The 72,089-nt window shown below is 45.4% G+C and overlaps 1 protein-coding gene across 1 annotated transcript; it reads right to left on the reverse strand.

Moving 5' to 3' along the window:
• Window positions 1–7,798: 7,798 nt before the first annotated feature.
• On the reverse strand, window positions 7,799–55,595 carry NEDD9 (neural precursor cell expressed, developmentally down-regulated 9). Its single transcript, XM_006181085.3, is given in 8 exon segments — window positions 7,799–10,104; window positions 12,919–13,008; window positions 14,340–15,587; window positions 16,370–16,471; window positions 16,950–17,051; window positions 36,576–36,620; window positions 36,622–37,023; window positions 55,408–55,595. Coding segments are annotated over 8 exon segments (2,511 nt in total). The 5' UTR covers window positions 55,420–55,595; the 3' UTR covers window positions 7,799–9,594.
• Window positions 55,596–72,089: the final 16,494 nt, after the last annotated feature.

Below are 72,089 nucleotides of genomic sequence, written 5' to 3' on the forward strand. Positions count from 1 at the left end.
TAACTTGAGCTCCTTGTGTGGGCCAGGCCATGAGATGGAGAAGATGAACTCAAGATGCCCCAAGGTCTGAAATGTACACCAGAATAGGGAGATGTGCAGGCAAAGAAATACTAGTGCTGCAACGTGTTTGTCGAGCGCTGAGGAATTATCTTAAAAGCTTATACTCACAGCGTCGAGCAAAGTCTGCACTAGTATCTGCATTTCACAGGCCGGGTGGTGGTGGAATCCATCATAAAAACCAAATTGTCCTCTTAGGCCTTTTGTTTTGCCCCCAGACCAGAAGGGGGTGCTGCGTGAGGCTACCCTGAGGGGCCCCAAGGGAACTCTGCTTTAGATCTGCTAAATGTGGACACAATAATGAAAAGCTTCGAAAGCTTTGGAACGAGTAGGTGCTGGCAGTTTGCCCTGATAGAGAGGACAAACTGGGGGCCCCTTCCAACAAGGGCAGCTGCCTGGGACACTCACGAGTCCACTCCTTTTTGGTGACTTTCCTCTAGAAAGCCTTCCTCCACACGACAGGCCCCTACAGGCCTCCTCTTATCGAGCCCTGGACCCCTTTTGTTTTCTTGCTTGTTGATTTTTCCTTTGGCAAACAAGATAAGGGCACCATTATTCAACTGAAACCTTCTTTTGTCAAATCGTGGGCCTTTTATAATGTTGACTGGATGTCTAGACAGACAGGTAGAAATAAATGCCCAAGGGCAAGGTCAGCATTAACCAAGTGGTCCATTTACATTTTCACATCCTCCTAAAAATACACCTGCACCGTCTTTTGTCTTGCTATTTGAACATTGTGCAAGACTCAGGAACATGTAGCGTCTTAACCAGTGTTTACAATGTCCCATTCACAGCTGTTCTCCTTAGAGGAGTCAACTTCTTTCATAGGGATTTGGTCACAAAGGGCCCAGGAGGTTCTGAAAAACCCATCTTACGCTCCCTGGGTCTTAAAGGAGACTCATAAATGGCTTTTGGATGCCACCGCTGGGGCGGGGCTGATGGTGTCTGGTGTCTGACGGATCCTCGCTGCCAGGTCAGCCGAGGGGAACGAGCAGTGTGTCTTCATTGAACATCCTTTCTTGCTGACTCCTGTCTCCTTGGAAAATTGTCTGTCAGGAGACAAGATAAGGTGCCCTTTCTGTTAACTCCGTTTTCTTAATTACAGTTGTGGGGAGGTGGCTTCAATCCTGTTGTGCGAGGGGGTTCTTTTTCTCCCCCTGCTGTAGAGGAGTTTGTTTTAGAGCCCGGTGATCGTAAACTCTGAGATGAAGTCTGTGTGCTCAGTTTTTTTTTCAGGTGCCCCCGCTTAGAGGTTTCTTCCCTGCATGTTAGCTTCTACTCATTGAAACCCTCTCCAGGTTGTTTTTCTTTCCTTTCTTGTTCCTGCTTGTTCAGGCCCTGGGAAGCAGGAAGGTGGGATCACAGAGCCCCTCCCAGGGCACACGGCGGGGTTGATTCCTTCCCTCGCGCTGTACGCAGTTCAGTGCCCGTCAGGGCTGCAGGAGGCAGTGCGCAGGTCACACAGGCTGGTTCCACGGGGCTGTCGAACTTCTGGTGCTTCCTTGCCCAGAGGGGATGCACATCCATCCAGATGGCCCCAACAGGTACCCCCAGCCTGGCTCCCTCCACCACATCCAGTTCAACACCGATCATGCTGACTCCCTGCCAACATACCTGGAATCTTTCCCCTTCCTCCTCCCTGTTAATCCAGGCTGTCTTCCCTTTCTCCTAGAACTGACAAGAGAGCTTCCAGACAGCTGTTAGGATCTGCAAGGCCCCTCCTCACCACTTTTCCACACTTCAGAGTGCTCCCTGCAGAACGGAGCATGGATTTGTCTATGTCATTATTGGACCTTTTCAAGAAGCCTTCCCATGTATTAAAGCACCTTTTAATCTGTTTCTGACTGTATTTCTTTCCCCATCTATATGTATTTTATTTTTCTTTCACTTTTTTTGTGTGTTCCCATCTATGAATATGGCTTATTATTCCATTAGATTTTTTTTTTTTTACTGAAGTATAGTTGATTTACAATTTTGTGTTAGTGTCTGGTGTACAGCCAGTAATTCAGTTATACATATGTAAAAAATATATATATATATTCTTTTTCATCATAGCTTATGATAAGATACTGAGCATAGTTCCCTGTGCTATACAGTAGGACCTTGTTGTGTTTATCTGTTCTGTATGTAGTAGTTTCTATCTGTTAATCCCAAACTCCCAATTTATCCCTACCCCTGCTTCCCCTTTGGTAACCATAAATTTGTTTCCTATATCTGTGAGTCTGTTTCTGTTTCGTAAATAAATTAATTACTGTTTTTTTTTAGATTCCACATATAAGTGATATATGATATCTGCCTTTCTCTGCCTTACTCCACTTAGTATGATAATCTCTAGGTCCGTCTATGTTGCTGCAAATGGCATTGTTTCATTCTTTTACTGGCTGAGTAGTATTTCACTACATATATACCGTAACTTCTTTATCCAATCATTTGTCGATGGACATTTAGGTTGCTTTCATGTCTTGGCTATTGTAAATAGTGCTGCTATGAATGTTGGGGTGCATGTGTCTTTTTGAATTGTACTTTTCTCCAGATATATGCCCAGGAGTGGGATTGGTAGATCATATGGTGACTCTTATTTTTAGTCTTTTAACGAATCTCCATACTGTTTTCCTTAGTGACTGCACCAAATTATATTCCCACCAACAGTGTAGGAGGGTTCCCTTTTCTCCACACACTCTCCAGCATTTATCATTTGTGGGCTTTCTAATGATCGCCATTATGACCGGTGTGGGGTTTCTTTCACTTTCTTGGTTCCCATCTGAAAAGTACTTTTATTTTAGAACTCATCGTATAATTGACCTTCTCATAGCATTTCTATAAAATAAATTCCTAGTCCAAAGGAGCTGATTATTTGGGGAAGTTCATCCAAATGAATCATTGGTTTGCTTTCTCCATTTTTATTCTAAGGCATTCAGGTGATGTGAAATGGATCGAGGAAACAAAGTATGTTTGTGTACTTCTGTTGGTGCCTTGCATGGATTCGGGAGAACAGGTGCCAGAGGTCAAGGCAGATGCTGCCCCCTAAACTGTTGGTTCTAAAGAGCTGTTACAGGGAGAGGTCTTGACTTTGAAAGCATGGGTGAGACCAGCGCCATCTCGGGGAGACGGATCTCATTAGTGGTCCTCATCCTTTTGACGGGGCAGGGAAACAAAGACAAACTGAATCCCTGAGATGAGATTTCCATACATGTTAAGAGAGAGAACAGATCTTAGGGTCAAGAAAGTTTTGGGAAAGGGTAGACAAGACAGGTTTCTCTATTAGAAGACTCTGTAGGTCCTCTGTTCTGCTCCTGGGTGTTAGGTCTCTCCAGGAGAGCCACATATTCTGTGGTGTCTTCCAAAATGACAAGACAACCGCATATGTACTCACGATTTATTTCTCACAATACCTCGAGAACCTGAAATATCGAGGAAACTAAAGTATTGCTTTAGAATATACATCTCTTGAAGTCGCTGTTTGCTCCCAGTGTTTGAGACCTTCTTCCAAGTCCCATGTCTTGTGTCTTTCTTCCTCTACCTCCTCCCCTCTCGCTGCCCCATTCTCCCATCCTTGCTCCACCCTCCCCCTTTTATCCTTTTACAGACTTCATGGTCTTTCTCATCTTTCGTCTCATCCTGCCCCCTCCTCCTGTTGGTTTCCTTTCTCTGGTTTGAAAGGATGTGGCGTCTGCCTGTTCCGAGCTCAGTAGTTCTCCGAGGGTGCCCAGTGCAGAGCCCCGGTCCTTGGGAGGGAGAATCCTAGCCAGCTGCTCACCCTCCCCACCGCACGTCTGCCCTGCTTGTTGGACTGACTGCCAGCTTCAGCCAGGTTCCCTCTGCCTCCGTCCATCCAGGTGGCCCTTCCTTTGCCATCAGTCTCTTCGGCCCCGCCCTTTGTATGCGTCTGTTTCTGCCCCTCCTGCATCACTTTGATTTTCTTCGTCTCTTCTCCTGAAGTCTTTGCCCGAGCTTTCAGTTGGGCATTCGTCTTTCACCTGTCTCAAATTGTTTAAAAGGCAGGTTTACTTTTGGTCCCAAACAAAGACAAGCAGAGAGCAGCCCCTCCCCCTCCTGTCCCTTTGGTGCACAACCTGTTGCTGAGCAGAGACACTGGCTGCGAGGCTGGGCGGCTCCGGGGCTGGGACGGCTGCCGCCTTATTGATGATGAGGCGGATCTGGCCAGCCAGGCAGGAAACTTTCAGTGAACAAATGAATCCTTGTTTTCCATGTCCTCTGGTTAATGGCAACATTTCTTTTGTCCTGATTCCTCAAACACTATGAAGAATGTGGATGTGGTTAATGGGGACACATCTGAAGCCCAGACGGACTTTTTCTGACTAGGGGAGGAGGAAAAGCACGTTTGTCTTGCTGGTGGGTTCGAAACTAGCCCAGGATGGGCTCTTTAGAAAGCTGAACTTTCTGACTGGCCCTTCCTAGGGCCCTGGAGGGTTTCTGTGGATTGATGGATGATAATATTGATTTGAAAACAATGGAACATTAGAATTAGTTGGGAAATATTTTTACCTCTTCAAAAAATCAACCTTACTAAGGTGTGACATACAATAAAATGCACCCATTAAGTGTATGTTATGATAATTTTGACAAATACATGCATTCACATAATTACCCTAACATCAACATATGCATATGGTGCTGTCCAATACGGTAGCCACTAACCACTGATCACACGTGGTTATTTAAATTAACTAAAATTCAAAACAGTTCCTCATTCAGTTTTAAAATGTGTGTTTCATCACATTTCAAGTGCTCAGTGGCCACGTGTGATTATTGGCTACTGTGTTGGACAGTGCAAATTACAAATACATGTTTTGTATCAGTGCTATATACGCCCCTCCCCCCCCAAAAAAAGTTCCTTTGTGCTTTTTTCCAGATAATACCCAATTCCCAACCCTAACTTCGGGAAATCTCTGATTTGGCTTTTTATTACACATTAGATTCGTGTCTCCTAGAGCTTCGTGTATATGTGCTCTTTATTTACCTGGCTGCTTCTCAGCATAAGGTTTCTAAAGGGGGTCTGTTCATGCTGTTATGTATGTAATTAGTTCACTCCTTTTTGACAGTACTCCGTGGTCTGGACAGACCACACTGTGAATCCACTCACCTGTTGAGGCCGTTTGGATTGTTTCCATTTGGGGACTATGATGAGTAAGGCAGTTTGCTTTTTATATGGACATATTTTCATTTCTCTTGCCTAAATCCCTATGTTCGGAACTGCTGAGTTATGTGGTAAGTGGGTATGTAGCTTTATGAGAAGCCGCTAAACTATCTTCCAAAATGGTTGTACTGTTTTGCATTCCTGTCAGCAATGCATGGGTTTCCAGAGAACTCCAGTTATTACCAATTCTACCAGTTTTTTTTGCTGACTTGCTCTGTTAATTACTGAGAGAGAGTATTTAAATTTCCACCTATAAATACAGATTTTCCATTTCTCCTTTCAGTTCTATCAGTTTTTGTTTCATATATTTTGAAACTTTGTGATTAGGTCCGTACGCATTTCGGAATGTTTTGTCTTCTTTATGGCTTGATGCTTTTACCATGATGTGCCCGTCTGCCCCAGTTCTGAATTCTACTTTGTCTGCTGGTATAGCCACTCCAGCTTTTGTTTTTTTAAATTAGAATGTGCATGGTACGCTTCTCTTGGCTTTTAACTTATCGGTGTATATGTATGGGTGTCTTTTACAAATGAACTTATCTACGAAACAGAGGCAGACTCACAGACATAGAGAACAAACTTATGGTTACCAGTGGGTAAAGGGGGTGGGAAGGGACAAGTTGGGAATTCGAAAATTGCACCTCTTTGGGAGTGATGGAAATGTTAGCTATCTTGATTGTGGTAGTGGTTTCAAGGGTGTGTACATCTATCAAAATTCATCAGATTGTACATCCGAAATATGTGTAGTTTACTATACAGGAAACATACCATAATAAAGGTGTTAAAAAAAAAAGTGGATGTCTTTTAAATAGCATATAATTTAGTCTTGCCTTTAAAAAAAGTCCAGCCTGAGAACCTCTGACTTTTAATTATAATGTTTAGTAATTATTAAAAAATAATTGACAAAGAATAAACTGTATGCATTTCAAGTGTACAATTTGATGAGTTTTGACACGCATATACCTGTGAAGTCATCACAACGATCAAGAAAATGGGCATTTTCATCATTCCCCAAAGTTTCCCTGAGCTCCTCGGTAATCCATTCCTCCCCCAACCCCTCTTCCCCGGCAACCACTGATCTGCTTTCTGATACTATAGTTTGCATTTGCTAGAATTTTGTTTAAATGTCTGGCTTCTTTTATGCATCATAATGATTTTGAAGTTCATCCATGTTGGTTTCTGCTTCCCTTTTTTTCTCTGTTTCTGTGTAGTATTCCATTGTGTGGATGTGCAATAATGGACATTCATTCACATAGACATCTGGGTTGTTTCTAAATTTTGCTTATTACAAACATAGCTGCTATTAACATTCTGGTATAAGTCTTTGTATGGACATGCGCTTTATTTGTCTTGGGTAAATACCTAAGAGATGAATTCCTAGGTTTGTATGGCAGGTATGCATTTAATTTTTCAAGAAATTGTCAATCTGTTTTTCAAAGTGTACCATTTTGCGTTCTCCCCAGCGGGTATGAGAACTCTGCTTCCCTTTCTCATCAACAGTTGGCCTGGCTTATCTTTTTAATTTTAATGATTCTGTTTGGTGGGTTTATATTTCATTTACCTATTGTCTATTCACATGTCTTCTTTTGTGAGGTTTCTCTTCAAAATTTTTGCCCAGTTAAAAAATTTAGTAGTCTTCTTATTTTAATACATGTCCTTGGCTGATGTATGTGCTACAAGTTTTTATTCCTGGCTGTGGGTTGCCTTCTTGTTTTCTTGATCATCGTCTTAGAAGATAGAAGTTTAAAATTTTGATAAGGTCCAATTTGTCATTTTTTTATGATTTATGGGTTTTTTTTTTTTGTTGTTGTTCTATCTAAGGAACCTTTATCTACCTAGGATCACAAAGGTTTCCTCCTGTGTTTTCTTCTAGAAATATTAGAGTTTTATGTTTTACATTTGGGTCTATGATCCATTTGAGTTAATTTTTGTGCAGGGTAAATATAAATAGTAAATGTTCATTTTTTTCCATGGAGAGATGTAGTTGTCCCAGCGCCGTTTTTTCAAAAGACTCCATTCCCCAAGAAGTGCCTTGACACTTTCCTTGAAAATGTTCATAGATGTGGGAAAAGGTATATTCAAGGTATATTCAAATACTTTATCTGTAACTCTCAGTAGGATACCTGAGAGAGAGAGTAGGAAAAGCAGTAAAAATTTATGTGGTTATGACTCTCTGATTTTCATCAAATGTAGTTTTCTTTTCAGTATTTCTTGATGTCCATTCCAGGATGAATTGAGCAATTCCCTTTGACTCTTCAACCACATGAATAGTAACATCTACATTATGACACCAGAAATTATCCTACCCATCATTTTAATGTGTAGGCTTTCTGGTGAAGAGAAGTCTTATTCCAGATATTTGGGTTTTATAACGTTCATATATTCCAGAATTTTCCTCAAATGCAAATACACCCTGAAGTGATGCAAAATGAAAAAAAAAAAAAAAAAGCTCTCAATTCTACTCAAAAATCCAGATCTGTAGTATTAATAAAATAATTATAATTTAACTTTCTATATTACGAGTTCCAAAATAAGCCAACATTTAATTCTGTGATAAAGAAATATAGGAAAAGAAAACCCAGTGCCTATGAAAACAGATGTCTAAAATTTTAATGATTTTAAATCATTAAATACATACAATGTGGGAACGAGAGTAATACAGATTGAACATTTTGGTTTTGAAAATGTGAAATGTCACCACTTAGCTTAGAACAAATCTGTTTTCCCCTAAGAAATATACATTGTACGGTGAAATCTACAAGGACACTTGTCCACCTCCTCTTTGTTGATTTTCAGCAGTCGCCTTCCTCTGCACACTTACTTGTCACAGAACAATATAACTTATTCTTTTGGTAGAGCAGAACATTAAGAACTACAATAGTGGCTATTTTGAAATGCACCTCTATAAATTTCACTAATTTTTAAAAAAAAAAATCTCACTTAGATCACACATCCCTCTCTCCTCTTTTCCTGTTCCCGTGACTTGGTTGTTTAAAACAAGAACGCTTAAGTAAGTCAAGGCATATGTTGCAAATCAAAGTGTTTCCAAATTGGCTGGAAAAGAACCATTACATAAAAACTGGACTGAGACACTGTGGATAACATGCTTCTTGACTTGGTAAAATGTGGAGACACTTCCCCACCAGGTAGGAAGTGTTTCATTTGTCCCATGATGACTCTTACGGCTTGTGGAGTGACTGTGCTGGGCCGACCCCAGAGGTTACGAGAGGCCAGGCTGTGGAATGGCTGCTGTGACGAGCTGTGAGACGGCGGGGGGCTGTGTACGCAGGTCCATTGGCCAGAGCTGTGAAACTTCCAGGGGCTCCATACAGCTGCTGAGTGTTGGGTCTGCACACGCATGTTTTTAAGGCGGGTACAAGTGATTCTCTTACAGTAGGATGTGGCCTGGTGGCGTTAACGTTTAGGTGGCCAAGGAACTGGCCAGCTTCCCTCAGGTGATGGGTGCAGATTGAGAGTCAGAAAGGCCCCTACTTACAACTAGCAGATGAAACCATCCCTCTTTTTGTGGACGATAATAGTCTGATGTGTCTTTATGAATTCCTGCTGCAAATAATACAGTTTTTACAAATCTAAAATCAATCATCCTCTGGAAAACCTCACGGCCAAATCACACACAGAGGCAGCTGACCATAACGCCCTGGGGAACCACGTGCTCTCCTTTTATTGGGACATTGTCCTCGCCATGTTGAAACAATCCAGCCCTACCTGGAGACGTGGCCTCTAGATACAGTGTCAGTCAGTCTTCCAGCACCTAACATATCAGAGTTTGGATTAACATATTCTTTCTGAAACTTTCTGAGAGGGCATTTTTCAGCCAGAAGTGAGGCATTTTGCCACAATGTGCTCAAAACGGTCAATTTTGGAAGGGGTTTCAAAACAAAAACAAGGCATTCCATGCTTCCTTATTGGGAGGTGAACACTTGTAAATCTATTGTGCTTCCCAGACCTGGCATTGACAGGCTCCGAATGATCGCTGGTCTAGGCAAAGCAAGGTTACAACCAGCTGGTATGTTTTCTTTTTTTAAAAAAATGCAGCATTAGGAAGTGTTTACTAAGGTGCTTCTTAATTCATGGTTTTTAATGGAATGTATCAGACACCTACAAACGAACATGGGTACGCAGTCAGACACACGCCCACGGACATGATTCTGTGCAGTTTATGTCTTAGATGCTTCCCTGTGTACACAAGAACCACACAGGAAAAAAGTCCCCCGGGAGCTCCCTGAATGTCCTCTAACCCATTAAAACATTAAAATATTTTCATATAAAATATCTACAAAAATAGATAAGATTTACAAAAACCAGAGCATATTTCCAGTTTTCCTGGGTGACCCCTGCGTCCCCCTCTGCTGCTGCCCTTCTCAGAAGGTGGCCATCTCCAGCAGGGAGCGCTTGAAGAGCTGCGCATTCCGGGACAGGTCGGTCACGTGGTGGACCATCTCCTGCAGCGCCGGGGTGCTGGGGTAGTGCAGCGCCGCCGTCTTGGTCGCCAGCACGATCGTCTTGAGCTGCTCGCACAGCTGGTTGCTGGAGTTCATCACTTTGTTGCGAACGTCCTGGGCAGCCACCTGCCTGGTCAGCGTGTCTCCGATGAACACCAGCTTGTGCGCGCTGAGGATGACAAACTTGCTGTGCGCCACGAAGATCCGCGGGGGCTGCGCCGAGCTGACGCAGCTGAAGAGTGCGTCGATGGCGTTGAGCAGGGAGATGTAGTGGGTCTCACACTGGTCGTAGTAGAAGCAGAGCAGCTGCCTGTCCTGGGCGCCCACGCCGCCGCTGGGGGTCGGCAGGCTCTGGGAGGGCTTCCACTTGGAGATGTCGTTCTCCACCGGCTTTGTAATTTCTTGTTCCAGCAACTGGAACTGACTCAGCTGCAAGGGAGAAAAAAAGCCAGTTTCGGTTAAGGATCCGGTGGTGTGCTGTCATAGAAATGAACCAGGGCTTGGAGTTAAAAGGCAGGGGTTTTCATCTCCCATCAGGGTCAGGGGCTTATCAGATGTGAGGCCTTGTCAAGTCCCCTTGCTTTCCTAAACTGTAAAATGTAGGGGTTGAGAAAGATGATCCCTAAGGAATCCTCCAGCTCCGACTTCTATGATGGGATGGTTGGGCTCTTCTACGCTCAAGCTGGATGGCAAAACCCAGCTCTGTTTCCTGCGCCGCTATGAAGGTTAAATGAGTTAATATTTGCAAAGTGCTTAGAACAGTGTTTGGTATATTGCAGGCCCTATGTAAATGTTTATTAGACACTGAGTGGTGGCAAAGGAAAAGCAAATGTAGGGATCTCTTTGGCAAGTCAGTCACTGACAGTTTGCTCCTTCTCTAGGAAAGGCTTGACTCTGTCCCTTCGAGACACTTAGATAAATGACAATCCATGACTGACAATTCATGACATAAATATATGTGCGTTATGGAAAAGAACACCTCCAAGGGAATCTCAGTACTGACTGCATCATAACACTTAGCTGCCCAGAGTTGTGGAAAGAAAAGGACCTCACATAGAATCAGACTCAGTGAGTGTTAGCTTTCTTCCTTCTCTCCTCTCTGCCCCCTGCTGGTGTAGTATTTATTTAGTTTGGTAACTTAGAGCTAATTTTTTTAAATTGAAGTATAGCTGGTTTACAGTGTCATGTTAATTTCTGGTGTACAGCATAGCGATTCATTTATACATAAATTCCTTTTCATTATAGACTATTACAAGGTACTGAATATAGTTCCCTGTGCTATACGTAGGACCTTGTTGTTTATTTTATACAGTATGTAGTAATTAGTAGCTACAAATCCCAAACTCCCAACTTATCCCTCCCACACTCCCCTTCCCCTCCTGGTAACCATAAGTTTGTTTTCTGTGTCTGTGAGTCTGCCTCAGTTTTGTAAATAAGTTCTTTTTTTTTTTTTTTTAAGATTCCATATATAAGTGATATCATTTGGTATTTTTCTTCCTCTTTCTAGCTTACTTCATTTAGTATGACAATCTCCAGGTCCACCCATGTTGCTGGAAATAGTATAATTTCATTCTTTTTTATGGCTGAGTAGTATTCCATGAGATAGATAGATAGATAGATAGATAGATAGATAGATAGATAGATATACCACAACTTCTTTATCCAGTCATCTGTTGATGGACATTTAGGCTGCACCTGTGTCTTGGCTATTGTAAACAGTGCTGCTATGAACATTGGGATGCATGTATTTTTTTGAATTAGAGTTTCCTCTAGATACATGCCCAGGAGTGGGATTGCTGGATCATATCATTTATTATTTAAATTGCAGTAATAATAATTTCCAACTATTACACCAACTCTCAGGAGAGACTCTCTTCTACAGGCAAGGACTGTCTATCTGTGACCAGATTTAGGACTCCGTTAATCTTCTGCCCCGAGGTAGGGCTGAGTCAGAGCAGGGTTAACCTCACTCAGCTTCTCCCCTAAGAAATGCACAGCGAACTTTCCTTTTCTGTAGACTCTGTTGTCTTCTTAGCAATTATTATGATTTCAACAAGTTCCCTAAAGCCCTGCTGTCTTACTCGGCCAAACACCAAAGCAAACATAAATAGATACAGAGTGATGCTTCAAGATATTTAGCTTATGCCTTTTTCAAATATGTTCATAAATAAATCACCTTACTAGCTGGAGAGAGGGATTTTCTCATTGTTTAGAGAAGTAACTGAAGTTCAGGGTGGTTTAGTGACTTGCCTAAGGTCACACAGTTGGTTAGTCAGAGATTAAAACTCTGGTTTCCCGAGTGCCATGTGCCACTTCACATCTGTGCATGCCATTTCATTGCATCTTACAAGGCTTATAAATCCTCCATCCATTTCTTTTTATTTTTATGCCCTTATACTGGCAACACGCATCATTATCTGCCTCACTTATGCCCAACTTTTGAATGAAACTGCCCTACCCAACCAAAACCCTTAGTAAATGGACTTGAATATGTTCCAAAAATATTGGCTCCTGCCCTCCTACCCTTAGACTGGACCAAGAACAGCCAAGCCATAGGGAAGAGAGAAGAGTTAGGTAGACAGGTAGACAGGTAGACAGACAGACAGACAGACAGACAGAGATATGGCCCAGTTTTTTTTTTTTTTTTTTTTTTTTAGGAATTTGATGAACCACAGAAGGAGCTGACTGTCAGCGGAGGAAGTGGAGATGAAAAGCTATCTATAGAAAAAAGAATGAGTGGCCATTTGTGGGTTCTGTAAGTTACAGGGGAGCCAAATGAGTAGATAAGCAGAGGAAACTGCCAGAAAAAAGAGGAGAAGGAAGTCAATTTAGAGAAAAGCAAAGAAAGTACGAGAAGGAGAGGGAATTGGCAGTCCTAGCTCTTCCAGACTTGGGTATTAGATCTTCATTTTCTGTTCTTGAATTCCCCTATTACAACCTGACTATAAACCCTGTCCGCTTGGGCCAGGATGAGTGGGTCCTGCTCCTTGAGATCACAGCCTTGACCCAAACAGGCTCGGCCTGGAGAAACTGCTGTTTGGATACAGTCCAGGCACACCGGGCTGGATGACTAAAGCCAGAAACCTTCTCTTTGTTCTTTCTTCACCCTATTATATGCCTTGGAGCTTGTTTATGCCAGAGTGTACTAGAAGGATCAAAGGCATGACTTTGTGAAGTTATACCTTCCTTGTTAAGTGGGAAATCTCTTCAGTACCAAATAGTTTTTGTTCTGATTGCACACACCTGATGGTGCTCCAGCTGCATCTTGTTCTGTTTGATGATGTTTTCCTTCTCCAACAGCTCTTTCTGCTGCCTCTCAAACTCCTCTTTACCCTGTTATTTTTTGACATAAAGAAAACATTAAATCACCATTGTGATTCACTGATGCTAACAATTTCATTGACAAACACGTAAATACTCTTTGATTTCCCACTGCCTTGGCAATTTCCCTGAATGCCCAATTAGGCCCTGGGAACCCCAGACAGGGATGACCAGTTCCCGGCCAGACTGCCAGTCACTGTGTAGATCAGGACTAAAAACTAAAACCCGTTTCCATGTGGGGCACATGCCCTCTGCACCACTTTACCATTTTGGAGGGCTACCTGTGACCCTCTTCAGACGTCCTTCAGCAGGGCTGTCTCAGTTCTTTTCTAATAGATTATCTGCAAACCCACAAACCTCCTAACACGGGTCTAAATGTGGTCTATGCTGCAGTTCTAGTTTCTTCAAACCATCTGCCACTCTACGCCAAATTAGTCTGTCTCAAAATGCAGAGCTGGACGGCCAGCCAGGTAAAATGTTTAACGCCTCCATCCTCTCTCTCCCCACACTTGTCTTCAGTACTCGGTGCGGCTCTCTTCCCCCTTTCCCAGTTGCGCACAAAGGAACTGTAGTTTCATAATTCTCAGGGTAATCCGTGGCTGTGATCCAAGTAAAAAGAACGGCAGAGTAAGATAGTAAGCCAAATTCTAACTAATGGATCTTGGTGGACTTTTAATCCCCAAAATGAAAGGGCAAACTGGCGGGATCTAGGTCTACCTGGTGGAATTTCCATTTAGAAGAGGCAGACTGTCACTGCCCAATGACCCATACGCAGGTTAAGTTCTAGGTCAATTGGCAAATGCCTTGTGGTCTTCAAGGTAAGTCTGTGGTGGGGTTAAGTTTCTCTGTAACTACACACACACACACACACACACACACACACACAGTAGAGCTTAGTAATTATCTAGTACGGAGTCTTTCAAATTGTTTTCTTAACAGTGAACCACCCCTTTTTTTCAAATAAAATATCATGCAGAACTGTATATATCCTGAAACAGAAATGGAGTTGGTATGATTATTCAAGGGCCCACTATCCTACTGGGGGTCTCCTCCAGCTTGCCCATAGCAATGGGATCTAATCCAACCCTGGGCTTCATTCATTTTGCATATGAGGAAATTAGGCGAGGTTACATAAGTTGGTGACACAGTTAGCACCAGGGAAAGTTCTAGAGGACTCAGGACTCTCAGGCCAGTGTTTTTCCTACTGTACGACATTGCCCCGTTTGTGAACCACTGCTCATGTTTCAGGGCCATTCGCCACCCGCAAGCCCAGCAGCCTCACAGGCCGTGGCCCCAGACACCCTGCAGGTGGGCACTGGTGCTTTATGAGCCTGGTTCTTTACCTGTAGGTGGACGTAGTCATAATCATCCATCCAGCTCCTTTCAGAGCCATCACTGCTGCTGCAGTCAGGGGGCTGGACCTTGCCCAGGCTGGGGGGCAATGGCTTGTTGAGGGCTTGGGCCTTGTGGTCCCCGGGATGCAGCAGCTGCATCTGGGATCCAGCGTGTGGGTACTCGGTGGAGTTCATGATGTTCTCAGGCCCATTCTTCCCATGCGAGCTGCCGGGGCCCGGTCTGAAGAGGGCCTCTGCGTTGGTGTTGATGGTCGTGGTGAGCTGCTTGGCATCGTCCGGCACTGTCTTTGCCACCATCACAAACCGGTCCAGGTCATCACACTTGTTCTGGAGCTTGTTGGTGGCCAGGATATTCAGGGACCAGCTGCACTCATTTAAGTCATGGCTGGTCTGGCTCAGAATCTGGTGGGAGTCGTCCACTCTCTGGAGCTCCCGCTTCATCTTGTTGTGGAGGGTGAGATCCGGGAGGCAGGAAGCGTTTGCCACAGCTCCCTTGGCAAAGTGGAGGTAGTCCCTCAGGCACAGCTCCACCTTGTCCACGGCGGCGCGGATCTCGTTGAGGTGCCGCTCCATGTACCCGTAGCATCGCCAGTCGGTGGTGACCAGCGCCGTGAGGCCGGAGACCCCCAGCTCCAGGGTCTGCTGGAGCCAATGGAGTCTCTCGATGGCTGTGTCCGGATCCAGGAAGAGCCTTTTGTCCTGAGATGGGGAGGCCGACAAGGAGGATTCCTTCGAGGTGGTGGAAGATGTGGACATGTTACTCCTGGTGCTGCCCGTGCTGGAGAAGGATAAGCGGTTGATGCCGTCGACCACGTCCTGCGCGCCTTTGGCCTCCGGCGGGTTGTGCAGCGGGACGTCGTAAACACCGAGCCCATCTCTTTCTTCCAGGTTTGCTTTCTCGCTAGTCTCTGCAGGCGGCTCGAGAAACTGAACGCCCCGGGGGATGTCGTAGGCGTCGTTCTGGGCGCCCACGGGCGGTCCCAGCTGCGGGGGCGGGTGGCTCAGGGAGATGCTTTGCTGTCTTCGCAGCGCCAGGTCGGCAGCTCCCGGGGCGTCACAGTTATATTTCAGGTGAAGGTCCTTCCCCACGGGCTTGGTGCTGGGTGGGGGGATGTCATAAACGCCCTCGGGTCTGGCGTCCGGCTTCCCAGGGTGCCTCATCGGAGGGGGGAAATCATACTCTTTCTCCCTCAGCCCTGCTTCGTCTCGGCAAGCGGAGGGTGGGCTGGCGTAGACCTGAAAAGTAAGCGGAAAACGAAGCTATTTAGTGTTGGGTCGGCTCCCATGAGCGGCGCGGTAAAGGGAGGGTCGGGGTTCCCAGCCCCACACGGATCGGCCTCCCCACCCTCCGCCCCCACACAGCGGTGCCACCCAGGCTCTCTCCCACTGCCCACCCTCTGACCAGCGCGTCCTTCCCTGGCTTCCACGCTGTCTTAGGCGTGGACCCCTCCTGGCTGAGTCGCCCTCCCGGGTCCCAGTCCCACGTTTCTGACCAGCTCCTGGGTACCCCCCCGCGGCGGCTGCTGGTGATGCATTAATACACCGGACTAGGGACAGAAGCCCTGAGGTCTCTCCCGGATCTGTCAGCTGTGTGATGCTGAGTAAGTTGCTTTAATAGCCTGAGACACAGTTCCCTCATCCGCGAAACAAGGATAACTGTACTTCCCGTGCAGGCATCCCCCGGAATGAGTCCAATGCATTAACCCATATGTGTATATACGGCCTGAGGATGCTCCAACACCCTATGTAAGCGCGAGCGCCGTGAGCCGTGTTAAGGCTTGCCAAAGGGAATTGATTATTTTACCTTTTTATTGGCTCTCCTCAATGACCGTCCCATTTTTTTAGTGGGTCCCCTAAATATGGAATCCCTAGAGTTATCTTTAATTATTGTGTTTTCTTCCTCCCGCCCTCTTTCCTTCCCTGTACTCTCCCACAAAGCTAGCTTTTCCTTCTTGTTTCATCTCAGTACACACACACCTTGTTTTTTTTCCCCAGCTGCCCTGCAGTAGCTCACTTACCCCTTTGGAAGGAGGGATGTCATAGACCCCCTGAGGGTTTCTCTCTCCCACCGGAACCGAAAACACCGGGCCTTTCACGGACGAAGGAGGGATGTCATAGACCTGAGGAGACACACCTGAGTTACTGGCGTGGAATCGTCTGTATACGGGTCATTTTTTATGCCACGAAGCTTTTAATGACGGGTTTATCTACCAAGTTACGTACTCCCTTGCTCTTTAGCTGAATTCTGTGTAATAAGGGGCTGATGGAATCTCTCCCTTTAAATTTTGCATTCTTTGGCTTAGGTTGAATATAAAAATGATCTTTGGTGAAATATCTACACTGTCTGTACTTTAAATTGTAGTTTAAATTTTATACTTCCTGGTAAAATGACAAGCACCAAAAGCTTTATTAGATCAGAGCCTAGGCTTTCCTGATACAGCAGGTCCAGAAAACATAACTTAAATAACATTGGCTAAAACAGCCCCTGGATAGACAACCTAAGTCAAGCTTCACGTGGAATATGCACATTGTGTGGACTCTTTTCCTCCGTGGCCCTGAGGTGGCCCTGTCCCTGGGGACCACGTTCCCGGCACGCACCCCTTGAGCAGTGTGGGAGGGGGGGATGTCGTAGACGTCCTTTTGGTATCGGGATGGGTACTCGTACACGTAGCCATTGCCTGTCCTCACTGGCGTGATCACCTGTGGACAAGGAGACAGGGGTCAAATTCCAAGCTGAGTTCTGTCTCCTAACCTTCTAATCCGACACGCCTCCCTGGACTCTACCCAGCTAACAAGAAAGAAAAAAAAAGAAAGAGGGAAGAGATAAAAGGAAGGAGACAAGGAGACATCAGGCCCATAAACTTTTAAATCCCTCTTGAGTCCCAATGAAGAACCAGTCCTGGAAATATCTCTGTCCGCCTCCCTCACGGTAACAAAATCACCTCAAAGTTGGTCAGATAAAGGCTCAATTCCCAAAGGGTGCTTTAAGGGAAAATCATTCTTCAATTATTAAAGTCCTAGCTCCTCCCTTTGGAAGATCAAAAGCACAGCATAATGAAAAAAAAATTTTTTTAAAGGCTCTGAAACTATTTGTAAAGTGAATAATGCAAATAGAGTTCAGTCACTTAAAATTCCTCTCATACCTTCCCCGGGAAGCCTCTTCATCTGACATTATTATGATCATAACTAAAATTCCATAGGCCACTGGAGTACTTCGATGGAGTTAAAGCTCACACAGTGCTGCCCTTAGGAGCCTCCAGGAGCTTTTGTCCTAACGACTGACACACATGAAATACCAAGGCCAGGAGCCGACCAGGAACAGAGTTCAGGTCTCTAATTATTTTCCCATTTCCACCAGGGAAGCAAACATCCAGACGGTGCCTACATTCAAGTGACGTCAGAAGTCAAACACCCTCATCACAACTCAAGCATCTGGAACCAACGTCAGGGAAACAGATCTCACCCAACCGGCTCGTATTTTCACATCGACACACTTCACTGTGTCCTAAGTACAGGCAGAGAAATTACTGGAACTTAAACTCCTTGGAAATATATTTAATCTGCCAAGAGCTTCTGAATGACTGGGGTCTTGTTTCTACCTAACCCAGTCCCTGCATGCTAATGGCAGTCCACCTCCATGTTGCCCCCGACATCTGTAAGAACAGACATTGTAGGTTAGGAAGACTGGTTGTTCCCTAAGAAACCATCATCTTTTATCCTTTCTCTAATGTGAAAACTCTGGCGTCAGGCTGCCTACAAAACTATGTGAAAAATGCTCACATCCGTCCTACCCCGAAATGGGTGGAACTCAGCCAAATGCACCAATGCCCTTCTCTCCGGGGGCTCTAAATGCCCGGGTTCAATTTGCTTTTAAATCCCTGGTGCTTGCAGCTGATTATTTCTTGCAATGAAGGTAAAAGAGATTAGCATGCAGTCACCATACCATCAAATCTCTCCCCTGCCTCGGGTTTAAAAAAGGAATCTCTTGTTTTAAGGTTTGTTGGCGTGGAGTGCACAGCATCACTTACAGGGTGACCACTGTGCTATGCAGAGCAAATCTTCCTTTTTAAAGCAGGGTACTCTTTGCTCAGGGGAGATACACTGTGTTCCCAATGCCCTTATATAATTTTTTTTTCACTCGCTATTGTCCAGGAGAGAAATGACATGTCTTCTCTTAGTCTCTCTCATCAGCTCCTCTATTTATAGCTCTCTCCTTTGGCTGTTTAATAGAACCTGCTCACAACACGGCTTTTGTTCAGTCTACAAGCTTCTAAGAGTGGATTCTATCCCCAGTTGCCAAGTTAGTCATGATGCTAATGGAAAACCAAGGCTGGCTATGCTGAAGGCCAGCTGAAGGGTTTCATCTTTAGTTTAAAAAAGGGAGGGTGGCCGAGAGGTAGAGGGGGTGGTGTTGGCATCTGAAAATAGCCCTTGGTGACATGTAAACAGAAAGCACGGCTCCAGAAAGGCGGGTTGGGGACCAGGCTCTGCCTTGCCTTTGGGGATCGTCCCTGGCAGAGAGCGTTAACGCTTCCCAGGACTTAACGTCTCCCTTCCTGACAAATGTCACAGAACCCCAGCGTGCTCTCTCCTTCTCATTTGGAGGATGCCTGTGGTCATCTGGTTTTTTAAAAACTTTGCATTCCAAACCAGTCATTTGCCTTGTTTATGCATTAGAAGAAACAGATGGTGAAAACCACAAGGGGAAAAAGCCAGCAAAATACCACCTTCCCCGACTCCAGCCCTCCTGATGTACCCATAGAATGCACGGTGGTCCACGGATGGCATGGAAATGGGACCAGTGTTTTGCATCTGGCCAGACGCAGGCAGGACACAGAGTGACCCTCTTTGTGACGCCTGAGAGAACCAAGGGCTGGACGCCTTCTGCGTTTGGAATCCTCCTCCTCACCCCGTCGCTTGGGTCACATTCATGCCAACTTCGTGTTCTCTCCTCAGAGGAACTGCTGACTGTTCTGTACCTTACAAAGTATCCAGTTTTGTGGTTTGTAAGGCCTTTTCTTCCTGCTTGACACGGTATCCAAAAGCCTTTCTACTCTCCCAGAATTACTGTACCTCAGCCCAGGAGGAACACCAAGGTCTAGCCAAGGGGATGGACATTTTAGAAGAAATCTCCTGGCAATTTGCAAGGCATTGATGGAATTGCTACACACTGGGCATTTTAGAATCTAATTTTCTCAATGAAATAGAGTCAGGTTTTTCATTTCCTTTTTTCCTTCGTTCGTTTTTCTTTCCTGCATTCCTTTCATTCTGCGTGTTTATTTATAGTTACAAGACTTAACCTTAGGGATTAACCAAAATGACCTCCTAGCTCCTCAGCATTGCCACAAAAGGGGGCTGAACTGTGGGCTTCCCAGGGCTCTAGGACTGACTGTCCCATCAGCTACTTTCCTGGTTACCCTGCAGAGAACCTGCATTTTCCAAACATGGGTTTTCTGTCTAGATGAGAAATCCAACCTTCCTCGGATGTTAATCAACCATTCTTGTCAACTAATATAAAAGCCTGAAGGCAGACACTTTGAGGAGAGCTATGAAGCAGAGAAAGGCAGACTGTAGAAGTTTAGAAAAGGAAGAGTCCATTTAATAAATCTCTGAGGCTGGAGCCCGGCAGGGTAGGATCAGAAGTCTAGGGCTATGTGGGCTCTCTACTAACTCGGCTTGTATAGGAACAAGCAAACATGGCTTGCCTCCCGTGGGTATAGCTCACTGGTAGAGCGTGTGCTTAGCATGCACAAGATCCTGGGTTCAATCCATAGTACCACCATGTAAATAAAAAAAAAAAAAAACTTGTTATTTAGATAAACAACAAGGACCTACTGTATAGCCCAGGAAACTATATTCAATTTCTTACAATAACATATAATGGAAAAGAATCTGAAAAAAAAATACGTATGTGTATGTATAACTAAATTACTTGGCTGTGCACCTGAAACTAACACTGTAAATCAACCACGTTTCAACTAAACAAGCAAAAAAACATGGCTTGCACCGCCCTCTACTTTGACGCATTGGATTTACATGATTTTGAGCCTCAGATCATAGGAAGCGTGAGCATTTTTAGAGATGCTGCGGAGACTTCCGTCTCTCGTAATTTGAGAGCCATGCACGCAGAAATGTTAAAGAAGTGGAGTCTGTCCTAGGGCGGCGAGAGCCAGGGCGCACTGAGAACCACCAGGTGCGAGTCAGTGAGGAGGCCCTGGGGGTCTGTCATTCACGTCTCCACATTCGCTTGGCCTGGTCTGCACCTGGATCAGAGCAAGGGCCTTACGCGTAGATGGCTGTGGGGCTGAGCAGGTTGGGGAGGGAGGAACAAACGGGGGACCCGGTGCTGGGGACACAGAGCTCGCCGCCCCCTGTTGAAAGGTGGCAGCCTTTCCTCAGCTCCCGCCAGCCCCCATCCTGGAAGAGTACTCCCTGGGCTGCCAGATCTTTCACATTTTCACAAGAAGCCAGAAATCTGGATTTCCATGTGAAGCCTGATTTCTCAAAATGGGATCCAATATTTCAAACAGCATCTGGGCCAAGCTACACGTGTCTCTGGCCCCCAGGGTGCTGGGCCTCGCCATCTGGGTGTTTCTTCCCTCCTCCCTCAGTCTCAGGGCAGGACCCGAAAGCTCCTCACAGCTCCGCGCCTTGGCAAGGCTGACCGACTCCGAGTTTCATAGACGCCCTGCCTGCCGCGCCTCTGCGCCTTCACTCACGCATGTCTTTGTGTGAGATGCTCTTCTTCCTTTCCTCTGAGGCGGAGTTTATTCGATTTTCAGGGCCAAGCTGAGTGCTGCTCTGCCACAAAGCCTTTCCCAGACCAGACATAAACTCTCCCTCCTTGGACCCTCCCGCGTGCAGTTATCCGTACGTCTCTCACAGGGCTTGTCACCTGAGGGTCGGCTGTTTCAGCCTGTCCATCTCTTAGCATGGTGGAGTCAGAGACCATTTCTTCTGCATCTGAATATAAACAGCAGGGCCTAGCGCAGTGCCTTGAATATAGTGGTCTTGGATAAATGTATTGACTGAATATATTAATGAACTCAAGGAAAACTCAAGGCTTTTCTTAAGCAAAATGGTGTGTATGTGGAGAGGATACTGACAGGTCTGCCTGCATAGGATAAGGCTGGTTTCCAGGTAAGTCAGCTCTGGGATGAGGGGGACCCCTGGGAGAAGGGGCGGAAGAGCATCATATCAGCCATGCATGAGCAAGTAGGGGAACCAAGAAGGCCGGGGGAATGTCAGGTAGAGCTAAGAAACCATGTTAGAATTTTCACCTGCACCACTGTATGCTGCAAACCACTATTGGATGGGGGCCAAGAAGGGCCACTAGATGGTTTTCTTTTCCCCAGCCTGGAGCCTGCACGTGACACTAACACCTGCGTGCTTCTCAGCCTCCAGCCAGAAACATATGCGGGAGCTTTGCAAAAAGAAATGAAAACAAATGCTGCTTTTAACCTTAACATCAGAAGGAAAGTACAATAGAAAGGAACCGGAGTCACGCTTTCTCTGGTTCTAAAACTATGTGATGTGACAGGCCCGTGTCACGGGAAGCCTTGTACCAGAGGCCACGGCCACACTGGGTCTTTGACTCATTGAAAGGATTAGGTCTGATGAGGAGGGTGGTTGAGAAAATAAGCGGGACCCAGGCAGAACTGGATCTAAATCCTGGCTCTACCACTAGTAGCTGGGAGGACATGACCTAGGCATTTGTCCATTCTAAGATTGTTTCCTCATTAGTAACATGGAAATAATGTACTTACAGGATATTAGGAGTATTAAATGAGATCAAGCACATAAAATACCTGGCCCAGTGTAAATGCTTAAACCTTAGTTACTTTTATCGTAATTGTTACCTAGGTTATGCAGATTTTACTTTTGGGCTTAAATTGTGGACTAGGTAATTCAGATAAACTATCCTACTGAAGACAGATTTTTAAAAAGTGAACTGAAAATATTAAAAATCTTTAGCATCAAAAGTTACAAGATAGGAAAGAATTATCAGGTCAAAAGTGAAGTGTAGAGAAGGAATTCATAGAGAGAAGCCCAAATTTTGAGGCTGCTTTTTCTCTGGGGGGCATTTGCTGATCTAAAACAGGTATCTGAGAGGCTACATTGTGTTTTTCACAGTTTCTATGAGTGAAGGGGAACACTGGCCTCTAGGGCTCACCAAGGTAGGGACCCTAATAACTATCCCCTACTTTGGGTTGGGAACCTCAGGGCTGCACAACAAAGTAAGGATTAACTGGAAGTGGCCCTACCTGTGCACAGGCTGAAGCTAGGTTTTAAGTCATCAGAGTTGGCAAGAATGTCTCAAAGCCTGAAATTAGATTTATGTGTGCCTGTGAGGCTAGCAGAAGGAAGTAAAACCTCTCCAGAAGTGGAGAACATCTTTACAGGCCTTAAATTGTTTCTACAAATATTTTACAATGTCCAACACACAACCAAAGATAACCAGGAATGCAGGACACCAGTCAACAGAAACGAGAAAACCTCAGCCAATTCTTGCTTTCTTCCAAACATGATGAGGATGTTGTCTGTGTCTTAGTGATCACAGATGTAAAGGCTGTTTGCTCTCAAATATTTCATGATTAAACCATGGGAGAAAACAAAGTTTAATCATTCTCAGATTTAAGTCACATAGAAAGAAACAATCTTCACAAATGTATAAAGTTTTCCTAGCAAGGTCTATAAGGCAATGGGAATTTCAGATCCAAGCAGTACATGACAAGAGACTTTGGCTCTTGGTGACCATTAGTGGATTTACGTGGGTTATAGTTTTACTCTGGTCATATCAGTGTTGCCATTATCACAGTTATCACCATAACAGCACAAGACACACCAGGAGAAAACACGAGAGACAAAGATACTGATCCAAGAGAAAGATGAAGTTCCAAACCCAAGAGACTGTGTTGCATTTCTCCGCAGACGAGGATCTTCTCAGTGGAAGATCATGAGTGAGATTTGTCAACAGGATCTCACCAAGAAGAAGGGCACACCCCCATCACAAATGTCTAGGAGCAAAACACTTTCTCTCAAGACAACTTCTGTTCATGTGGTATCACTTGTGCCGAGGTCTCAGCAAGTCTACTCGGGGGGGGGGTCACTTTCCTTGGGCACCTACTTTGCCTCCTTCAAGCATTGCTGGTGGGCACCTGGGATGGGGCATAGCAGGAGCAAAGGCCCTGCGGTCCAGGGAGCTTCAGCCAGAGGCTGCCAGTTCAGTGGCCCACTGAGGGAAGTGGGAAGGGAACAGGCTGTGCCATTCATGAAGGCAGATCCTCCTTGTCAAGCACCCCACCTTGAACCCTGTGGAAGCCAGTTAATAGGGTCTCAGGTCCCACCATGTTCCCTGGTGCCAGTCCCTGCCCTCACCTACTGCTTCTCATCTCCCTCCTCCAGCTCTCGCCCCTGTTTTGACTCTTTCCCTCCTTCCTTGCTACTGGCAACCCTGGGGAGGAACAACAGCAGTAAAAAGGATGCAGAAAAATCCTACTGTGTGTTAGAGAGAATTGGCTACAGTGGATGAGAGACCGAGATGGGATGGGGAGGAACACAGGGCACTGCAGCCACATGGGTCCTGTTCTAGTGTTATTATTATTGTTATTATTATTACTACTACTATTATTATTCATGGTTCTACAATGGATGTATCACACATTACGAAATCACAAAAATATAATTTTAATCAAATTTTAGAAAATAAGAAGAAATCCCACTTGGAGGGGTAGGGAGGAGTCTTTTGTAACTGTTTTAGTTTCTGTGTCTGTGCCCAAGGAAATCTGTGTCCCATGATTTAATTCTGTGTCTAAGTCCCTGCAGTCCAAAGCAACATTAGGAATGATGTGAATTACACAATCCTCAGCTTCTGAGAGCTAGATCATGCCTCGATAATGGACCCGTGGAGCTTCCCCAAGAATCTAGCAGAGCAGGAATGTGTGTAACCACCTCCTGGTGTTCTGCCCCAAGGCCCAGCAAGAACTAGGCAACCCAGGTGGTGCTCCGGAAAAGTACTGGGTAACTGATGAGAAGTTAAAAGGTGCCACTGTGTCATAGTGATTAGAGCAGATTTATAACTTCACATTAATAGCACCTATGATTGTCTGAATTCAAAAAACAAACGACCCAATCCGAAAACGGGCAGAAGACCTAAACAAGCAGTTCTCCAATTAAGACATATAAATGGCCAATAGGCACATGAAAAAAAATGCTCAGTATCATTATTAGAGAAATGCAAATCAAAACCACAATGAAGTATCACCTCACACCAGTCAGAATGGCCGTCATTAAAAAGTCCACAAACAATAAATGCTGGAGAGGCTGTGGAGAAAAGGGAACCCTCCTACACTGCTGGTGGGAATGTAATTTGGTGCAGCCACTATGGAAGACAGTATGGAGATTCCTCAAAAGACTAAAAATAGACTCACCATATGATCCAGCAATCCCACTCCTGGGCATATATTGAGAGGGAACTTTAATTTGAAAAGATACACACACTCTAGTGAGTGTTCATAGCAGCACTATTTACAACAGCCAAGACATGGAAACAACCTAAATGTCCATCGACAGATGACTGGATAAAGAAGTTGTGGTACATTTATACAATGGAATACCACTCAGCCATAAAAAGAATAAAATAATGCCACTTGCAGCAACATGGATGGACCTGGAGATCATCATTCTAAGTGAAGTAAGCCAGAAAGAGAAAGAAAAATACCATATGATATCACTCATATGTGGAATCTAAAAAAAAAGAAAAAAAAGAAAAAAAAGAAAAAAGAAGACACTAATGAACTCATCTACAAAACGGAAACAGACTCACAGACATAGTAAACAATTTTATGGTTACTTGGGGGAAGGGAGTGGGAAGGGGTAAATTTGGGAGTTTGAGATTTTCAAAGGTTAACCACTATATATAAAAATAGATTTTAAAAAACAAATTTCTTCTGTATAGCACAGGGAACTATATTCAATATCTTGTAATAACCTTTAATGAAAAGAAAAGAAAATGAATATAAGTATGTATATGCATGACTGGGACACTGTACTGTACACCAGAAACTGACACACTGTAACTGACTAAACTTCAATTAAAAAAAAAGTCACCCTCACTGATTAGCAGTCATCAATCTGCATTTTTCTTGACATGAATGGAAAGCAAAATTAGATTGCTTCCGATCTGTCTTTAATCCCCCAAGACCCTGTTTTACTTACACTATCTCTGGGATTCATGCATTAACAAGAGTATTTTGATTTCTCAAGCTGCCTGTTGGAAAGGACTGATTTCCCTTCAATGCCCTTCAGAAGCATTAACAGAGTCACCACAGTATTTATTCGATCTTATAATAACCTCTTTGTCTTAAAGCCCATGAACTGGGTGACCCTTTCCCTTTAGAAAAAATCCTTGGAAAAGAAACATCACTATTATCAGTGCCTGCTCATTAAAACTGGATCCCATTTTCAGAAACTGCTAAGAGGTTTGTCTGTTGAAAATCCAAGATTACTAGTTGCTTTCCTCTGACCGGAGGAAAAGCCACATGTTGCCTGTTTATTAATTCTCTATAAATTCTCTCTGCCCAGCTTGGGTGTAGCAGTGAGCTCATTTATTTACTTGCATAGCAACAATATAATGAAAACGGAATCTAGAAATACACCCTAACAGGCCACGTCCAAGGCTAGCTCTTCCTAATGCTCCTTTCGTGCTCCTCAAGATCCCCTCCTCTATTCTTGGGAGGTGATTTACTTTCCCTCGAAGACGGTTTGAACCTGGTTGGATGCTAGAACGAAGCCTTTGGCTAACCACGTATAAATCACGGCCGGCCTCTTTTTCCAAGTGAGGAGAAAGTCACAACTGAAAGCTCTGACGTGGAACGGGGCTCTTGGGTCACTTTCCTTTGACATGGCATTTGGACGGCAAACCACTCCACGCGAACAGTGCCCTGATTGTTAGGCCCCTAGCACGTCTCCCCTGCTGCTTTCAGGAAGCTCTTTGTGTAGCAAGTGCTAAAGCAATATTTAGTTATGGACTGACCAGGCGCCAAAGAGCAGTGAGAAGCATTTAAACGTGAAAGGACATGATGGGAGATGATGTCTGGATTCTGCAAGTGGTTGAGGTCTTTCTCTGGACAAAGCCGAACACGGTCCGTGTGACAGAGCTGGGCAGAGCCAAGCCATTTTTCCTGCCCCGTGGACCGAAATGTTCCTTGAATGAAAACTATAAAAGGCACAAGCATTTTGGTTCTTTGGTTGTCCAAGTAAATTTAGCTAAGCACTAAATCGAAATTTCAAAATGGATTTTAGAGAGGTGCTCACAGACTGCCCTAAGTATTTAGCGGATGTGATTGCAGAAAGAGGAAAGGGATGGGAATTTCTGCACCTGAATGCCGAGATGTCGTTTCCTCCTAAACAGTCGGAGGAAGGACGCCGTGACTTAAGTAGGAGAAAAGTCATGATGGCTGATGGGGCAAATGGCTCACATGGCAGAACTTGGTGCCAGTTCTGAAGGGGGCTGGCCCAGGGCTGTCACTTCAAGAGGCATCAGACCCACCAAGAGCCTTTGTGAAGCTGAGAGGATTAAACTGAGGAAAATGGGCGGAAAGGAGTTCCAGGATGATGCACTTTCTCAGCTCTTTGTAACAGAGCAGGGATGAGAGTTCTCCTTGAGGAGGCGCTCTCCGGAAGTGCTCTCATGTATGGCACCAGGTCTGCAAACTGTGCTGCCCCCGGCTCAGCACCCCCAGCCCTCCCTCCATGCTCCTGCTTGCTCCTTGCTTTCTAAGACACGGTTCAATCTTCTAGAGGAGACTGTGGTTTCCAGATAGGAAGGCGGATGGGACCCTAGAGGAGGGTATTAGGATGATATGCCAAAACGCAGGGGTCAACTGAAATTTACATCAATGCCTGAGTGTCTTGTCTTTTTTTTTTTTTTTTCCCCAAGACTCTGGAGGCCAGCTCATGTTCTTTGCAAGCGACTCTGGGAAAGAATCAGATAACGATATCTGGGTCATAAAATTTTAGCCAAGACCATTAGCGATAATCCAACCCTACTCCCCATTTCACAGCTGAGGGAACTGAAGTTCAGAGAGGTTATTCTGCTCGCTGATGACAGGGACAGGGAGGAGAACCTTGGTTTGCTGGGTCCAGCAGCCCAGCACTTCTTCCCTCAATGTCCTGCTGGCTACAGAGTCTACCGTGAAGACTGCCTCACGGGACTGATGAGAAATTCACTACTTCTCTAATTTCACAAACCAATAGTCCCAAAGGAAATGACTTCCTTATTCGAGAAGCAAAATTTGAAGTCTGGATTCCTTATGTTTTGGGGGTGCCAACACTGGCAGGCCAGTTCAGGGAGATTTGATTCTATCTGGCTAAATGAGGTTATCCACTTGGAGCAATTTGAAGTCATTTGAAAAGACAGTATTTCCAATGGCAGAGGAAGCCAACACAGCAGGGTTCCCAGCGGTACCGCGGTCTTTGCCTCACCTCAGGCCCCTTCAGCCTGCAGCGCTACTCTCTGGATCTGAGGTGGGAGCCTTTGGAGGTGACTTTTAAAAATTTGTTTTATTTTATTTTATTTTCATTCTGGTGGGGAGGAAGGTAATTAGGTTTACTTATTTTATTTTATTTTTAGAGAAATCACTGGGGATTGAACCCAGGACCTTGTATATGCTAAGCATGCACTCTACCACTTGAGGTACACCTCCCCCCTGGAAGTGACTTTAGTTCTTCCTGGCTAACAGGATGCTTTTTAGCACCCAGGATTCTGGTGAGCTGGAATTGCTCACCAAGTATTTAAATATGCCTTCTTATTTTAAAGCTTGGCAACATCAGCCATTAGCTAGGATGTAAAAATCATTAGCTTCAGAGTCAGACAGACGTGGGATCAAATATCAATCCTGCCTCTTAGTCAAGCGAGGTATGTCCTTCAGCAAGTTAACTTCCCAGACCCCAGATCCCTCCCCTGTAAAACAGAGGTGATGACGAACACCTTATGAGGGTGTTGGGAGGATAAGATGAGACAGTGTACCTAATATCCTTAACACGCAACCAAAGCTAAAAGGCACCTGTGGGTCACCCTGCTTTAGATCTAAAACTATCCTAAAAAAAATTAGTAACTTAATAACATGCTAAAAGTTAGTCGATGGCGGTAAATGTGAAAACAAATAACTATTCTGAGCAATAACTGGTTTAAGCACACCATGCTTTAAGAAAACCAAAAATTACAAAAATTATTCGAATAAATCAGTCGTTATTGTGGCCTTGCTAAAGAAAATTGTTGCTTCAAAAACTGATCAAATGTGGGGTCCCTTCAAAGAGGGGACACTTTGGCACTCTACACGTCACTGGAGTTACAACTTTGAAGGAAGATATACTGTCCTAAGTGAGCCACACCTGTAACCTCCCAAACTGAGCAGCGAGAGCACCTCCCTAGAAGTAGCCCTGGACAACGAAGTTTACGACACAGCTAGTTAGAACCAAGTGCATTTCTGATGGTGTCTCACTCTGCATCTTGCATGATATCCTCAAACAAATCTGCTCATAAAGATGCATTCAACCAATATTACATTTCAGTTTTACCACCAAATCAACAAGATTAATACATTATTTCTTCTCCCTCACAAACAGCGTTATCCACTGCACAGACATGATACTGTGTATGATGGCTGACCTGTTGTCTCTGATAGGCAGTCATTTAGCATGAGATCACTGAGGAAGGAAAGACGATTACCTCTGTTTGCTTTGGTGTGACTTTACAAAAAGTTACTAAATCACTCTTAGAAACAGGCATTATCTATGAGCTTTATAACCAATTGCAACTGAGTTTGAAGACCTTGGCATTGACCAAACAAAAAAGACCATTGTTCATTTTCACAGAGGTGTTACAGTTTGCTCATTCCTCTGGCATGGGTGACTTGACTGGGAGGAGAAACTTCATTTTTAAAGTGAAGTCATAGAGCCCTTGAAATGCTCAAGGACCTTCAATTTTGTGTAAGATTTAAATTTTACCTTGACTCTTGAGGGTAGAGATTTTAGGTGAAAGTTCACTTCTCTGCATAGCCCCAAAAGCCATGTACTGAAGGAAAAAATCATTTAAATTAGGACTACCTTTACATAGAAATGCACAATGCTGGAACGTGGTCATATTTTATTGAGTTTATAAATGAAGAAACTGGAGATATCCTCTGCCCTGTCAAACTCTGATTCTCCCCAGTATTTTTTTAGGGTGTATATATATATGGCTGTGTGTGTGTGTGTGTGTATAAGAAGGGAACAAAGGAAAGTGATGTGAAATCAGGCTTTATCTTTTCTGGGAGCTTTCATTTCCTCTTAATCTATTTTTACTCGTTGGTGGACAAATTACACTGCTAATATATAGCAGTTAGTTGACTGGTATCTTGAGTGTTGCTCTGGGCAACCAGATTTCACAATGCCTCACATCCCAATGAGGGAAGTCCTCCGTTCCCCAACCAGTGGCTTTGGGTGTGTGCGTGTGTGTAACTTATGATGACTCAGCGTCTACGTCTATGAAGGTACAAAGATTGAAGCTTAAGCTGTTTATGGTTCTTATATTACCTTTCAAGGATAGGGCCCGGAAGCCTGGCTAAAATCTTTGAATCATTTCCTGCCAATATTTGGCTATGTCTCACTTTGGAAGGTAGGAAACAGTCTTGAAAGATGATGTCATGGGGTCTGTATAAATCTTAATATTACTTGAGTTTTCCAAGAGCTACCCCCGAAGCAGTACTTACCCCTGTCTAGTCTATCATACACATTAGAGTGGTGGGCCTTTACATTTTAATAAGCCCATGAGCTCTCTTGAGATGAAGCAAAATTTACAACAGATTTTGGGACCGGAGTGGAGAGAGAAACTGCTGGGGTGCAGAGAAAGCTTCTAGAGAAGATGAACTAAAAGTAAACTCAAAATGGCTTAAAGATTTAAATATAAGACAAGACACTATAAACCTCGTAGAAGAAAACATAGGCAAAGCATTATCTGGCAAAAATCTTGGCAATGTTCTCCTAGGGCAGTCTATCCAGGCAAAAGCAAACATAAACAAATGGGGCCAAATTAAACTTATAAGATTTTGCACAGCAAAGGAAACCATAAGCGAAACAAAAGGACAACCTATGGAATGGGAGAAAATATTTGCAAAAGATGAGACTGACAAGGGTTTAATTTCCAGAATATATAAACAGCTCATGTAACTTAATAATAAAAAAAAACAAACAATCCAATCCAAAAATGCACAGAAGACCTAAACAAGCAATTTTCCAATGAAGACATATAAATGGCCAATAGGCACATGAAAAAATGCTCAGTATCACTAATTATCAATCAGAAAAATGCAAATCAAAACTACCAAGAGGTGTCACCTCACACCTGTCAGAATGGCCAGTATTAAAAAGTCCAGAAACAATAAATGCTAGAGAGGGTATGGAAAACAGTATGGAGATTCCTCAAAAGACTAAAAATAGATTTACCATAGGATCCAGCAATCCCACTCCTGGGCATATATCCAGAGGGAACCTTATCAAAAAAGATATATGCACCCCAATCTTCATAGCAGCACTATTTACAATAGCCAAGACATGGATACAACCTAAATGTCCATCAGCTGATGACTGGATAAAGAAGTTGTGGTATATTTCTACAATGGAATACTACTCAACCATAAAAAATAATGCCATTTGTAGCAACATGGATGGGCCTGGAGAATGTCATTCTAAGAGAAGTAGGCCAGAAAGAGAAAGAAAATACCATACGATATCACTTATATGTGGAATCTTAAAAAAAAAAAGACAAACTTATTTACAAAACAGAAACAGACTCACAGACATAGAAAACAAACTTATGGTTACCTGGGGGGAAGAGGGTGGGAAGGGATAAATTGGGAGTTTGAGATTTGCAGATACTAATATATATATATAATAGATAAAACAAGTTCATACTGTATAGCACAGGGAACTATATTCAATATCTTGTAGTAACTTATGGTGAAAAAGAATATGAAAATGAATATATGTATGTTCATGTATGACTGAAGCATTATGCTGTACACCAGAAATTGATACATTATAAACTGACTATACTTCAATAAATATATATATATATATATATATATATATATATAAATTAAGTTAAAGAGGAGATGAACTTTGAAATGGGTTTTAAAGTATGAATAGGAGTTCAAGGTAAACTAGAGGAGGAAAGGCAGTAGATAAATAATAGCACAGGCAAAGGAAGCTCTGCTCCTCAGTAGAAAAAGTGTGGTTCTCCTTTTTAGGTGACTATCAAGTGTTAACTGATCTTGCCTAAATTTGGCAAAATGCATGAAAGTTAGGCCCTCAGAAAAGCTGAACTTGACATCAGTCATGCTTTGGATGCTCATTTGTCATGAACAGACAGTTATGACTACAGAAAACAGATGGTCACATTCTCCAAGACCCTTCTAGGGGAAAATGACCGTGTATAACCTGACATATGTCATAACAGACTAATGCACTGGACACGGGATTTGAATTGTGTGTGACGGTGGATGGGTGATAAGATCAGAACCACTTTTCAGCTTATTTAAAGGTCAACTCAAATTAAATGCTTTGTTTCTTGCTTCTGCCTGCGCACTCACTCATTGGCTGTTATCTGTATAATGATGGTTTGCTGCGAGCTTGGCCTGCAGCAGTAAAGAGACACCCGTGTCCCCTGCCTGCCTTAATGGAGTTTATAAGTTAGCCCAGAACTGATCTTCAGAAGGATGCAAAGCACATCTATTTTACCAGTTAGAATATAAGTGATGTTTACAAAGAATAATCAGTGAGACACAGATAATTCCTTGTGAAGATCAGGGATGAAATGGATGAACTCGGGTAGCAGTTTTACTGATCTCTGAAGGAGAGAAACGAAACTCTCAGACCTCTGTGGACCTTAAGCTTTTGAAGTTTGGGTAGTCCCATATTAAGTACAATTTTTGCCTTTAAAAATCGAGGACACATTAAAAAAAATACAATTCAGCTTCTCAAATTATTAGACTATGAGTAACTCATTTAATTTAGAATTGCCTGTGAGTTCTTGGCAATCACAGGGCAGATTTAGAAGTCTTTGAAAAGTGAGAAAAATCTAACCTACAGATTGTTTTCAAATGTAATGAAATAATTATGACATCTAAATGTAACAATTAATGAGGTTGACACTGTGTTGTTTCCCACCCATTTGTCTAAACGTTTATTAATTTCTGTTTTGCAGTTTTTGTGTTTCGTATTTCAGAGCCAAAATTTTTTATTCAGTGCTCCAACATTCTCGTAGACCCCAGGCATTCTGCCCACAGTGCCTAATGGATAAAACGGCCCTACACACAAAACCCAGAGTGAAAAAAAAAAAAAAAAACAATGAAATTAAGCCAAGGTGTCATGTATATGGTTTCCAGATAACTTTGAGAGTTCTTTCCACCCTGTGCAAAATTTCTGTAGAACCAAAGAGAGAGCCACAGACTCAAAGGGAGTATCATACGTGCCAGCAATAAGATATTTGCATATTTGGTGCAGAGTCTGAAACACAAACATGGCTGATCATTTCAAAATAAACTCTGAGAAAGGAAAGAAAAACACAAGGCGAGAGGCACTAAGTTTTTTTTAAACCCCTGCACTGTGAAACTCTGTGCCAGGTCCTTTCTACATAGTGTTTCATTTAATTCTCACAGCAACCCTAGGAGGTAGTTATGATTAGTCCCATTTCACAGACAAGAAAACCAAAGCCTAAAGAAGTTCAGTAACTTGCCAAGGGATTTACAGCTACAGAGAAACAGAACGAGGAACCGGCCTCACCCCAGAGCCTGGGCTCTTGTCACAGTACAGATAAGTCTTCTTGTTTTGTGAAAGGGTGGGGGTTATATGACTTTCTTTCTTTCTCTAACCACTGATTTAATAAGTGATGAATGTCACTGTATGTGGATGGGAGGCAAGAGGGTGGGTAGGGGCTGGAATTTCCCAGAGAGCAAAGTGATACAAGGCAGAATTTGCTGTCTGTTTTTTTCCCCTAAGTGATTCATTAGTAGGAATAAAAAAAAAAACTGTGGTGGATAAAACTTCTGAAGCCCACAGTCTGCAGCGACATCAAGGGAATCTTTAACTGTGGAAAGTCCCGAGTCACCATCAGATTGGAACATGTCCATCCCCCATCGTGGCCCCGTCACAGTGCTTCTCAAAGTGCAGTCCTGGACCACCTCCCCCAGAACTAGCCAAGGAGCTACTGAAATGCAGATTCCCACGGGCTAGGATTCGAGTCTGGGGGAGGCCTGGGCACCTGCATTTTAACACCTTCCCTACCTCTCTGGTAGGGTAAATTTTCCTAAAATTTAAAAACCAGTAGCTTAGTGGTTCAGCACTAGATTCCACTGCCTCCTCTTTCTCTCCTTCCATTGCTTTTAAGGACTGTAGCTAAAACCACCAGGAATGCCTGCTGCTGGGTTTATCACCATTTTACAGATAGGAAATTCAAAGAGAAAAATGGGAACAGGGCTACATAGCAAGTCAGCAAAACTACTACAAGGAAAACTCAAAAAAAAAAAAAACCCCAAAACCTGCCTCATCCCCCTTGTACTGGGATTAACTCCTGGGACCTTGGGTTAAGTCATCAGTATGATTCTCACGCACTGAGAAGATCTGGAGTCAGGAGTCAGGAGTCAGGAACCTCACCGAGGGCATGTTGATAGAAGTTTTTAAAGCAGATTCTGTCATCAAGAAGGTAAAAATCACCCATTAGCAGCCAAGCCATCTCCACTACGAAGAAAGGATGGAAAGAAGGAAGGAGGGAAGAAGGGAGGAGAAAGGGAAGAGAAGGGCAAACGCACTCCCACGGGGGTGTGAGCCAATGATCCAGTGGACAGGATGGAAGTGGCAGCGAGAGAACCAGTGTCACTAAGGTGACTTTCAAGGTGAGGTCAGGTGTCCCGGGGAGCGTTTGGCGTTTGGCAGGGAAGAGCTAGGACCATTCCTCCTGCCCTCTGCATCCTCGCCAGTAACCACCTCAGATCCCAACAGCTCGAAGCTCCGCACTCCGGGCTCTGTCTGCTCCTGAGCTCTGGTTAAGTCTCCCCCACGTCTGCGCATCCCCTGAAGGGCCGGCAGACGTCCTTTCCGGAATTTGTCTTCCTTCTACAGGAATCACCTAACTCTTACTAAACATGAAACATTCCACTGATTTTAGAAGTAAAAATAAGCAATCAAAACACTGAGTTCAAGTGCCCGAGGGTAACCCCAGCACCCCAACCTCCATCCAGGCGACGGCGTGTCAAAGTCTCTCCCCTCTGAGGGGATGGAGGCTGGGAGCGAACACGCTGTACAGTTACAGCAAACAAAATGGGAAGACGGCTGAAGTTTTAGACTTTTCAGACTTGGAACTAAAAAGGTTGAGTCTAAAAAGGAAAACACGTCACCTTCCTGCCAAAATAAACTGTGATGAAAGCTTCAACCCCACCATCTCTCAGCCAGGCACTTCCTGTACCGGCCTCCCCCGTCTGCCTGCCTCACACTGGCTCCTGCGAGGCAGGGCTATTTTTAAGGTGCAAACAATCAGGACTAAGGATGAGAGAGGTTATTTATTTATAGTTACACCTTTCAACTGTTCATTTTTCCTCTCTGGGGATAGAGGCCTGATCTGGCTTTCCCTTTGAATCTCAAACCCCTGGACTAAGCGCGACTTCTGTGGTCTCCACACAGGGATCCCTGTCCCGGGTGATACGAGCAGAACTGTTCCCTTCTTGCGGAATTCCTCCTAACGGACGTACACACAGCTTGTGCGGCACCGGTGCACCTGGGCAGAGCTTTGTAAAACGTACATTTTGTATAAAAGGTGATTTGAAAATACATCTATGGCCCTGTTACTTAAGGAATCCAACAGTAAATCTCACCCCTCCCCAACCCCTGCTTTTTCCTCCCCAACAGAGGATTCCATTATCATGCAGGTTGATATTCCATAATTTACAAGGGTCTGTAAATTCAGACTCTGTATTAGGTTTTCTCAAGGCAGGGCCCATGTCTACAGCATCTTCTAAGAGTCAACAAGATCTTTCTGATGTCTAACTGCATCTTTCCTCTTTTAATTCAGGGATCTTTTCTTGCTGTTAAATTGGTTCCTTCTTAATACCAAACCTCACAGGACCCATTGGAGCCCCTTGGAATTTGCCAGCAAATGGAAGAGAAAAGCTCTCCCTTGCCAGGCTCCCACTGGCATCGGCTTCGTGTTGGCTGTTACCCTCCCCGAGTCCACTGACGTTATATTCCTCACAGCACGTTGCCCCACCTGACATTCAGCGTTTGCTTGGATGCCCTACTCTGGTGTAAGCATCACGGAGGTTACATCCACTCTTTCATCCATCACTGCATCACCAGCATCACAAACATGCAAGATGACTCAAATGCATTCGCTTTTCTGCGTATCTCAAATTGTGACGGTATTTGGAATAGATTGCTGAAAAGGCCCTTCCCCGCCTTTTTTTTTTTTTTTTTTAATATAACATGATGCCTTCCTAAATACCCTAGTTTCACTATTTCCACCCACCACCTCAGGCATCATTATAGGAATTGCCTGAAGGACAAGAGGATGGCTCCTGTCTAAATTCACTGGTCTGTGTGTTTTCAGTGCGTCACCTTGAAGCTCATAACCCCTACAGAATCAGCTGGTTGACATGACCCCCTCCCAGCTTCCTTGCTGCCTCTACTTCTGGTGAGTTCTTGGTGCAGCCAGGCCAGTGGGGGCAGGATTTAGCTTTTGGCTTTTGACAAAAGTAGAGTCCTTGCTGGCATCACTGAACTCATGCTGCAAAATTTGGTGCCTTGTACCACTCCAGGGAGAAAGAGTAAAGACTGGAAACTATTTGAGTACAGAACCTAGGTCTAAAAGCAGAGCTATCAGAGAGATGGAGAGAAACAACCTGACGATGCAGCGTGACCCGGAACGACTCAGGAACCTGTTACGCCTGTCGATCAACAGGACTTGGCACGTGGTGGGAGTTCAAGAAAGTCTTGCTGATCAATGAATGAAGAAGCAATGCAAAAATAATGTCCAAGCTAGGGTACTTAGGTATACTTACTTCTTGCAAGACATACTTACTTCTTGGAAGCTTCTTATTTTCTTATTTTAGGAACACACACACACACACACACACACACACTGAGTGCAGTGGAAAAAATAAGCAGGAACAAAAATCCAGTCCGTTATTCACTCACCTTTTTACTTAAGTGGGGACCATTAGCCCCACCAATGCCTCTCTGCTACTGATGGTGGTACTTGATACACATCTTGTTCCTGGGTACCATGGCCAGTGGGTACTTGGTAAATTCCCTGATTTTGGTAGGAAGGTGGCACTTGGTAGATGGTGTCTCGAGGGCCGCCCTGTGGGTTTGGCACTTGATAGAGCTTCTGTGGGCCAAAGGCCTGGGGCATCAGTCCAGAAGTCGGCTGGTCCTGACTGGAGGAGGTCTCCTGCACAGGGCCAATCAGAAGCTTCACCCGGTTGCCGGGGACAATGCCTTGCCGACCGTGTAAGGAGCAGAGCCACCATCCTTCCAGCCCTCCTGTGTTCTGCTCTATGACAGTCAGGATGTCTCCCTTGCGAAAGGCCAGCTCCTCAGCACACTCTGGGACATTGTCGTATAAGGCTCTTGCCATAAGATTCTAGGAAGGAAAGAACAGAGGGAAATCTTGTTAGCGTCTCAGCTGAGTCCCTTTAACACCTAAAGCCCACGCGCTTACGGGAGGCACACTTCCTGGAAAGAAGAGAAGAATCTGGACAATAGCCTGTAAGGAGAAGAGCAGATGGTGCAGACGCAAGGCAGATCCATACGTCCGGCGTCTGCCACCAATGACATCAGACTGCCTCCTTGGAAAAGCTCCGAACACCACGAGGGTCCTTCCCTCCGGCCACAGACGCCGTGCCAAGGAATTCTGAGTAGCACTGGTAAGGAGTCAGAGAGCGTGCTACTTCCTTTCTTAAACCTAGTGGAAGGAATAAAATACCCCCAGGTATTCAAATGTGCTACGAGAGACAGCTCCCTCTCTCTCTCCTCCCCCCGCCCCCATATTGGAGGAAGAAAGAGTCAAAGAAAATGCCGGGAATAAACAGCACAAATGGCATTGATATTCCGTGTTAAAATGGAAACAGAAGTGCAATGATCTGTGCCTTGGCAGGCCTTAAGGATTCTTACTCTCAGTTGATCAAGAGGTCCTTGGATACAGGGAGAACCGACAAGCAAGCGTTCTCCCCATGGTCTTCGAGGATGGAGGGCAGCATGACAGTAGTCTCCATCTCCAGATCTGAGGGCGGGGCGCTTCAAAGAAGTAACCCCACGTGGGCAGATGCCATCTCTCCCTCTCTGTTTTTTTTATTCCTACCTTTTCCTGAGGGCCCCCCTCACCCTGCCACTTCATTTCCTTCTTCTTGAATCTCGCCATTCACATCGGAAAGGCTCTGCCTTCCCCTTTCATGGGCCCCAAACACTTTCTCTCTTTGTGTGAAGGCCTGTCTGGCACATCCAGTACTTAGCAGGCAGCCAAAGTAGGCATTCAGCAGAGAGCGGGCAGGCAGTACGTGCTGACATTCTTGGAAGCCTTTCAAAGGCTCTGAAGATTTCATTTCTTGGCGTTAGGAATGTTCCGCGGCACCATAGCAGCCGTCACCCCATGCCTGCTCCTTCCCGGCACACAGAGGAGTCGGGGAACGTTGTAAAGTCATCACGAGCTGTTGGAAAACTCAGAGCGATCTCTTGAGTGCTCCAGTACAGTGCTGGGGTGCACTCGATGTCCCTGAGATGACGGTTCCTGGGGGAAAGGGCTGCCGGCTGGATGGGGCATGCTGTTGCGACTACTCACTCGTGGAATTTGGGGCTGCTGTTGTTTGGACTTCTGCCCCCTGTTTTCTTCTCTAAAAATATGGATTTGATCTTTCAGCCTAGTGCTTTTCATTCCTTTGTCACCGACATACATTAATCATCTCCCCCTTACTGTGCCCCAATATCCGCGAGTCCTGCCCTGGCGCTGGTTCTCTCTGTGCGGTGGCTGTGTTGTGTGGTCAGTGGCTGGGGAGGGTCCTCCTTTCACTCTGCTAACCACACTCCTCTTAGCGCAGCTCCTTAACATGAGGCAAGGAGCTAAAGCCCTAGAGGTCAGTACCCAAGAAGCCTGGGGAAACTCTTTAAGAATAAGGTTGCAGCCCTTGCTCTTGACAGTTTTCTGATCTAGGAAGTCTGTGACGCAGGCAGGTGAGCAGTGAGGCAAGCTAAGGGGAAACTGATGGGTGTGTGTTCCAGGTGAAGGTTTTTACTCAGTATTTCTATTGTAAGAAGCTCCGGGTTCCTTCTAACAATTAAAAGTTCACATACGTAAAGATAAAGCCATGCAACATTGTATCCTGGCTTGAGGAACCACGTTAAGGATATTTTGGAATCCTAAAATCTCTTATGTTTCTCTTCTTCCATCTTTTGGGTGTTCCGTTATTGAAAGAAAAGTCACAGTTAAAGAAGACAAGATTCTGGTCCTTGTAGCTAAGTGATCTGAAGGAAATTACTCCCGCGCAGATGATGGAGCAGGAAGAGAGCGGACCACTCCGGCCTCTGCCCCTTTCTCTGGGGCCCATTCAACAACTGGGGATGGCTGGTGAGGAAGCCCCAAGACACAATCAGAAGTGGGAGGGTGGGGGCCAGTTCTGCGGGAGCTGGGGGCAGAGAGCTGTGCAGTTACGTTGGCTACGAAGAAGGGAAAGAAGAGAAACAGAAGCAGCAGAAGGGCTAAGGACTCCAGGCCTCCTCAGCATAAATAAGGTTGAGGCATCCGGAGCTGGGTCACGGCCGTGGAGCTCCGTGGAACGCTGAAATCCAGCCCTGAGCCACGCTCGACTCAGGGCAGACAGAAGTCCCTGTGTGACAGTTGTTCTGGACGGCCTTGTCTCCTGTCCAGTGCCCTTCCCACCTCCTGTCAGCAGCACGCTGACGTTTCTAGACAGGCCTCAGGAGCTGCTTCTCTGGGAAAACCTGGAGACCCTCTTGTGCAGGCGCCATGGAGGGGCGTCTCCTGACTGGCTGTCCACCATTTCCCAGCGGTCCTCCCCGCTGCCTCCAGAGACTGGGATGGACGGATGGACGGATGGATAGATGGATGGATGGATTTTTCTCTCTGTTCCTTTTTTTTTCCCTTTTTTTAAAAAAAGTTTTTCTTTTTTATTGACATGTAGTTGATTCACAATGTTAATTTCAGGTGTACAGCACAGTGACTCAGTTGTGCATGTACATACATATGTATATATATTTTTAGATTCTTTTCCATTATAGCTTATTACAAGGAAATGAATATAGTTCCCTGTGCTATACAGTAGGTCCTTGTTGTCTACTTTATATATAGTAATGTGTGGCGATGAGGATTTAGAAAGAGAGCTTGGCACGGTTGCTAGTGGAGGCACCCAGTGCCAGCCCGACCCCTCATGCTGATAGTTATTCTCGGCCCCGGCTGAACGGGAATAAGTTATTTCGTATCCGTGCTGGCTACAGGGAGCCAGTGTCCACACCCAGCCACTCTCCCGCACAGAAGCTTATGGTCCAGAGACCTTCAGAAAACACCTGGACCCGACCTCCCTGTTTCACAGAGGAGGAAACAGGTCTGGGGGGCCAGGGATCATCTGCGCAAGGCCACACTGTTGGAATCAGAGACGGGACTGAACCGTGGCCTCCTGGCTCAGTTTCTACTTCCAGAACTCTAAGCCACCTTAGCTCTCCTGCACAGTGTCTCCTTACTGGGCTCGATTCCATTTTCCAGTAAAGTTCTGAAGAGGACAAGTATTTCTGTCATGTCTATGGATAAAATAGGTTCTTGGGGTTTGGGGTCCTGGCCGTGTGACTTGGGCTGATTACTTCTCCCCTTTGCACCTTAACGTTCTCATCTGTAAAATGAGAATCAGGATAACATATACCTGCCTCACGGGTCTGCAGTGAGGATTCAGAGAGTTAATTCAAGTCAAGGACTTTAACACTGCCGGAGGCTTCGGGAGACGGTATGATTTTGTATTTAATGTGTTGATGGCACTTTGGCCTTAAGCTTCCTACCAGTTTACCTCCTTGGTTCTCGGTCAGGGGTCGGTCCTGTTCTAATGATGCTATTATGTATCTTTATACACATCTGATATTTCTCTTGCTCACAACTGTATTTCAGGAGAACTGTATCTTGAAGCAATATTTCTCTGAATTACTAATGAGTTCTGGTCATTGCAACCTCTTGTCAAGTATTTGCCTACAAACAGCAATAATGCAATTATTGGTTGTACTCAAAAGATCTTCTGAGACAAAATAATAATAATTAATAATATTACTGGACAAATTACGGATGAATCTCATTAGAGTCCAGCAGAGTACAGTCCATCAAAAGTGGGGAGGAACACGGGTGAGGCGCTTGGCTTTTGAAACTACCTGGTGAGTTGGGGCAAAAGTTCGGTTAGAAGCTAACAGCAAAGTTAACTTCAGCCAGAGCACAAACCATCTCATTTAAAAGCGCACAGGCAATCATTAACAGTCAGATCAAGAGTGAATTTCTCTGGCCAGGAGAAGGTGGAAGGACCCTCTCCTTCATGTAGAGTTGTGACTCCTTAAGGCCACAAAGGCATAAGGTGATTATCTGAACATCTTAGAAAAACCCAGGAGAGGCAGTTTGTCTGTTCAAGGCCTCCTCTTTCTCCCACCCTCCCTGGGATATTTATCTCCAGGGCAGGAAAGGTCAACACAGAAACACATCAAGGAGAGATAAGACAGCTCTGCAATTCTATGTTCAGTTGGAGGCTCCGCCCCCGGAGGCTGGCAGTTAGAAATGCAGCCAGAGCTCGGCAAAGCACCAAAACAGTCGGGGCACAGAACCTGAAAGCCAGAGGAACTTCAGACAATTATAGCCCAACTCTTTCATGTTGCAACTGAGAACAGTGAGGCCCAAGAAGTTAATGATCTGCCAAGTCACCTGGCAAGAAGGTCCCAGAGCTAAGAATCCGGGCCTCCTGCCTCCAGCTCCAGGACTGGACAGATGCACGTGTTACCAACGCTGTGCTTCTAACTGGGATTGGAAATCTGCATTGAGAGCCAACAGTCCTACTTGAGGAACCTAACTACCAGCCTTGAGCACCGGTCCCCACCCGATCTTCCTTGACGCCATCTTCTGGTTCCCATGATGACACTTCTTGCTTCTCCCTCTGGTTCTCGTGACCTCTCATCTTCCTTCTCCTTCACAGACTGATGTTCCCCCCATCTCTTTAGTAATCATGCTCCCAAGGGATCTCTCCTTTGCACCTTTCCCTTCTCTGTGAGCTCACTCCCTGCAGGAAATCTCATCTAGGCCGATGGCATCTGAACACGCAGGTAACACTGAGCTCCACAGCCCCAGCCTAGCTGTTTCTTCTGCGCACCAGTCCCTTATTTCTGATTGTGTAATGGGTATCTTCACCTTTAACTCGACAAGAGCAAAAACCCCTTTCTCCTGCTCTCAGTTAATAGCATGCACACAGCTGCCCGAGATCGGAGCCTCAGCGGTTTGCTGAGTCACTTCACAACCTGAACCCCAACCAGCTGGGGTCCGTCCTGCTCACCCTCCTCACAGTCACTCCTTGCTCAGGCCCTCAGCAACTTTTCTGGGGGGAAGGTGGGTGGGTATAGCAACTGCTTCCCAACTGGTTTTCCTGCATTCAGCCTCTTCCCACTTTAAAACCCATCTTCCACATAACCAGCGGAGTTATCTCCCCTGAACCGATCTCATTATTTCCCTTTCCAGTTCTCTGTAATAGTATTTCTCACAGTATCATTGTATTATACCACTCAAGACAGTCAACTCCTTACATTCAGGGAGGCTGTTACTCTTTTGGCATTTCCAGAACTTCACCCCAGTGTCTAAAATAAAATACACACTCATTAAATGTTTGCTAACTTGAAACAGATTCTGGACTCTGATTTCCTGGTTCTCTACAGAGAGGGTGAAATTGTTTTCTAGAGATGTCACCAGATACTTGGTTAAAATTTTCAGATGGATGCAGGAAGATGAACAGAACCAGAAAGGTACATGGCGTGTCCCAGTCATTAAGCCTCACAGCCAGAGAGTGTGGGAGACGGCGGGGGGGGGGGGGCAGGAAAGGGCCCTCCCCGCCCTGTGAAAACAGGATGATGACGCAGATGGGGGGCCTGCCCCCAGCGTCTACGCCACTAAGCAAACAGGAGGGCCAGGAGGAGCCGAGCATCCCAGTCGGATTAAACACAGTGGTCTCTGCGAGAGCCTTTTCTCCCTTCGGTGTAGCCGCCTCCATCTGGTGGCAGGTGACTGAGGACCATTCGTGCTTTGCCAGAATGTTTGGCCTCTGCTGTTCCGGGTTCCCAAGCTAAGCCCGAGGACTGGGAGGAAAACGCTGTACAGTATGACAGCAAGCATAGAGAGCCCCAGGTCACATGGTCGCCCCACTCTTCCTTGCCCCCCCCCCCCCACTGTTATCAAAATGCCAAGAAAGCTTATTAGGCCGGCTGCCAGGGAAACTATCTGCTATTCCAAATACGGAGAGGTGTGATTTATAATTTCCATGACGATTCATGCTGTTCTTTGAAGAGAAATGAGACACAATGGCTGCTGTCGCCCTCCCTCCCCACCCCACCCCCCGGACTGATAGTATCATCAGTGGCCCCACTTCCTCTCATTATTTGACTTCATTCTATATTTATCGTGCAGAGCTCCCGCCAAGGCCTCGGGGCTGCCAGGTTCTCGACAACGTGACCTTCCTGGGCCCAACCCAAAAACTTTAGCCCTGGACTCTGGCAGGGACACACACACACACACACACACACACACACACACACACAGTCAAGGAGGAAACAGCCATTGTCAAGGAAATCGGTCCTAAAGGAAGTGGCTGAGGAATGAGCATCATCAAGGTCAGTCTCTGGACACAGTGGAGAAGAGAAGGAAAGGACCCTGTGTTTCTGTGTCTGCCGACAAAGATCAGCTCAGGTCTTTTCCATGGTATCCATCCAAGATATTGGATATAGTATCTTGCAATAAACCACAATGGAAAAGAATAGAAAGAATATATATATATAAAACTGAATCACTGCTGTACACCTGAAAATAACCAATATCGTAAATCAACTATACTTAATTCAAAAACATCAGCTCAGGTCTGAGGGCTGTCGAAACAGTCTGGCTTCCTCCCACCATCGCCTGTAGGATACAGGGGGATGTAGGATTTCCCCAAAGACGTAAGCAGCCATCGAAGGCACACACAGATATCTACAAGTGTCTGGATTTTGATTCTTGGAATATCTGGTTTACACCTGGGTTCTTTCATCAGATGATCTGGAATGTTGAATTTTTTAAAGAGTTGAATCCTCTGGGGATTGTTAAGTAGCAGACACAAAGCTATCAGGTCCAGGAGTCAGAAGATACTCGGCAGAGCACATCCAAGTCTTTTCTCAGAGATATCTGTCGCCTGCGACTGACACACTTTTCATTCTGTGATCTGAACTAGCCACCAGAAGGCAGCATGAGATCCTGGGAGGCCCCCTAGTCACACTTCTGACCCTAGCACATGCCACCAGAGAGTCCTCTAGTACCTAGACCACATTACAGCCAATGATTTTCACTTTCTGGAAGGTTCTTCCAACTCCTATGAGTATCTTGGGCTCTCTCTGAATGTTCGTGGCATTTACTCTGTCCCAGGTCCTCACATCTTTTCAGATTTTCCAGCTTTGTGAAGTTTAGCTCTAGCATTGTCTTTTGAGCATTCCTGAATGGGAGATGCTCCAAGAAATGTGACACTAGACACCCATCTCCCATCATCTTTGACATTGCAGCAGCCTGATGTACATGGGGGGCTGTGCCCTCTGATGGCTGCCCAGAGAGCTCCCAGGTTGGGGACGCTTCCTGTCCCTTTCATATTGGCCTGTTCCTGTGTGACGAGGGATCATTCAGAACTCAGAGTTACTTCGGTGGTTCATATATCAAAGTGATACTACTTCTTCAAAGTTGGTGAGAAGATCTGATGCTCACTGCAAATTTCGATATTTGAATCTCAGAATTTTCCATCTGATCAGATTTGGTAACATTGTATAAACTGGGAGATTTAAAAAGCGATTCTTCAAGTGCTGGGTTCCTGCTTAGAATGAATGCCATATATTCACCCTTAATTTAAGGTCCATGCAGAACAGAAAAATTCATGCTGGGATTTGTTTGCCAAGAAACCAATAAAAGCCTAGAATAAACTGTTTCATAGAAGAAAAATGACAAGCGGTTTGTTCGTGGCATGCATGTGTGTACGTGTGTGACTTTACAGCCAACTTCTATTACTTCTTGGCCAGTTATGGAGGATGGATTTGATTGCTGACAGTATTTGTGAAAAACAATTTAGCTTTTCCTCCCAAGTCTGATCATCAGACCTTTAAGACCTTAATTTTCTACTCTTCTGTGGTCTTTGAGATTTTCTTGAGCAGCTCCCGAGGGTCTGAGAGATAGTGAGAGAACAGCCTGGTTTCTGTGGGTATTCAGCATCAGAAGTCACCTACTGCTTGATCAGAACCAACTAGGCTGGGATTTCAGACCAAGAACAGAGCCTAGAGATCGCTCTCACCCAGTCTTCTTGTTTTACAGACCAGAGGGTCTCCTATTAGATTAGCAGCGGAGCCAGAACTCACAACTGGTTCCCCTCTTAATCTAGGATTTTTTTTCCACTGGACTAGGCTATGTTTCTCGAGAACCTTCTCCATCTTAAAATTTACTACTGTTCCTATTAAGTCTTGGAATTTATAAGCACTTGTCCCAGGTTGCCTGGTTTTGCTAGATGTAAGTATAGTGTATTGGCAAAGGATCAAAACACGGGGCAGGCACAAACACTTTTCAGGGTCTGTCCCTACATAAATCTGAGAGGCGTTATATAGTGATGAAGGCCTGACACCCACTCACCCAAAAGATAGGTTTTACTAACAATAAAACAACCATCTGGATTTCAGCCAATAGTGTGGCACCGGCTCACATCTATCTGCCTGTCTAGACAACTCCCTGCAACATCCAGGTACTTGGGGGAGTGAAGTGAGAATTAAGTTATAAAGGAGTAGGAGACCCTAGTCCACAGATATTACTCTGTTTCCCCAAACTGTATTACTTCTCAATGGTCAAAAATACACGAGTTGTAGCATCTAATAAAGGATTTGAAAGAAGGGAAAGATCTTCCTATTTTTACATTTCCTTGCATCTTGTCTTCCTACACCAAGGTCTGCAGCCCCCAAGGTATGAAGTTATATCCAGACCCACGGATGCCAATATGCACATGAACCAGCCACCCTCTTCCACCTCCCAGTCAGAACCCAGTGCATGTAACGTGGATGCCACCCCTCACTGGAACTCTTTTAGATGACGCCTGACCTAGGTTTGGGGCTGGACTGGTATTATCCCACTTAACTTGCAAGGTCCTCAAAGAGTTTTTAAAAAGTGGATCCGTACACTTGGCTGCGAGGTTGTGTACCATCAAATACTGTTGGCACGACAACTGCAGGGTCGTCCCAGGAAAACCTTTAGTTGCGGCAGCTTCTCTGCTCCAAGAGGGAGGAGGGATGGCAGGAGCAAAGGGAAGAGAAGAAAAGCTCAAAATGGAAGTGATGACGTTGTTGGGTGGCGAGGTGTACAGACAGGCTCCCACGTGCACACGTGATATACCACTTTCCGAGAATAAAACAGTTTTCTTCAAGGCCCGGTTCTAAACGCACGTTCCATTATCGTGTACGTAATATACCTAACAGGAAGATCAAAGATAAAGCCAAAGGAAGCCTTCAGAGAATTCAGGCGGCACTGGAGATGGTCTGATGGTTCGACATGCAACCTCGTGAGACCCCCCGCTTCTTAGTATTTTGTGGTATTTACTCGAACTGGGGCTGAGCATTTAAGAGGAAGCTTGCTTTTGGTTAACACCTGTTACATTAAGCCCAATCTGAGTTGTGATAAAATTATGACAAACAGTTCTATGCTTGCATTTTTGTGCTTCTATTACATAAAAGCAGTAAGGCAGTTATTTTTAAGCAGAAGGAAGGAGGGGAGATTAGACCTGTGATTCTTCAGTGCCCTTTGGCAATGTTTAGAGACATTTTTGGTTGTCATGTTGTGTATGTGCACGTGACTGGTAAGCTAGTGGCTAGAGACCAGGGGTGCTGCCAAACAGCCTCCAGGGCACAGGCCCCACGGCAAAGATTTATCCAGCCCCAACGTCAGTGGTCTGAAGTGCAGAAATCCTGGATGGAAGGCCGGACACTAAACTGCTAACAGAGTCTAATCTCAGCCCTCGCCTCGTAAGACTAAACACGATGAAATCACTGCCTTCTGTGCCTCTGTTTCCCCATCTGCAAAATGAGGATAATGAACATGTTCTTTATAATAAAATCATGGCGTCATGAAATTTTATATGTGAGACCCTCTGATTTCTTCAGAAGGGTCTCTATAAAATCAAAGCACAGTTATGATTACTGCACTATCATGAGCTCATGAAATTGTGTCTGAAGAACTGTACTCCTCCCCCTCAAGAAAAAAAAATTCCTCTGGGGAAAGAAAACAAACCAGAAATGAGCTCATCACGATGACACCTGCCATACCAACAAAACAGACACAGTACAGAGAAACGAAATTCTTCCCCTCCAGCAGTGAAGTAAGCTGCGTCTGTAATTAAGATCTTAATAAGGGAGGCAGGAGGCTTGATGTAGACGCTGCGGGCTGTGAAGTGCAGAGCTGTTGAGCCAGGTTTCAACAAGAACGACTGAAATCCAAGCCCCCTCCCTGCTTCAGGCTCTCAGGTGTCCTCCGTACAGTCCAGATTTCCCAATGGGCTTTCCTTCATTTCTACAGATGCCTGTTTCTGCGAGGAGAAAGAAAGGGACTACCTTCTTATTTACAAGTAAGTGTTATGCTGCAAATATTATTTACAAGCAAACATGCAAAATTTGCCTGAATCCGCTTTAAAAAAGTCTCTTGGATGATCTCCTGATAAAAAGCTGAAAAAAGTCAGAAGAAAGGCTGGCGTTAGGCAGAAGGGACAATGCCTTTGCCAGCTCATTGATCTCTGGAGCCGCTCATGTTGACAGTCTAGAGCGACCATGTGTCCCTAAACTTTCCGAGACAGTCCCGTTTCAAATGTCCTTCCTATTGGCAGACCATCTGCCCCATCTTGGGGTCTGTGAAACATGGATATATACCCAAAGAAATGATATATATTTTAAATTAAAAATAAAAGATAGGCCTCCAAGTATCTATCTTGCTACTGTGTCTGCCTTGACTGAATTTGGGATTTGGGAGGAAAAAAAGATGGGTACTGATGAAAGTCTGAGACTGAGTCAGTGGGCATGTCTCTAGTTGACAACGTGATCCTTCTAAGGAAACGAGATCCTCTCCAAGGGCAAGGGGCCAGCTTCGCAGTGCACGCTGTTGGGCTGACTGTTCTATCGTCCTCCTCCCCTCTGCCCCTAGTTAAGGGGATGCTCATCACAGCTCCGAGTGAAAAAGCTGGAGAATCACAGAATATAACGGGTGCTCTATCCCAGAGGAGCACTTGGGGGGGCAGAGGACTTCAGAGTCTTGCTCTGCTGGTGCTGACATGATGGCCAGGAGCACTGCTGGTCCTCCCACCCACTTCCTGCTCCCTCTGAGTCATGTTACAAACGATTAGTCACAGAAAACAGAAAACAACAATCACCAATTCATCGACAGACCAGAGACACGTCCTGTTGGATAGTAAGACTCTGAACTCCAAGGCGGCCAGACTGTCTAGATAAGTCCACCTTATTGCCTTCCCTGTGTGCTGACTTTGCTTGTTACGGTTACTGGGGGCCAAGGGCTGGAACCCGAGCTCGTTCTGCCAGGAGAGCACAGAGCCTGGGGCAGAGGCCCCGGAGTCAGCCCCACCTCCTGTGGGAGGGAGGTGCTAAATTAAGGGTAACAAACTGACTCCTGCAAGTGAAGTGAGGTTAAGGTTAATTTATACAAGAGGCAGCATAGGGTGTCCCCATAACTAAAAGAAATTAGGAAAAATAGTAATGGTATATCATACTGTCTAAATATATATTGCTTTAATTAAATAGAAAGATCTGGTTCAAATCTTAGCGTTATATGCCTTTTGGTGGCTGCAACTTTCTATTGAGTTTCACAAATATTGAAACCCCCACTCCCAACACACACACACACAGCAAAGAAAGGAACTCAACTTAAATTCAAAAGGAGCTGCCAGACATTTTTGTGCAGAGCTTGTACTTTTACATTTTCATGGTTGCACAATCTTTATTTCTGGTAAACATAAACATCGTTCCACATAAGGAACACGTTTGGTAACATCTTACAACTACTGCTTTGACATATTAGAAATATCAGGAAAAATTCTCATCTCCAAAGAAATAAGACCTCTCCTGAACGATGAACCCAGCCTTTGAATAAGGATCATGAACCACCTACTTAAATACCATTTAGCACAATTAACGGTTGAGGGAGAGGTTCGGGAAAAGGACCAGCTTTTTTTTTTTTTTTAATAAGAATAAATTGGTATTTAGCACTCCCTGATGGGGCCCAGCCACATGTATTTGAAAACATTCCACTGGCAATTTTACCATCTCCATGATCAGCTGTCCCCACAACGCGCCACCACCTTGACCATGAAAAATCACTCTCACACCATCACTGCTGGCATTTTCTGGAGTGCTTGTTCCAGCCTCCTCAAAACATACTCCTCAATTCATCTAGATTTCATTGTCTACCTTCTGAAAGAATCACTCTTTCCAGTGGAGGGTGGAAAACGTCACCAACAAGGGATTTATCTTAAACGGAAGATTCCTCTGGAAGACAGTCTTTTGCAGCTAAGCTGTAATGGTCCCCAGGCGTGCGGAGTCCTCATTAACCAGTAAGAATTCCCTCGGGGAGATGACTGGAATGTTCAAAGTAAATAAGATGGAGGAGGGTACTGCTGACGAACTATAAACAGGGTTATTTGGGGGGGGAGGGGAGTCCACACTCTTTGCAATCATCCATTGCCTAGGTAACCGGCAGCTATGCTTTGCATTTTAAGTTGGAAATAGAGGATTTCTTCCCAGTGGCCGTTTTGTTTATCTTGGCAAAGAGGCTTGGTAATTAAGTCTATATGTTACTGCAGAGTAATTCCATGGTCCCAGGGGGCTGGGATTTCAAACCAATTTGTTTAGGTTTCTTTCTAACCCTAAAATGACCTAAAAATAGATCACCAAGACCTCTGATTTTTCATCTCCGTCACTCTGACTGCAGTAGGATGAGGGTATGAGCCCCATTCACTAACTTTGGACTTCACCTCTCATTTGCTACATTCATGAGTTTCTCTTTTCCTCACACATATTTTTTATTTTATTTATTTATTTTTTAATTGAAATGTAGCCAATTTACAATGTTGTGTCAGCTTCCAGCATACAGCATCATATTTCAGTCATACATGTACATACATATATTCCTTTTCCTTCTAGGTTACTACAAGGTATTGAATATGGTTTGCTATGGATAAACAATTCTAGCCAATGTTTCCTCTGACATTTTTATCTACATAATGCTTCTATATCTGTCTGAGTATATGTATTATATCTATCTTATAACACATCATATACTAGCTGCCATTTAAAAATGCCTACTGTGTGCTAGGAACTGATGACCTTCATATATTATCTCCTTACAACTGTCTGATGAGACAGGTATTGTGACTCGTGTTTTATAAATGAGGAAATGGGGCCTGAAGTAGCTTGCCTAAAATTATACTGTTAGAAAGTAACAAAAGTGGGATTTGAAACAAAATCCATATTCTTTCCACTGTGCCACACAGCAAGACTCTTTCAAGAGGTATTTGTGTAAGTACTTTATGAAATCCAACATTCAGTTCGATATTTGTTGAGCACCTACTCTGAGCAAGGTCCTGTAATTTCAGGAATGTCAAATCTTATTAACAACAATGAAGATAGCAAGTCACTCATATATCAGCAAGTGGGGACGTAGGTGTGCTGGTAACTCCTGTGTCTGGCATCTGCATTTCTACAAGACACGTCCAGACCCATGGAACAGTCAGCAAGATTCAGCCAGCTTAATCTAGTGACTGGGCTTTTGGCACAATCCTGTCACCAAGTCTTGAGTCCGCACTATCCTTTCAACATCTATTGGGCATCTACTCACACAAGCAGAGCTGGGCTGACCAGCGCCGTCCACTTCCATACGCAGGGGCCATGGTAAATGCCCTACCATGGCAACAGTCTTGTCTAGGCCTTACAACGATCCTGTGGGCAGTTATTATCCTTATTTTACAGATAAGAAAACTGAGGCTCAGAGAGCTTATTTTGCCCAAGGTTACAGAGCATTAAGTCATAGGAAACAGAAATGCCTTTTCCCAAACCCCACACTCTATCTGTGCTGTAAGGACACAGAAGACCAAGTCCCTGCCCCCCCACCCCAAGGCCATAACAGACTCTGGATCAGACTTTTTATTCAAGGACTTGTCTATCGGTCTGCCTCTACATACAAATAAAGGGTGAATCTCTCGTATTCAGTGGGGCTTTCCTAAAACTGGACGGCCCCAGTGGGCAACCTAAGTGAGTTACAGGTGTTATCTGGATAGTGATCTGATGGAAAGGGATTAACGAGTAAGGAACTGCTAACGGAGCAGGGCAGAGGTGAAAAACAGAAAGCCTGTCGTAGGAATCACAGGACAGTCAAGGAGATGAAGGTTTAGGCTTTGGGTTGTTCTACGGAGTAGATGGATGAGGAGACTCGACTCCTGGGATGTGACAGACTAACCAAGTCACACAGGCACAAAGAGACAGGGCAAATGAATGGAAGCAGCCAGGGACAGCAGAGTCCAAAGAGAGGAGGGAGGGAGGGAGGGAGGGAGTACTGGGCGTGCTTTAAGTGTGTCATGTCTGTGTGGGTGGCAGGCAGGGGGCAAGCCCTACAGAAGTCTGGTATTAGAGGAGCATAAAGAATGCTTGAATGAAAAAAATGAGAGACGATGAGGTCATAAGGGCACAAAAGAGGAGGGAATTTGCCAAGAGGCTTGGAAAGTAGAGAGGTTTTTTTTTTTTTTTTTTTTTTTTTTTTTTCCAGAAGTGAGGGTGGGGGGGACGCAGGCAGGAAGCCACTGGTGAATTCTCAGAAGAGAGCTGATGGATATTCCAGCAAGGAGAGGATGCTGAAGGAATCTCTGTTGCTGTGCAACTTGCTAGATTTGGTGTTCTCAGAACACCTTCATTCTACCAAGACTTTGTGTAGGTAAGTCATTAGCTCTGAAAATGGGCTTGCTCAATAAATAAATACATAAATAAATAGTTAATATTTTTCAAAGCATCTTTTGGTCCTTTAAAATTTTTAGATCATGCAGAAATTTTAAAAGGGAGGCAGGGGGCAGGTGTCTCTAATTTGGAGTGTGCAGCAACACACCATTTAGAAGAGAATAAAAAATTTAAAACCAAAACATCGAAACAAGGAATCAGGAATGATACAGGTTATAAATGGCCATACTAACTAAATCAAAGACACTCGACCATGTGTTCTCAAGCTACTTTGAGAAAATAAAAGTATTTTTCAAAGCCCCTCAAAAGCTTTTAATAATACACACTTCCTGGTTTCCCTAAGCTCCTTGACCCACATTAAGCCAGAACATAGGACTCTGAATTTCAGAATATAGTTTCCTTATTTGTTAAGTTCTAGTTCTTCAAAATGTTTAAGAATGAATTTGTTGAACTGTAGACTAGATAGATAATGTAGAATTTTCACGTAGGCACAAAGGGTATAGAAATTTGGCAAAGCCACAAAAGTTGCTCAGTTATTAGAGATCAAACAGGCAATGCCTGGGAGGCACTGACCAGGCCCGGGCCTGCACAGAGTGGGCGGGGTCTCGGGCCTCTGCTCAAACACAGCTGTGCATGGGCCCTTCAATTACCTTCCTGGCCATCAGCAGCAACCATCCACCTACAGACCCTCAGGAGGGAAGCCTTCACAAGCAAGTCACAGCCAAGGGGGCGGGGGCGGGGGCAGCCCCTGCCCCCGCCCCCGCCCCATTTCAGAGCATGCTCTGCAGAGGCAGAGGAGCGTTTGGAAAACGCTTCCTAAATGAGGCCCCGCAATTTACTATCAGAGAAGCTCAGATGGAATCCTTCAAACGTAAGTGGAACACTAACTACAGACCAGAGCGACTGGAGCCTTCCTATGAAGAAATGAAGACACGTACAATGAGATAAAAATAGACTAGATAGATGCTAACCAAAAAAAAAAAAAAAAAAAAAAAAAAAGTTCACCAAAGTAACAGCTTACATTCCACAGTTCTCAAGATTACTGTAAATACTTAGCTGGCCGACCTGGAGCTGTGTGGAAGTTCAAGATGAGGGGAGGCTCAGTTGTTCTCTAGTTATGATCCCTGAGGTAGCCAAACCAGATAATCCGGTTAAAAAAAAAAAATCTTATAGTGGCTGGATTATAAATCTCTCAGTGAACATTTTTAAGTCTGACGGTGCTAAATTCATAGTGTTTAGAGCAAACATAGCGTCTAAAAGACCTTTCCTGTCTCCAGGATTTTACAATCTACTAATTATCTGATTTTACTCCCTAGGTTGCTCAAATTAAACACATAACTGCCAAACGCGCGTTGTATTTTGCTTTGTAGAGTTATTGTCTTAAAAAAAAAAAATCTATCCTGCAGAAAGACTTTGTATGAAATAGAGTCTTAAACTTCCTGGGAGAAGACACAGTCACACAGGACATTTGAGGGAGGTCACAGGTAGGTTCTTTCTCTTTCTTTAATAGTGATTTAAAGTCACAAGTTCCAGAGCCAGATCACCTTGGTTCAAATCCCAGCTCCACCACTTTTTAGCTGTGTGGCTTTGGACAAATTACTTAGCCTCTCTGTGCCACAATTTCCACATTTGAAAATGAGTATAAAGTATTAACATTACCTCATGGAGTTAATTGGGAGAGTTAAATACGACAATCCTGCATTGTCATGGTGAGTCTTAAGAACTGTTATTTATCACTCTTCTACCTTTGTGTCATTCCCCCTACTCAAACTTACAAAATCTCCTGAGATAAAATTGTCCATTATTAACTAGAGAGAAAATAAGCTTTATAAGAAAGGGAAAGTAGATTGCTTCAGCTATTGGTTCCTTTTAGAATCACCACAAGGTGTCAATCTGTCATTTGGTTTGTCGGAGGGAGAAGTCAGTAGTTTTGCTGGTGAAGTTGTCCACAAGCTAATAAAAATCATCTATTTACATCACCTGGCAGGATGTTTGACACTGCTAAGACCTGGCGAAGAGGCAGGTTTTCCCCAAGAACGCCAATCACGGTTCACATCGTCAGTTGCCATGACATTTTCTTTCCACAAAAGTAAGACTAAACAGGATGAGGTCACTGGATAAAAGTGACTTTAGACTTTGTCACTTGCCAGATCGCAGCACTCAACATTGAAAACAGCCATTTATACTTTTGAATAATAAATGTATGAACGTATTTTCTCTTTTTTGACCCTTCCAGCTGGTTTTTATGAAACTCAAGGTGTTCAGCAATGGGGAGAAGGACAAAGAGTCATTAAGTAGTATCTGGAAATGAGATAATAGTAATTCCTATCACTGTTCTAAATAAGGGAACTGTGGAAAAATGGGGTGAACTGCTTCAAGAAAGCAAGCTTTCCTGCCAGGTAGAAAGCTTTTTTCCTGGTTGCATCAAGTCAAACATATTAAGAATCTTCAGGATTATCCACTCCCCTGATCTTTCCTATTGAGGCAGAAAATGGAAAGCTGATAGTACAGTGATAACTGATACCTGTGTCTTCAGAGAGGTCTCACCTTTTCAAGGAGAACTATAACTCATGCACTACAATAAAGACTTTCGACATTTAGATTTAGAGCTACTGAAGAAGATTTATAGCTTTTGAATAAAAGATTAATCACTGAGGTTAGCCAGTGGCTATTAGCCAGAACTAAGTATTTACAACCTCATATTAAAAAAGGATGAGCCAGAAGCTAGGTAATTCAGAAAGAAAGCAAAGTAGCTCCCAGCTACCACAATCCTGAAGGTCAGACAGGTGATGGTGATGCGAATTGCCAATCCAAAAGCACAACCACCTGCCTAAATTCTTTTTAATACCCTGTTTGTTTAAACGCACTAGCATTGCACCTATTCAGAAGTATTCCTCTTCCAAGGAAAATTCACATCCAGTTCATTGCAATCTGCTCTGAATAGGGTCTGTGGAAGCTGCTTGCCTGGTTAGATGGGGGCAAGTTCAACAAAATGGGGTATTCTAAGCAAGTCATAATCCTTTTGCCAAGAATAAACACAAGGAGGAGTGAAATGCATGGGAAAATAACACTGAGTGCTATGACACTGAGTTTCAGGGACATAAGCTTGCTGGAGCCTTCAGACCCTCAGTCGATTCAAACGCCAATAAAATGCTTTCAAGAAATGGCAAATACTCATTTGTTCTTAATCCAGCATCATTTATGGATGTCAAAATTCTCCACCATCAGCTGTGTAACAGTACCTGGGACTTTTAAGGTCTCCCACCAAAAGTACATATGGCAAGGTGCTTCCCGAAGCAAACGCGCCAAAGCCAAGGCTGAAAACAGCTTTAACAACCAGTGTGAGAGACTCAGCAGTTCTGATTCCTCTCTTATTACAGTTCCCGGGACAGTGGAGGCCAGGCCCCGGGAAGCCGCGGAGACTTGAGTTAAGGCGCGCTCGGCTTCAAGTTAGACACCCGCTGATCTACAGCGGCTGCTGCATCCTGGCTCTAAGACCAACTCCCCGCAACTTTCAGGGGAGGTGGCCCCGGGTGTGCCGTAGCTCCCGGCGTGGGTCTTAAGAGACCGGGTCTCTGCCTGCCTGCTTGTATGCCAACCTCAGTGACTGAGCCCCATCTCAGAACCCTCTCGGGCACAGCAGAGGTCCCCGCAGAGGAGTTGTCACAGTGGGACACGGACACGGACACGGACACACACACACACACACACACACGGAAACCTTTTGTAAAAGGAGCCCTCCTACCTTATACTTCATCTCGGCAGCGGGGAATTGAGCCGTTTTCCTACACTAGTTACACTGCATTAAGCACTGACGAGTCCGTCCCTCCATCGAGCGCTGGGCTAAATGAGAGAACCGCCCGGACTCGGCCGCTGGTCAGTCGCAGTGCGCGGAGCTCTGGCGCACCTACGCCCGCCAAGCCTCTTAACTCACTGTTTTGCTCGAGGCGGGCGGAGCGCGGGCCTCATTTGCATCCCGATTCCCCATTGGCTAGTGGGCCAAGGTAACGCGGATGCTCCGCCCACCCTTAACTCCCGAAAACTGACAAAGAACTTGTAATGTGATCATTTCTTTTTACATTGTCAGAAAGGGTGGAAAATAAAGCGGGGAACCGTCCCGAACCTTACTCCACCCCCGCCCCCACCAAAAAAAAAAAAAAAAGAAAGAAAGAAAAGAAAAAGAAACCGGGAAAGGAGATATATTCTTTTTAAGATTAACCTAAGTTTTAAAGAAATCGAATTCACAAAGCAGTCTGACAGTCGCGCTTCCTGTGACCTGGCAACTCCTTCATAAACCCATTTCATTTCAAAGCCATTCACCTCACAATCTCTACATGAAACGAACTCGGGGAACAAAAGGTTTTCTGTCTCCGGGTCCCTTTTTACTAACTACCCCTGCTGATATCTCTCTCTCTCTTTCTCTCCTCCCTCCCCTCCCCTTTCTTGTGGCTGTTTGCTTTTTTTGTTCTTTTCAATGTTCAAAGTACTTGCAGTGTCAGTCTGCAAGGAGCCAGAACTACAATTCTCCCTCAGTGAAAAGGAACTCCCTAGCACTGGCACCAGGGATTCCCTGGCTGGCTTCTCATGAGGGCCTCACAGAGCTGTGTCTACCGCATTCAGTGACCTTCTCTGGCTTTGCTGAGGATAAAGGTTAGATGTGACCTCTCGGATGGGGTGGCTAGTGCATGCCCTATATATTATCACTGCTCACCAAGTACTGTGCTCTTTGATGGCTGGGATTTCTAGCTCCAGCTTTGAACACTGCTGTTTTTCCTTCTGACCTCTCTCCTGAAGATGACCCATTAACCCACCAACACTTATTATCCGGGGAACAAAAAAAATGCCCACTGTTTGATGAGCCTGGTTAAAAAGACCAGTCTTTTTCTAGTGAAGCACAGAACATTCGGTTCAGCCTCATGCTTTCTATAGAGAGAGCCATCACCCAGGAGAGTACAGAAATGGTCACCTTCAGCAGCTCTTCTGGGGGACAGAGCAGTGAGGGGAAAATTCCTTTTCATGGGGCCTCAGGATTGAGACTTGGTGAGTGCAGACAATAGCTGTCCCTGAATGGGATGGACTCCAACCAGACTACATGACTTGTATGGAAAAATCAGCCCTTACATTTTTTCTGACCAAGTTGGATCAGTATCAGTTTGATTTTTCACCTGCTCCCAATTCCCAACGGATTAAAATTTACTTTTACGATCTAAGTAAAAAGAACAGGAGAGCAGCTGTCCTACAAAAGTGGTTTCTAGATACAAGGCTCATAGTTTAGATCATGGTTTAATGTGGCACGGATTCCCTGGACAGGCCCCCTAGGCAGTCATAATGAGGTTGACACACTGGTTTGGGGCCTCTACTCGGCCTCCTTCCCTCATTTAGCCTTAGAGTGAAAATTAACCTGAGTGATTCTGCAAGATCTTTCTGAACACACAGTAAATACAGGACATACTGCATTGTCTGGATGTTCCGAATAGTCCCACAGACTTATGGGAGAGTCATTAGCTTGCAGGAAATTGTTTTTGGTGTCTGCCTGGATCAGCCAAAGTCCTTCTCATCTGTAAGATGAGTCTTGTGGCCTACAGGAGATCTAGATAACATTCCTTCAGCTTCCTAAGCAGTAAAGCTGAATCTGCCTTCTGTTTTGACTGCTATTAAGGAGCAAACACTAGCTAACCCTATTTTAATGCTTTCAAACAGTTCCCCCAAGCATATGCTAGGGTTTTTTTCTATTCTCTTGGTAAAAAAAAAGCTTAATTCACACCAAGTGGCCCTCCTGCTTGCCTATTTCTATCCTGTACAGAATATACCTGAAAATCTACCTGAAGTTCATTTCAAGATGGTTTGGGTCATTGCATTGTTAGTTATAGAAAGAAAAGCAAGAGGGTGTTGGAGTCACGTAAACCTGTGTTAGACTTTCTAACTTCCTCATTCTAGGTGTCCTGAAGTGTGAAATAGAGAAAATAATAATACCAGCCTGCTAGGGTTATAATGAAGATTAAATGAGATCACGTGGATAGACGTTAATAGTGTCTGGTGCATAGTAAGACCTTAATAAATGATTGCTTATTAGTATTATTACCATTATTCTTATTTTAATATTAAATTTATGATATATTTTATTATTATATCACATAACACTATAAGTTAAATACATGTTAATATATATCTTATAAATATATACATTATTTTATTTAATTATTATGTTAATTATAACTGTATCACTATTAGACTGTTACTGATATCTTAAGTGTGGTGGGCATTTAGAAAACGGTGGCTGAATCCCCTCATCTCTGTGCTGTCCTCTCATAGGGCAGCTTTCTCATTTAACAGATATCAGTTCATCACCTGCCATGTGCCAGGTGGAGTTCCAGGTGGGGAGGATACAGCAGTCCAGAGAAAGCTCTTACCCTCATGGAGCTGATAGTCCAGTGGGCGTGGAGGACAACAATTAAACGAATATATAGTACAATTTTGGAGGGGTGAATGCCATGAAGAAAAATTAAGCAGGAAAACTGTTAGAGCAGGGTGCATAAGGGGTTCTTATTTTACAGAGAGCTGTTGTGTAAGCCACTCTAAGGAGGTTAACAGTGAAGCAAAAATCTAAATAATATGAGGAATCCACTCAGAGATCAGGGGAAAGAACATTCCAGACAGAGGAAGTGTCCCATGGAAAGGGCCCAAGATATGAATGAGCCTGGTGTGTTTAAGAACAGTAAGCAGTCCAGGATGCCGGCAGAGGGGTGCCCAAGGGAGGGGCAGGGAAGGCGAGCTCCGAGACGGAGTGGGAGCCACTGGGATTTTCTCCCGAGTGTGGCAGTCACGGGAGCATTCTGAACAGGGAATGGTATGATCTGTTTCTCTCTGTTTTTACTCTTTGTTTAAACATCAGGGGTAGCAGACTACTAATTAAAATACTGATCACATTCTGAGCGCAGCTTACATCATGCTGATGGCTGTGACTTTATTAGTGTCATCTAGTATGTTCCCTTCAAAACCTTTTGGGGAAACACAAATTCAATGAATAGAGAAACAACCCCGTCCCCATCTATTACCTGAGATTTTGGATGCAAAGGTACTGTTTAAACTGTTCTATATAAACACTGTACTTAAATTATGCAGCCACCCTACTGCTCCTGAGGGTAGCCTCCTAAAATGGGCCAGGACACCGGGGCTCGGACATTAACCTGTGTTCACCAGCACACTCTCAGCCTGTCAGCCCTGCCACCTGCCGGTTGCCTGCCAAGGGCTTTATCTCCCCAGATGCTCGTGCAGGCACGAGCAAGGGAAATGGCACTGATGACATCCAAACGGTTTTCCAGCTGCCACTGGGCACTGGCGTGGATACAGCAAAAACTCAGAGGGGATGCTAGAGGGAAGAGATTATTCTGTCCACAGCTTGGGAGGAGGCAATGTGGCTACTCTCTAAGAGGCAAGGGCAAAGTCAGAGCATGTGAGGGCAGGAACTGACCTCGGGAATCACTCAGTCCAGCCCCTGGTAGAGAGGATGAAGCTGCTGCTCTGGGGGTACCCTGCCCAGAGGCCACCCGTTTGGTTCATAACAACAGTCAGTGCTTTAGGTCAGTCTGCTGTATCTCCTGTCTGATTTATTCCAGTCATTCCTTTTAGTCTCCCTGCCTGAAACTTCCTCCGCTCTAATCTATAGTCCACGTCGCTACCTGCTTAATTTCTAGAATACAGAGCCGATCACATTACTACTACATTTAAAACAAACAAACAAACAAAAAAAAACCTCTGGGAACATTCCAATGCCTTAAAAAGCAAAACCTGCACTTTGGCACGAACTATAATCAGAGCCCTCTCCCTTTCTGGCCTCAGCTCCCACCATCCCCTCACCCCACATCCCACACTCCAGCCACACATTCGTTGGGAGGAAGGGGGGACTCACAGATTCCGAGACCTGCTTGTCCTCTCCTGACTTTGCACAGATGGGTCCCTCTGCCCAGAACAGCCTCCCTTCACTCTTCTGCTCTCAAGCCTGGTCCCAACACTAACTCCTTTGTGCTTCCTTGTCTATAGCCCCCACCCGGCCCACCTCGCCCTTTCAGAACTAATTCCGCCCTCCTTTTACTATGCCCCCATTGTCCTTGGAACACGGCCCTATTAGAAGGCTCTTCCACATTGTATCATGATGCTTTATTGATGAATGTTTCCCCAACTTCCAGGTGAGCTGGCATCTTATTCAACTCTGTGTCCCCTATAGGCTTATATCTAATAGGAGCTTAAATGCTTGCTGAATGAATAAGAGGACAACACAACTTAAAAGAATGTGTGTGATCCTGAGGTTCCGCCCGGTGTCCGGGAAGGGAGCGGGGAAACCCGTGTCTGAGGGCAGTCCTGCCGTTTACGTTTTCTGGACGTGGAGCTGGGCTGCACCTCTTCAGGACCAGCTCGAGGCCTGCTGCCAGCTCTGACCCTTGGGTGGGGATCAGTCCAATAACAAAGTTTTGTGGCCCGCCTGTTTTTATATGACCTATGAGCTAAGAATAGATTTTACATGTTTAAATGGTTGGAACAAAATCAAAAGAAGGATCATATTCCATGAGATCTGAAAAAAAATAGTGTCGAATTCAAATTTCAATGTCTACAATTAAAATAAAACCCTACGAGGTGGGTCGTCGTGCTCTGGTTTTCCATGTAACTGATACTCGGGGAGGTTCTCCAGCTTGCACACAGGCACAGGCGAGGGCGGCAGGTCTGGCTCCCGGGCCAGCTGATACGGCGGCCAGGCTCCCTCTGGGTGCCTTCGTTATCTGAGCCCCCGCTTGTCGGTTCAGCAAAGCAGCGCCTCCACCCTAGTGGGGCTAAGCCTATCTGAGCAACAGGTGTTGTTCTCAAGTGATGACTAAGGCTGGTAGTGTGCACGCAAACACACACCTCAATCAGTGTACTTTCAGGCGTGTGTGTGTGTGTAGTCCCTCTTGCCTAGACTGCCTTCCTTTCCTCATCTGATTTAGATCCCATCTTTCCCCCAGTTTGCACTCCATCTCCCTCATGGAGCCTTTAAAATCTCTCCATTTTTGATCTTCCCTGACCTCCCTGTGTCTTTCATCACCTATGGCCTAGGTCAGTGCTTCCCACATCTGGCCTCCCTTAAGACCTGGCTATGAATGCCCCAACTTCTCCCCTTTAAGTTGGATTCAGTAGACCTGGTGTGAGGCCTTGGAATCTACACGTGAAAAAGGTCTTCGAAGGATCCTGGGTTCAGTGTGAGATTCTCCTCCATAAAGAGATTTTAAGCGACTCGTGGAAGAGGATCCTGTTTTCCCTTCAGCCATAGCCCATTCTGCACCTGCTGGGTAACTGCATCTCATCTTAGGTCTTCTCAAAGCCCTATGTCCCGTCCAGGCACCCGGCCTTCATCGATGTCACTGTGAAGGAAATAAGTCACCTTGGAGCAGGCGGGGGAAAGAACACCTCTCACTCGGGGCAAAAGCTCACTTCTATCTGTCGAGTTGGTCAAGCTCTTGGCATGAATGCAAGTTTATTATTAGAGAGACACTCAGCCCAGTCTCCAGGGCTTCCTGCCTCATGTGCTGTGGGTGGAGCTTTCATTCACTTTCCCTCCACTAATATCTTGGCACAAGAGACCTCCTGAAAGTCACCCGAACCCCACCCGTCTTCCCCTCTTTTCACAGCAGCGTCCTGTAAAGAAGCTCTGTTTTCTGAAAGAGTCGTTAAAAGCACTGCTTGAACATACTCGTTTCTGCAGATGGCCAGTGGTGTTTACCAAAAAGGCTTGTTGACTCACGGTCCCCGAATTACTTCTGATTTGGTTCCTCCCTAACTTATTTCTTATTTTCGCTCAGTGACGAGCCACCTGGGGTGGGGTGGGGCTCTGAGCAGATTAGAAATGTTTCCTCCAGATCTCACTTCACCGCATGACATGGTGGATTCCCACACTGTGAAGACTTTACAAGGTCTGACTGCCCCCTTTCACTCGGTCAAGTTTATGAGTGTGTCATTGTCACCATCCTTTTAAAAATCCACCACCCGCTTTCCCCCACCCCACTCGCCACTGCCCTCTGCCTCCCATCCCAGACTCCTTGAGGTGGCTTTTAACTTTCTCAAGGGCGAAGTGCTAAAATTGAGAGTCTCAGGCCCTTCTCAGTCCTTGATAAACCCTGAAAGGATACATGTAACACCATGTCACTAAGGTGTTACTAAAAAACTACAGAGACTCCTGTAAATGGGGTGATTGACCTGATTTTTGAAAAACTTGTACGACTGTAAAGTTTCTAATGTTTTAGATATATACATACATATATATACACACACACATTAATAGTGTTATTATAAATTTGGAATACTTAATTACTACCTTTTTTCTCTGAAAGAACTAAAAAAAGGAGATTAAATTATATGTTTAGTAAATTCACTCAACTCTAGTGAAATATGACAAGCATTTGTGAGACTGAATTTTAACATTTAGTATTTTCTTCACATGAAGGATTTGGGGGCGATAACTTCGGGGTGAAATGATAAGAAAAGTTAGAAACACATAATAAAGATTTAGGTTGCTTTAACTTCCTAAGTGTGCAAAGGCTTACATCTCTACTGTTTATATGTATCCATCTGGGCAAAGGAACGGAGTTTAGTGGAGCACAAGGAGTTTAGCAGTAAGCCTGCGCAGACTCCAGCCCCGAGGTGTTATGTTACCGCACGCTTTACTTGGTCCAAGTAAACAATGTGTTAGGTGAAACTGTCCTAGAAATCTCTTTGGCTGGTAGAAACTTCGACTGCGTGTTTTCACCAAGGTCCAGGTGATCTGCCAAGACCAAAGAGTCAGGAGTTCCACGACTAGACAGAGGATGGCCCCTCCTCTTCTGAAGAAATGGTCCAACACAGTGACATTGCTGCATAATGTGTGTTAAATCAAAAGGGACAAAGGCACCATGTCTCCTTCTTGGTAACTCTTGTTCTCCTTTTACATATTCTTATAGCTGAAGATTCTTCCTGACCCCTCCTCGCACACATATCATCACTGTCTATATGCTAGGACCTGATAACGTGGCGTGACAAGCTGGGGCTCTGCAAACCCTCCCCATCCTCCACACTTTGCTACCATCTAGGTAAAGTAAGCACAGAGCTTTACAGACTGCGTGCCCTCAGATCCTGGCTGGGGCTGGATGTTCTGTTTCCAATCCACTCCTGAGCTTTGCCATTCTCCAGACACACAGCTGCTAAAAGGCACCCTCCACATCCCACATCCAGCATGACTCCAGGATGGAGATGGGTGGGGAAGAACTGCGGGGGACATGGGGTGGGTGCTTTAAACATCAAATAGACACTCAACTGGCAGCACAGAATAAACCATTTCTTTAGGGTTGGGAGATGCATTTCCCGCCACCCTCACCCCCACCCCCCCCAGCCCCCCACCCCCTGCCGGGCAGAAGAGAGCCTGGCTGACTCTGTCCTTCAAGAGCCCCTGTCCTCCCGTTCCTCCCTGCCCTCATCAGCTGAGGCCTGTGACTGTCCCACAGGCCCTGCCCCAGGGCACCTGGTCCATCTGGCCAGCCCCGGTGGCCGCCAGCTGGCGCTGATGAGTGAGTACTAGGAATCTGAGTGATGCAGGGCCTGGGGGAGGGGAGGCGGAGGGGGAGGGCAGGATGAGAGGAATGTGGCCGAGGGACCAGCGTGCGGCCCCGCACTGTCCAATCTAAGCTTTTGAAGAGCTTGATTCATTTTAGAAAGCAAACAAAGCACTCCAGCTATCAGCAATCTTTTATTTCGTCTGCTGGAGGAGTGCCTTTCCAGAGTGGGCCAGAGACGAGGCGGCGGCGGAGACACCCGTGTCCACCCTTGACTGGCCGGCGCGTGTGGACGGCGCATTCCTTTCTGCCCACTGAAGCCGGGAAGTAAAGAGCAGCTCTCTTCTTTGTCAGAGAAGCCAGAGAGGAGCCGGCTAACGAGGAGCAGGCACCAGACTTTAAGGCTCAATTACTCACACCACTGAGGTTTACAGATGCTCAGTGCAAGTGCCCTTCATTTGCTTAAGTCCTGGCACCCTGTGATTTCAGACCAAAGGATGTAGACAAGGGAGGGAGGCCGCAAGGGTGTTCTTGAACTTCGATGCCTGCGGGTTCTCATGACTCATGCTCCAAGCAGCCTGTGGAGCTTCTGGCCTTCAGGAGGGCGGAGAGTTGGGAGAAAGGGCAAAGCCACGGCTCTCCCGTCTCTAGAAGGTGGAGGCCACGTGCTCCTCACCTTTAGATTTCCCCATCTCAAAATCGCTTTCTATCTTTAAAAGCCAATTTCTATGCAATTCTGGTCACCAGGGAAAAAAAGCTTTCCCTCGTTACCCGATGGTTGTGCGCTTTTTATCCTCCCCTCTCAAGCCCACTGCGGGACTCGGCTCCCCACCTTGTCCCCTGATCTTCCACATCCCGCTTTCTACAAGGACCTGCACGCCTTCCTCATCCAAAACACAGATCCATGGTTCCTTGTTCAAAAACCTGGAGGCCAGACGAGTCGTGGAATTCAGAGTATTTCAGCTTTTAGAAACAGACTTAGCATCTATGTGGCATGCTACGAAACCTCCAGTGGGCCGCGGGCCTGCGTCCGGAACACAGAGTCATTCACATTTTGGCAGATGTACGAACATTCACACCAAGGCAGGCAAAAGAATATGTACACCTGGGGCCAGTCCAGGTCAGGTTTTGCCGCCAAATGAAGTATAAAAGAACTCTAGATTTTTATACTTTGTAATCGTGGATGAACCAGCACGGACCACTGACAGCCTCCAGTTCCTCAGGACCCGCCTCTGCCACCTCTCCTTCCCCCAGCACCACACCAAAGCGCTCTGCTCTGTCCGTCTTTCACTTGCCACCACCAGTGAGCCATCCCGTCCTGGCCTCCCATTCTGTCCTCCTCGCCTCTGCCTCTGCCATGCACTCCACCCACCGCCACGCAGGCCAGCGCCTCCCCAGCTCTCCGCTGTGAAGTACCAGTGTCTTCCATTCTCAAGCCATCATGAACCACTTAAAAACACATGACTAGAGGGGTGGGTATAGCTCAGTGGTAGAGCACATGCTTAACATATAGGAAGTTCTGGGTTCACTCCCTAATATTGCCATTTAAAAAAAAAAAAGTAAGTTACTAGAAAAATGGACATAGGAAATACAAGCCTGGTCTGTTGTTATTATTACCGAATTCAACCACCGCGGTCCTGGGCGGTGTGTGACCTGGTGTGGGTCTGCATATTGCATCTTGAGGCCCCTCTTGTCCAAGGTGGGGTCTGTCCTCAGTCCCTTGTGTCCCCCAGCCTCTGACATTCTCCATCACCTGTCTTGAAACAGCCTCCTTGGCTTCGGCAGCAGTGGGCTCTTCCTGGTCTTTAACCTGTCCCACCGATACAGTCGGCACTCCCGCCCTCCGTACCCACGGGTTCCGAATCCACGGGTTCAACCAACCACGGATGGTGTAGTATTTTCTACCCACCAGTGATTGACTCCGAAAATTCGGGACCCGCACATATAGAGGGTAGACTGGGTGGGACTAGAGCACTGAGGATTTTGATATCTGTGGGGTGGGGTGGGTAGGGAGGTCCTGGAACCAATCTCGCTACGGACACCCACAGACCACTGCAAATCAGCCTTCTTTTCAGGCTGCCTTTCCCCGAGTTTGCATCCTCAGCCCTTTTTTGTCTCTCTTTTCTCCTTTATCCATCTTATCCCCTCCAACGACTTCTACTCTCAATTTTATGTTGATGAAAATCACATCCCCTGGCTTGTGTTCTGAGATCTCAGCTCTCATTTCCTCCTACACCCAGATACTCCAGAGGCTCCCCATAAACTCCTCACAGTCACATCTTGTAATGGTTAATTTTATGTGTCAACCTGGCTAGGCCACAGTACCCAGTTATTTGGTCAAATACTAGTCTAGACATGCTGTGGAGATATTTTTTCAATGAGAAAAACATTTAAATTGGTAGACTTTGTAAAGCAGTTAACCTCCATCATGTGGGTGGGCCCATCTAGTCAGTTGAAGGTCTTAAGAGAAAAAAGACTGATGTGCTTCCAGAAAGAAGAAAACTGCTCCAGGAGGCCTCTGGACTCGAGCTGCACCATCAGTTCTTCTCTGGGTCAAAAGCCTGCTAGCCTGCCCTGCAGATTTTGGACTTCTAGCTTGCACCATCATGTGAGTCAATTCCTTAAATCAATCTCTGTGTACATAAACACACACACTCACACATCCTATTGGCCTATTGGTTCCAATTCTTTGGAGAACCCTGGCTCATTCTCGTTTGAACTTCCCACTGAAACAGTGTCTACTTCTAGCTGTTCTGTCTGTGATGCTGCCATTGTCCCAGGTACCTAGAATCAGAAGTTCAAACTGATCTTTTGTTTCTTCTTCCCTCCTCTTCCCACATCCGATCAGCCATGTCAACCCTATACCCTCAGTATTTATGGCATAAATACCCCCTTTCCATTCATTCACCAGGGGAGATCTCCAACCGCCGGTTGTCAGGCCTGGTCTGTCACAGACTGTATTCCCACATTCTCCACAGCGATTGGCCCAAGAACTTGGCATGTGAGCCAGACAGAGTGACTCTGAGACCTTCTTTGAGATTTTTGTAAATGAAGCTTGGGAGAGAGAGGGCCTCTCTTTCTTTGGATCATAAACTGTAAATGTCTGCTTGGCAGCAAACATCTTTTCCTCATTGTAGAGAGTGTCCGTAGCAAGGAAGAATGAGTTCACACACAAAAGAAGCAAAGTTATTTGGAGTGGAGGAACGGAAGGAAGCCTGATCCTGTTGTCTGAGCGTCCGGATCCAGCCATACCTGAAGTCTCTGCTTAATCCAATTCCTAAAGCAATAAGCACACTTTTCTGCTTAACCTAGCTGGGGCTGAGCTTATTGAACTTGCAGCTACAGTGTCCTGACTGTCCCTGCACCAGAAGTATTCTCCTAAAGGGCAAAGACTACGCCTCACTTATTTGTATCCCCTGTAGCACCACATTTAGGATCTTTTGGACTAGATGCTGCACTGAATTCCCAGCTCGACTTTAAGGTACCAGCTATGTTATGAAATTGCATGTGAGGGGAGAGTGAGAAATGACAGGAAGGAGCATTTTCTGCAGCTCCTAAGAAGGCAAAAATAATACGGAGACTTACGTATTAGGAAAGTTCCAGGTGGGAATTTGGTGACCCAAATGAGAAGCAGATCTACCCTTTTATTTCAAATTCATTGGTTTGGATGCACAGATTTAACAATGAAAGGAAGAGCAAGGCATAGTTTTACTGTTAAGTGCAGGCTAGCAGTGCTCTGTCTACCTATAGATCCGTATAAATATTTATATTACATTTCCTTGCCAATTAACGTGTACTTGTTAATCGCTGCTGAGATTTCATTCCTCCGTCCACCAGTACTTAACTAACTGCCCAACAGAATGCTGGGCACCGTGAGAGTTACAAGGATGTGTAACACTCAGATACTGCCCTCACTTCTGAAATACCCATTACGGTAGCAGCCAAAGGGACTTCAGGAAGATAAACTTGTGCAGGAAAAAAAAAAAATCCCACCGTAAAGTTATGTAAGTTTCTATTTTAAAATCATCTGGTTCTAATTTACTAAATTTAATGCTTTAGAGTCAAAGCCAAAGTGCTACATTTGATTTATGGAAATACTTTAGCACGTTTTTCCATCGCACTCTTGTACAATATATTTACCGCCCTTTTGTTATGGTTAGAAAGATTACGGACCTTTAAAAAAAGCCCTCTTTACGAGCTTGCTGATATTTTAGTATAAAACGCCGTAAGATGGAATAAGAAGTCTAGTAAACAATAATATTCACCGAGGAGCATTCCACATGGTTTAGCTTTTTCTGTGTGTGTGTGTGTGTGTGTGTATGTGTAAATTTAACAGAGCGGTCCATCTGGAAAATGGATGTTTAAAAAAACTCCACTTTATGCTAAACCACTTCTTTTCATGGCAGGCAAGTACTCTGGGGCGAGGGAGAGATATTTAAATAGCAGTCATACTCTGCTACCCTGCTAACGAAATAATAACGTGAATACCAAAGAATAAAGGAATGCCAAAGACGCAGACTTCCATCACCTCCAGGAGGGAACTTGCAAAATATTCCAGTGAAATGGAGTCTAAGAATCTGGACATCTGCACCGTTTGTGTCAGTGGCTCCGGGCCCAGGAGCCCACCATCTGCCTCGGGTTGAGGGCAGGTACCAGGCTGTGCCATCCCGCCCACTGTCCCTGACATGCCCACCCACTGGTGTCACAGTTCCATGGAAGAGGCAAAGGTAGCTCTTCCCGGGGCCCAGCAGTGAGCCACCCCCTGTGGCTTTCCAGGCCCTGGGTTCGACCGGCTTACCTGGCTTGGCAGTCTGGTGACCACCCCATGGCATTTTACAGAAAAATCAAGGCCTCGTGCCAACCTCCTCATTGAAACCTCCCAGACGTGCTGTGGTTTAGCCAACAAAACCTGCCCTGAATTTTTAAGGTAGTATTTAAAGCCAGTGCGTGTTCCCTTTGTTCCTGCTTTACCCCAGTTTCTGTTGACTTACAAAAAATGAGAGGGTTTTCATTTCACACCCACATAACGTAAGATGGCAGCCTAGGAACCCCCCACACCTGGCAGCACTGCTCTTCTTTACAGCAAAGAAACCTCGTTTCCTTCAGAGTTCAGACAGCTCTTGTAACGAAAAACTGCAAAGGCCAGGCCAGTCAAATGTTTTCATCCCAACAAGCCACCTTCACATCAGGTTATAGGACGCAGGATTCAGGTGCTCAAAGGCACCTGGAAGAGTGATGAGCAACTGTCTGGCCTGGCTCAGGGGCTCCAGGTGACCACGTCCTGCGTCCTCCCATACAAAGCAAGGCCTGATCATCAATAAACTGTCTCTTCCTCCCTGTCTGCCCAGATCTGTTCCCCCAACTCCCCTGCCCGGGAGACCCGTCTTCCCATCTCCCTTTGGAAGCACTGTAAGAAGAAATGAAATAAACAAGACAACAGGAAGAAAGTAAAACACCACGATCTCTTACTCCTTCTGAATTCTTCTTTGGAAAGTCTCTTATTTCACCTCTCCAAGTTCATCCATTCTTCCCTCATCTCCAGCTTAAGTCTCGGCTTCTCCTGGAGATGTGCACCAGCCCCTACTGCTGAGTCCTTTTCCTGAACTCGCGCTCTGCTCACTGACCAATCCACCCTGCCGCACGCTGGGGTCCTGGTGCCCTTGTCCGTCACTTGCCAGTCCCTAACTGTGCCTCGTGTGGGGCAAGTGCCTCACGTTTGCAGGTTCGCGTAATGGGTGATCTTGGAAGTAGGCGATCCTCTATCTGACCCAGGCAATAGCAGTTTGTTTTCACTGAGATACAGTTCACATATATGCGATTCACCATTTTTAAGTTTACTATTCAGTGGTTTTTAGGATATTCACAGAGTTGTACCACCATCATCACTATCTCACTCCAGAGCACTTCCACCACCCCAAAAAGAAACCCCACGCCCATTAGCAGGCCCTCCCCTTTCCTCCCCTCATCCTTACCCCCAAATCCTCGGCAACCATAACCACCATTCTCATTTTTGTCTAGCAATAACAATTTATAACTGACTTCATGCCGTTATTTCTCATGCAATTCCGAAGGCTGACACAAACATGAGACTGACTATGGAATTTTTTGTATGCATTTAGAAGGATGGCGTCGGTTGTATGAACACATGGATACATTTAGTACTCGTGAGGGAGTGTGGCGTGATAACCACCAAAAAAACCTGGTAATTAAATGTAGAGAGGAAAAAGCAAAAGTTGGGAAATGTTGGAGAGAGTTGGGGAGTGAAGTCTTTAGACAGAGAGGAGAAATAAGTTTTCCCGAGAGACAAGGAGCTTATTCTCTTTGTATTTGCCACCCAGAGATCTCATCATCGCCAGATACAGCCAAGCGTATTATCTAATCTCTGTAACAACAAGGCAGGGGTTAGTGTTCCTACTCTAGATGTAGGGACCTGATGCTCGGAGAGGCAAATGTCTTGCCCAGAGTCACATAGCAAGGGTTTAACCCAGGCTTGTCTGGCTCCAAATCTCAAGCTCTTAATAACCCGTTATTCCCTTTCAATGCTGAGGTTCTACAGGTCCTTGAGCTGATGCCAGAAAAGTACCCCAAAGAAGAATTTGCTGTTCTCTGGAAAACAGCCAGAAGACAGAGGCAGGCATAACAAACACGCTCCCGGTCTGGACAGGAGAGGGCCTTGGCTGCTCTGTGAGGCCACTCACGTTCCCTGGGTCCCGGGCCTCCGCTCGTCACCCTGGAAACCACCAGAGCCTCTGGTTTATCCCATCCTCCAGGCCAGTCTGGTCTAGAAGCAGAATTGTCAAGGTCAACTCTCTGGGTGGCAGTAAGCCTCCAGAATGCCAGAGCTACTCTGACCTTCTTCAGTTCTGAGGCCCCGCCTCGCCCCCCAGGGAGCCCTGCCAGCTGCACACAGGTCTTCCCACCGCCTGGGCTGATCTCTGAGGATGCGGCCAGGTCTCTGCAGTGCCTTCTGCTGACACCTGCTCTTTCCTGCATGCGGAGCACGCGGCCCTCCCTCCTTCTCTCTCTCCAGGCCAGGTCACCCACTCGAGTGCTTCCAAAGTCACTTACTCACATGCCAATGACCTCTTGATGGTTAACTTTGTATACAAGTCAACGTGGCTGGGCCACCACGCCTAGATATCTGTTCAGACTCTATTCTGGGTGGTTCTGTGAGGGTGCTCTGGATGAGATTTACATTTCAACTGGTGGACTTTGAGTAAAGGAGATTGTCCCTGTTTGTGAGTGGGCCTCATCCAATCAGTTGGAGGCCTGAATAGAACAGAAAGCTGACCTGTTCTGAGCAAGAGGGGATTCCGAAGACGGCCTCTGTAACATACCTGCAACGCTTGCTTTCCCTGGTTCATCAGCAGATTGCTTTTGAATTTGAACTGCAACTCTTTCCTAAGTCTCCAGGCTGCTGGCCTCTCCCCATCAGATTTTGGCCATGCCAGCCTTCCATTAACACAGAAGCCAATTCTTTAGAAGCAAATCTTCCAGGGCTCAAATCCATACTGCAGAGGAAAATAGCCTTCCTCACGGACAACTCACGTCCAGAAGAGAACTAGTACTCCGGGATGACTGGTAGTGTCGAGTACCTACAGTGTAAACAGTGTAACTGAGTAGAGCAGGTGCTGGATAACAAACTGCTGAGTGTACACACATCAGGCTTGGTCTGCCGGTCAGGACAGCCCTCTGCTCAAGGCAGACAGTCATACTGGGTCAGTAGGTTATATACTGAGTTTTCCCACCTCCCGCCCAGAGGTTACGCTGTCTGCTGGCGTGGGCTTTCTCCAGCCTCTGCCGCTGGTCTGGTGCACGAGGTACTAAGTGTAGAGGTCCTGGTGAAGGGGCTCCGAGAGGCTCCTGCCAGGACCAGGTCTTTCCCAGCTCTCTCCAACCGGCAGAGGTGTCTGGGCTACGAGCCCTAGCTCTTCCTATCACCCAACATGAAGAGATGTGCGAATGGATGGCTTTGGCCAAGGCAGAACCAAGCACCCGCCCAGCATGTGTTTCAGAGAGCAGGAGGGAGGGAAAAGCTGGGATAGGAGAGAAAAGAGCCCCTGTTGGTCTTCCTCCCAACTGGCCATTGTCCTTAGAGGTCAATGACAGTGCGAAGTCATAAAATTTTGTGAAATGCTGGCTCTGCATGAGTTAGAGCCCATGACAAGCACGGTGGACAGAGGCTAAATTTAATTTGACACACCATGAAAATGAGACCATTGTGTGCTAGCCTTGCTGGAATCCCTACACGTCACCCTCCACTAGTTTCCTCCACGGGGTGGCTCCCAACATCTCTCCTCTCCTCAGCGTCATAAATGCAAAGGGAGAACATCCCTCAGAGTCCTTAACCCCCAGGAGGAGAGAGGCTGCTAAGTGCGCAGAATCCCGCTCTGCTTCCTCTTCCCGAGGAGATTTTGGCTGACAGTCCTGGGACACAGAGGGCTCCCGTGACCCTCCCCACGTGCTGACCTGCAGCCGGTAGAGGGATCTTGCTCCCCAGATCCCAGAGAGACCTGTTAGCTGGGTCCAGCGACGGGTTTTTGAGCTTGACTGTGATTATTCCCCTGGGGTAAAGGTGCTGAGGATGCCCTGTGACCTCAGCTCTGAGATTCCATAAGTGGGCCCAGCAACCCCCTCCCATTCCTCTGAGCACTAAAGCTCCTTTAAAATTCACCATCCCGCCGGTTTCCAAGTTCTCATTTGCAAATCAATTTAACAAGGCTCCAGGCGGAACCCCGTGGTTAACAACATTAAAACGGTTCTTGTGACTGCAGTGAGGAATAAAACCACACACCTGCAAATTCCTCGCTACCTTTAGCTGTAATCTTTAACTGCGGGTCAGTGAACCGTGTTTTAATTTCACTACGTACCGTGC

Source organism: Camelus ferus, chromosome 20, assembly GCF_009834535.1.
Source record: "Camelus ferus isolate YT-003-E chromosome 20, BCGSAC_Cfer_1.0, whole genome shotgun sequence".
Classification (NCBI taxonomy): Eukaryota; Metazoa; Chordata; class Mammalia; order Artiodactyla; family Camelidae; genus Camelus; species Camelus ferus.